The sequence below is a fragment of the Urtica dioica genome, chromosome 9 (assembly GCF_054948205.1).
Source record: "Urtica dioica subsp. dioica isolate 48M chromosome 9, U.dioica_male_clone48M_v1_H2, whole genome shotgun sequence".
NCBI classification, from domain to species: Eukaryota; Viridiplantae; Streptophyta; class Magnoliopsida; order Rosales; family Urticaceae; genus Urtica; species Urtica dioica.
In genome coordinates, this window is record NC_142764.1 from 11,720,386 (window position 1) to 11,789,572 (window position 69,187).

Genomic DNA, 69,187 nt, shown 5'->3' on the forward strand with positions numbered 1-69,187 from the left:
ATGGCCTGAGCTCGTCCTTATTTGTTTCAGATCTGGTCCATGAAGACGAAACTCGCCTTCCTCTTATACTGACTTCAAGCGCTCACCGCGTGCCAGTCGGAGCTGAAGCATCAGGGGGTTCTTCCCCGTCGCTCGTGCCGGGTCTTCACAAGGGAGCAGATCCGGGCTCGCTGGGGGATTATTTCCTGGGACCCATGGCAGTCGCAGGTCTTCAACGGTCACTGCTTCGATCCCAGGAAACTTCATCATTGGAGTTCATGGGATTCTAGCCCATGGGAGCTCTTTCGTTGGCTACCATGGCAGACCCTAGCCTGTTCATTAAATGAAGTTGCTATATAACGCACTCATATTCTTAATTGGCCTTTGATTAGTTTTGTTTGTCTGCTCATTACTCAGTTGTTTTGAATTTGATTATATTCCTTTTCTGGGTTTGTGGATTTACCGAAACATTCATTAAATGAAGTATGGATACATTCATTAAATGAATTGGAGTTCTGTGTTTTTGTTATGGTTGAGCTACTGCAACCTGTTTCGATTAATAATAAAAAAATCATCTCCATTTATTATCATAAACAGATAGGGAACGAAGATCCGAATCAAACTGTAGACACAGAACTTATACTTTTGCGAACATGGAAATCAGCAAGAAATACATGAGAGTATCCATACAATTTTGATGTCTGTACCGAGTTGGACTGAAGAGTTTTACCTTGTTTCATTACTATATTGCCCCTTGTTTCATTGTCCCGTGATTAAAATATGCCTATTTGACTGACAGAGTTATGCAAATATTGACGGAAGGACTAAATGGGTCCAAAAACAAAGTTCAAATATGAATAAGATCGTTTTCAGAATTCGGGGACTAATTTGAAATATCTGCCATAATATAGGGGGCAAATATGTCATTTATTCTAAAAAAAACATCCAAAAAAGTCATTTGATCTTTATTTACTCCTAGTTTTGGAAAACTCCCTTTATACAATTTGAGTTACATATAAGCCATAAGTTCCATTAAGTCTCTAGCAAAAATTCTTTTACTAGTCTTATTACAAAATTTTTGACAATCAATCCATTAAATTATGAGGTGAGAGAACATCTACTATTTTTAATGAGAGATGGATTTCATATCTATAATTTTCTTTCTTCAACGGATTTTATATCTATAATTTTCTTTTTTCACCGATCATATTTGTGATTCCCAATACATAAGTATAACATTGAAGTTGTGAACGAAAAACTCGAAGAACCAGAATATATAACCTTGAAGTCCATGACGACTTCGGGATTTAGATCAGTTTCCATGGTAATAATTGTTGATGTCGTTTTCAAGCCTCAACAATCATGAGAAAAAAAAGAAGAAAAATGTTTATGTCGTTTTATATTTAGAGTGTGGATCTCAAAAAGTCGTCATATAGAAACAATAATATACTCAAAGAAAATAGATATAACCAAATTAAACAATGAATGAAGCTATTTTAGTAATGACGTGATCTCAATTACAAATAAAATAATTAGAAATTAAGTGTATGGTTTGATTTTCAGATGTTGTGCTTTTTTTTCAAATAATTGGTTGCGTAGCCATCCTAAACACTAGCAATGTGGTTTTAGCCAACCTTTCGTTAATTTCTCGTAAATAGTCATCTTGCTTACGTGGCAGCTTATTAATTGAATTAGTTTTACATCTTTGCCCTTATTTAATTCGACCGCTATTTTTAATTAGGCAGTTTTTTTAATTTGAATCAAATATTGAAACCGAATGGGGAAGTATTCAAATTTGAAATTTGAATTTTCCAGCAGATTTTGAAAGTTTCCAGCACATTTTTATTGTTGATTTGTTTTCTAATTTCGGTAAATAACATTAAATTACAATTTGATAATATTTTCCATTTATTGGAAATCTGTTATTTATTTGACTAGATTCTTTTTTATCAAATTTTACATTCAAAATTTATTCTTTCTTAACGTGTTTTTTAATTCTAGAATTTTAGAAGGTCCATAATTTGTTATTTGTTTTCATAATTTTAGGACGTCCAAAATATTTTCAGAATTTTTTTCAGTTTATTTACACGAATATACTGTAAATCATCTTTGTATTTACAATGCATTTTACGATGAAACAATTGGTATTAACTGTAAATCAACATGGTATTTACAATACTGGATAAGAATTCACCAAAACCAAAATCTCAGGAAATTCACAATCACTGAAACAAATCTCATACACTCAAAACCAGCAGCAATTCCGATGAAGAAGAAGAAGAAGAAGAAGAAGAAGAAGAAGAAAAAGAAGAAGAGAGAAAAAAAAAATCATCTTTGTATTTACAATGCATTTTTCGATGAAACAATTGGTATTAACTGTAAATCAACGTCGTATTTACAATACTGGATTTGAATTCACCAGAACCAAAATTTCAACAAATTCACAATCAATGAAACAAATCTCATACACTCAAAATCACCAGCAATTCCGATGAAAAAGAAGAAGAGAGAAAAAAAATGAAGGATCATATAATACAAGAAATCTTGTAATCCCTCCACCAAATTAATCCGATAGGCACAGCCCATTTTCCGTCACCATCGACGAGCGTCGAGCGATGTTGCAAAGGGTGGGCGAGTGTTGGAGCCGATGTTGCAGAGGGTGGAGCGTCGACCGATGTTGCAGAACGTTGATTTTTGTTTTTATCGGTTTTGTAGAGATAAAGAGAGAGTATAGATATCTGCATTAATGAAGTTTAAAAGCTCCCTCAATTTGTGGGAGTAGTTATGACCGATTTTTTTTTTTCAATTTGAATTAATGGGAGTAGTTATAGCCGAATATTTTGATTTAAATTTTTTAATATTTAATGTGTAAATGGGAGGGAATTATGTGGGGACATTTTAGTATTTTATTAGGCCGTAAATAGGTTGCTGTGGCTATTAACAGAAAATTATCAAAACGTTGGCCAAATCCAAAATCTCTATATAGCCGTGTGGCTATATAGCTATATACCTTTTTTTTTTCTTTTTTCTTTTTTTTTTTAATGGCGTACGAGCGTGCGTGGTGCTACGTGGAAAATCAAGTTTCCGAGCAGTAAATGTAAAGATTAGCATGAACTTTAGGGGAATGGAAACATAAGCCTTACTTAACAACACTCACTCACACACACACGCACAAACTGTCTCTCTCGACTAACTCACCGCGCCGCCGTTACTCGCCGTCGTCGTTTTGAGGAGATCTGCTGAGGAAAATGGCTCGGATGATGACGTCCTGTTTCGTGAGATTACCACTGACTTTCCTCTATTTTATTGTGCTGTTTGAGTTAGTGGGTGAGAAGAACTGAAATGGGCATGAACTTTTATTCAGAAGCCTTGGAGTGTCCGATGCGAGAGCGAGATCGCCGTCCTCGTCCCCGCGGCTCCCATCCTTGTCCCCAGAGGCCCCTGGACTCAGACCTCCGGCGGAGTCACCGCCGCGCTGGGTTTCAAGGCCGCCGGAATATACGGAGAGCTGCGCGCCAAAGGACCGAAGCCCGACCTCGCCCTTGTCACCTGCGACGTCGACGCCGTCTCCGCCGCCGCTTTCACCACCAATGTCGTCGCCGCAGCCCCTGTCCTCTACTGCAAGAACGCCTTGGCCTCCTCTGAAACCGTGCGTGTGACACAGTGTGTATATTCATATATCTGTATATATATGCTTACACGAATTCATCTGTGACTTGCTGTGCAGGCCCGGGCGGTTATCATCAATGCCGGCCAAGCCAACGCCGCCACTGTAATGCAAATGCAATGGATGATTTGTATTCGTCTCATCTGTTATGTAGCGATTGACATCGTGTCTTGTTGGTTCTTCCATTCCAGGGGGACGAGGGCTATCGAGATGTCTTAGAATGCGTCGAGGCTGTTGCCAAGGTATCGTTTTGCTTTTCTAGGGCTTGGTCTGACCTCAAAATGTAAACTTTTCTTTTTCTTCGGGTTGCAGCTTCTGAAGATTGGGAGCGAGGAAGTGCTGGTCGAATCCACGGGAGTCATAGGGCAAAGGATCAAGAAGGAGGCTCTCCTGCGGTCTCTCCCGAGGCTGGTGGGCTCGCTCTCGCCGTCGGTCGAGGGAGCGGATTCCGCGGCGGTGGCGATCACCACGACCGACCTCGTCAGCAAGAGCGTCGCGATTCGATTCGAGGTCGGTATCGTCTTTGTTGCTTGTTGTCTGAAGTGAAGGTTGTGGTGTGGATTTTTTTGGGTTACAGGTCGGAGGGACGAGCGTGACGATCGGAGGGATGGCAAAGGGCTCGGGGATGATCCACCCCAACATGGCTACCATGCTCGGCGTGAGTCTCGGCTTCTCTCTCTCTCTCTTTGCTTTCAAGAAACTCGTGGTTGATAAATGGTGTACCTCGTCCAGGTCATCACAACCGACGCCACGGTCACCTGTGATGTTTGGAGAAAAATGGTTCAGATTGCGGTCAGCCGAAGCTTCAATCAGATTAGCGTATGTCCTTTTTTTCCGCTTTTTGGCAGTGTCACTCTTGTCGTTGTGTGTTGAGCCAGTCCGGGTGTGGGTTTTTTCCTGTGCTCAGGTAGACGGGGATACGAGTACCAACGACACTGTAATTGCCTTGGCTAGTGGACTATCTGGAGCACCTAGGATTTCTTCCTTGGACACTCATGAGGCTAAAGAACTTCAATCATCTCTCGATGCGGTAACTTTTTCTTTTCTGTTCTTTTCCATATATTGTATAGGCAACAGAAATGGTTTTATAGTAAGATGGCTGCCCAATCCCTCGCAAGATAAAGAAATTTTAAGCCGAGGAAAGACTTTATCAGCGATAAATAGCCATAGAGCAATTTAGCCTCGCTCTCTTTGAATATTCTCGCCTTCACGTTCTGAGATACTGGCTCTCAACTTGCATCTTTATGTTCAAGCTTTATATTGCCTCAATTTCCATCTACAGAATGGTATCTGTGTATCCGGTATTCTAATCTGTGTATCATAGGTGATGCAAGGTCTAGCGAAATCCATTGCTTGGGACGGGGAAGGAGCAACGTGCCTAATTGAGGTTGGAGTTTTCTAAGAACCAGTGTTTCATCAGTATCTATAAGCTACACAGTCAGGTGTCTGGCTGAGTCGTTCTGGTTCAAGAACATAATATCACCGACTATAGTACGTTGTAGAACTCATAAGTAGACAGCGCAGGTCACGGTTGTTGGTGCTGATAGTGAAGCCGAAGCAGCGAAAATAGCACGCTCTGTGGCTGCGTCTTCTCTCTTGAAGGTACAAATCAAGAAAATTCCCATTGCAGAGTTTAGTAGAATGTTGAGGGTATAAATCGTTTTTTTAGGCGGCAATATACGGGAGAGATCCGAATTGGGGACGCATTGCCTGCGCAGCTGGCTACGCTGGAATTCCTTTTGACCAAAAGAAGCTTCAGGTGGTTCTAGGCGATATGTTGCTCATGGACAGTGGAGAGCCACAATCATTTGACAGGTTACAAGTTGCAACCAACCAACTAGGAGCGTACTCATCTGAAAAAAGGGTAATCATTCTCTTCGCATCCTGTTTTCTAAATTGAGCCGTCTTTTTTTTTTCTTTCTTTCGCAAGAGCTGCGGCGAGTGCCTACCTGAAGAAGGCTGGGGAAACGCACGGCACTGTTGAAATTAAACTGTCTGTTGGTATGTTTTCTGTGCCTGAATCATTGCCTCTATATGGTCAAGTTTTCGTATAATTTGTATTTGCATGCGTGGCATGGTAATGAATATCGTTTGTGAACAGGTGACGGTCCAGGGCGTGGGCAAGCATGGGGCTGTGATTTAAGCTACGATTATGTCAAGATAAATGCTGAGTACACGACGTAGACAGTGCTCCAATCACCATAGTTGTGCTGCTTTTTTAGGCCAGTTTTATGATGTTGGACAATTGTTCTATTAAATCTGACAATGAATGGGAATGCTTTAGGTTCAGCGGATATGTATCGTTGGCTTGCTTTCCATTGAAGAAATCTTGTAAACCCACAAGTTTAGCGTGTTCAGAATTTACGGCATTGTTTTTGTTTTATTCAACTTTTTTTTCTAAGGCATTGTTTAATTTATCTTTGATGGATCATATGACTATACAGAAAGCACAAAGTATAATGCTATGGCTACTAGAAGTGGCTTTCTTGAATCAAGTCAGAAAATATGGGAACTTTAAAATTCCTGTTGATCTGGCCTAAATACAAAAAATAAAAATAAAAATAAAAATAATAATATAGAATACATCTCATTTGGTACGTTAGCAATAAAGGTTCAACGATATTTTCTGGCCATCCACGGTGATTAGTTTCAAACTTTATATAATAAACCACTGCATCTGAAATTTTCAACTCCCTTGCTTTGATGGGCAGAGTCTGGGAGATTAACAAGAGTAAAGGTATATTATTCATAAAGCCAGGCAACATCAAATACGAACTTGCAAAAATAAAAAGAAGAACACTCACACCAGCCACATGATAAGAGGAAAAAAATAACAGCAAAATGACCATTCCCAGTAAAAAAAACAAAAAAAACAACGAAAAAACAAATGATCTATCTCCCTGGAATTGTAGTTATAGACCTCATTGATATAAGACTGTACCCAAATTATAAGGCTTCCGCGACTGGGTAGCACATTTCAGCGAGCGACTTCCTCAAGAGGGAAGTCCCAAACCAGGGTGGCGAATCCGAGCCACACAAGGTAAAACTATCAAACTCATCGCTCAGCTTCGTCAACGGTTCAAGATCATACATCGGCCTGGAAGTACCAGAAACCCTGCGGGAACGTTTCTTGTCTTTGCCAGCGCTTGCCCTTGAAGAGCTTCCCTTATGGGACTTCTTTTCGTTCTTCCAATTCTTCTTGTTGCTCTTTTGCTTTTGATTCTTCTTGGATCCTCTGTTGACAGTATGAGACGAGATCGTTGGAATAGGATCATAAACGTCGGAAGCCCAAGAGACAGTTAGCTTCCTCGGCGACACTCCGTTCTTCTCGCGGCCTCCTTTTATGGCAGATACAAGATTCAGAGGGCTCTGGAATAACACCAATTTCAACAGTTAATTTCAATTACACTACAATATTCAGAAAATACCCAATTGCCATAACAAAGTACGACACTCGCTATTCTCACAGCCACCTTTTATGGATACAAGATTCAGAGGGGTCTAGAGTAAGACCAATTTCAAGAGTTATTTCCAATTACGCTTTACAACATATAGAAAATACCCAATTGTCATGACAAAGTATGAAACTACCCTCTTCTCGCAGCCACCTTCTATGGCAGATACAAGATTCAGAGGGCCTTGTAAAAGACTGGCTTCAAGACCTGTTTCCAATTACGCTCTACAAAAGTTAGCAAATACTGCGTTGCAAGAACAAAGTATGACACTCCACTCTTCTCGCAACCACCTTTATGGCAGATAGAAGATTCAAAGGGCTCTGGAACAAGACCGATTTCAGGAGTTATTTTCAGTTACACTTTACAATATATAAAAATACCCAATTGCCATGCCAAAGTATGAAACCTGGATTCCTCAACAAGTCGCTGTATCCTTTTCGAATCAGTGTTTACTATAGTTGGAGGAACATAAAAACTTACAGGCAAATAGAAGAGTTCCCTATGTTTGGTTTTGGCATGATCATAAACATTAAGTTGGTCTTGAATACACTTTACAATATTGAGAAAATATTCAACTTCCATAACAAAGCATGCTGGATTCCTTATAAGTAGTTGCTTAATATCTAGGTGTTTCAATACGCGCATGTTTATATTTCTTTTGAAATCCTCTCTGTAAATTTTGACTATGTATCGTAGTTGAGGTCGCATAAAAACTTACAGGCAAAGAGAAGAGCTTCCTTTGATCGATTTTGGCATGATCATCAACATCGGGTTGGTCTTGAATAGGAAAATGGCAGGCAAAAGAATTACCAACTTCATCCACCGGATCAAGGCAAGAGCTAACGTCCATCTACAGACTCAAATTCTGTTCTACAACCAAACAACACAAAATATTCCAAATTAACCCCAACGCCTCAAGCAAACAATTTTAAAATTATTCGGAAGAAAAAAAAAAAGCACCTTTATATGAGAAACAGTCGAGAGAAGTTCGGACCGTGGCGTTGAAAGAGGATCTGAGAGCTTCGTCGAAGAGGACGAAAATAAAGAAGAAGAAGAAGAAGAGAGACTAGGAGAAAATAGAAATTAATTAAAGATAACTATTACTATAAGTATTTTCAAGTGGTTTCAAACGCTGATTAAAATATGATCCGCCATGGAAGGAAGAGATCGAAGGAGGCAAAGCTCTGACCGCGAATTCGAATCCGACGGCCAACGAAGGCATTGTAATTGATGGTGTTAAAGGTGGAGAATCGAGGGTTTGGGCGTTAGCTTGCGAAGCATCAACCACAACGCTGAGTTATGGTTGGCGCAACAAATTCTTTTTCCCCTTTAATTTGGCCGATCTCTGGAGATATGGAATTTTGGGTTGCGGAGATGGATGGTTGAGTTCTGATCGAACACGACTGCTCTTTTTCTAATCCAATATCCTTTCCTTTCTACCAGCGCCACCAGCTTAATAGTCTACTTATTTATATAATATTATATTTTAATATAACAAAAATAATACTAGGACGTGTAATTATGCATATTTTTTTAGAAGGAAATAAACAAAATAGAAAATTAGATCTTCTGACTTTTTTTTCTTCTAAATATATAAGATTTGTTTTATTTTATTTTTTTTGAAAATTTTAAATATAGAATAATCAACATTAGATAGTTAAAGAATTTTAAGTAAAAAAAAACTAATGTTTTATATTTTAATAAAATAATAAAATTTGGAAATATATAATAAAATATTATCAATACAACTAATTATAATAATTTCTTTAATGTTTATAACTTTTATTTAATTTTCTTTGATTAATACATTTCAAATATATAATTTATGTCCTTTAACTTTTTTAATCATAATTGTGTGTATATTTATGCTTTTTTTTCGTCGTGTTTTAAAGTTTTTAGATTTTTAGAGTTTACATAAAATATTTTTATTGTATAGATTTACGTATGTATCCGTTAATGCGATTTTTTGTACAACATATGTGACATGTATATCATGGAGAAGTCTGGCTACATACGGCATGAGGTGAAGATCTATTTTCTATGTCCCAAAGGAATTAGAGCTATTGAGGGGTAAAAATCGCAAGATATCAATATCTAAGATTATTCGGGAAGGACGATCGTGGGGCTAGAAACAATTTCCCTCGGCCACAAAGAGATCGAGGCTGATGGGGACGAACCCGAAAGGTCAAGATCTCCTAGAATGTTTAGGTGTGTAGTCCTAGATGGCGACGAATCCCGAAATGCATCATAGGAGTTGCCCAACCCTGGAGTGTATCTTGACGGGGTTACGTGATGGAAGATTTTCCTTTAAGAGTTGAAAGTGCAAAAGAATAGGTGTTTTGATGTTTTTGTGTAATTGAAAGCTAAAATGCAAAATTTAATAAAAGCAATTAAACAAAGACTTGGCAAATGCTTGGAGAGTGAAGGGGTGTGACTTCGTTGGGTTCTTCGATTTGGTCTATTCTACGATTCTAGTAACGTTTAGTGTTTGGATAAACCTAATCTAATTCCCTCTTGAACATCCATTAATCTCTCTCAAATATATACGGGCCAAATTGGTTGACGAACTTACACATCTCGCCTTGGATCCTATTAAAACAAATAATTGTATATGTTATGGGAACTCAAACAACTACACAAACCCCCTTGTCTTTCTATAGATCTAGGTAAGCGGATGAGAGAACGAGTTGAACACACTCGATTACCACCCCTCGACATCTAACCAGGTCTAGAGATTCACTTGTTTATGCTTATTTTATCAAAATCCAAGAATACTTTTAGATTTTTTAGTCATTATCTCTATTCATTGAATAAATGATGATCCATAGGTTCTTACTCGTGGAATATGAACCTAAGGTTGTAATTCACTCATAGGTCTTAACAAGAGAATTTCTATCAATAATAAAGAAAATCATCCTAAAGGCTCATTATAAAAAAAAAAGGAAAATAGAATATTCAAGAGGCCTCAACATATAAATGAAGAAGCCGACTCGATACGTTGGCATTATAACTACCATAAATAACTTTCGGGTTTTTTTCACTCGTATATCGTCAGAAAATAGTGAATTGTACAATTAGGCAATTTCAAACACGTATCCGAATTTTATATTTTGGTCTTTATGTTCGAGACGTACAAGATGATATTCTCATATACAGTTCTCAGAGGGGAGTAACTTGGTTTACATGTCTCAATAAAATCTATGATTGGTTCGAAGAACGTCTTGAGATTCAGGCAATTGCTAATGATATTACTAGTAAATATGTTCCTCCTCATGTCAACATCTTTTATTGTATGGGAGGAATTACGCTTACTTGTTTTTAGTACAATTAGCTACAAGATTTGCTATGACTTTTTATTGTTTCCCGACAGTTACAAATGCTTTTGTTTTTGTTCTATATATAATGGCCGAAGCTAATTTGGTTAGTTAATTCGATCAGTTCATTGTCGAGCCAAGCTATGATATTAACCACCCCAAATTCTCTTGAACACCACACACAAACAAATTCAAACACAAACATATACTAATTGACTAACTAGATCAGTTCACCCAATTACATCACACCCTCCTACTATTACAAAAATGACTTTTAGAAGTGACACCCAAAATTAGAAGCGATTTGTCGCTTCAAGCGTAGTCAACGAAAATTCAATTAGTCTATCTTGAAAAAGTCCATTTTTTTGGATTAGAAGCGATCTTTTTCGCTTCTAAATTTTTCCCGTCATTTAGAAGCAACATTAAAAGCGACATGTCGCTTCCACTTTACCAAAATATTTGGCTCTTTGTTTTCTCCACCAAAATTTTCATTTTTTTTAACAAAACGGATTGTTTTGAATGACCTAAAATTTAGAAGCGACGAGTCGCATCTAAAAGTCTAGATCTGACTATAAGTACGCGACTTCGTCGAGCCAAAGCATTTTCATGTGGTTCCAATGGTTTTCGTTCGTTGAAGCCTCTTTTTGTCAACTTTCCTTGGATTTCGGTGCAAGTTTCGGAGGTTTCTCAGATTTTTGGGTTTTTTTCTTCATTTTTTTGATAATTTTTTTTACTTTAATCCATGATATCAAGGGTTTGAGCAATTACTATGAGTTTATTGGTTGTTTTGTATGGTTTTTTTTTTATGTATTTTTAGGTTTAATCTGAATTAAAATATTGATTTTTAATTCGAATATGAGTTTTTTGTTGTTGTAGATGATGATTTAATGAATATGATAATTATGATGTTCTTGAGTGGATGTTTTTGAGAAGAATATGATGTTTTTTAATTGATGATGCATGATATTTTGGAGATGAATATGAATGATTTGACAATGAATATAATGATGAATTGATATCATGTATGTATGAAAAATGTATGAACTATGAAAGATATTCGTATTTTTGTCTGAATATCGGTATCAGTTTTTTTATTTTTTTGTCTGAATACTTTTCGTTTTCTAAAAGAGAAATTTCATTTTCTAGACTCAAAAGTTATGGAGATATCTCAATTAGACCCGCTAGTTAAAAAATATCCAAAATTGGACTTTTGTACCAATTTTGGACGAAAATACCCTTAATTCAAAAATAAACCCTCTCTCCATCTCTTTCCATCTCTTTCATTCTCACTCTCATTTTCTCTCCACACCAAAGAACACCAAATCCGACGTGAACCCCATTCCGACGCCCAACCACACCAAATCCGACGAGTTCCAACGCCCACCACACCAAATTCGACCGAATTGGAGGTTAATTTTTTTTTTTTTTTTTTAAGGTTGATTTGAATGAGATTTAGAGGTGAATTTTTTTTTTTTTTTTTTTTTAAAAAAACTGGGAATTTCCGATGAAGATCATCGGAATCCATCGGATTCGGTCGGATCCGACCGAATCCGATGGATTCCGATGGTCTTCATCGGAAATTTTCGATGGATTCCGACGAAGACCATCGGAATCCATCGGATTTGGTCGGAATCCGATGGATTCCGATGATCTTCATCGGAAATTCCCAGTTTTTAAAAAAAAAAAAATTCACCTCCAAAGATGGATTCCGACACGTTCCGATGGATTCCGACACGTTCTGACGAGTTTCCGAAACCCTCAAAAACTATGGAATTGTGATGAAGATGATTTGAAAATGAGAGAAGAATATGAGTTATTTTGAATTAAGGGTATTTTCGTCCAAAATTGGTACAAAAGTCCAATTTTAGATATTTTTTAACTAGCGGGTCTAATTGAGATATTTTCATAACTTTTGGGTCTAGAAAATGAAATTTCTCTTTCTAAAACCCCCTAAAATTAGAGTCCGAAATTATATAATGACGCTTTCCGTAGAAAACCGATTCGATTTTTTAAGTGAATATGTTTTTTTTATTTTAAAAGTAAGAAGAAAAAGAAAAAAGAAAAAAAAAAAACGCTCGTTCGCGTCGTTCTTCTTCATCCTGTCCTGACCTATTTTGTTTTTAATTCTTATCGCAGCCTTCATTCTCTCTTAAAGTCTAAGCTCAGAAACTAAAAAATAAAATAAAAAACGAGTCGTTCTTCTCTCTGTCTTATATAGCATTAACAGGTCTCTCAGTCCAGTCCGAGTTGGTTTTCTCTTCTGTGCCGTCTAATCCGCGTCGTCCTCTCTCGCCGCTCTCCGCCTCCGGCTCTGATTCTCATTCAAGTATAGGAACAATGTAAGTGTAGGGCAATTCTTTGTCCATCGATGTGCCGTTTGTGTTTTGACTTTTCGGTATTTGTTTGTTGGGGCTTTCTTATTAGGTCAAGAATATGTGTGAAGAATTTACCAAAGTACATATCCGATGATCGTCTCCGCGAATATTTTTCTCAGAAAGGCGAAGTTACGGATGCGAAACTTGCGCGCACAAGGTTTATGTTGATGCAAATTGTTCTGCTTTATATGTGTATTGTGACAATGATTAGTAACTGAGTGTGTGTGTAAATTTTTTGGGGTTTGTCTGCAGTGATGGAAAGAGCAGGCAGTTTGGTTTCGTTGGGTATCGGACCGAACAAGAAGCCGAAGAAGCGATTCGATACTTCAACAAGTCTTATCTTGATACTTTCCGGATAGAGTGTGAGGTTTATATACTTTCTTCCATCTATTCTTCCCATGGTTAGACTTTTGATTTGCCATTTTTTACTTTTTCGAAATAGACTTGCTTGTATGAATTTCAATTTTCATGCCATCCTAGATGGTGAGAAAACAAACGAATTAAGAGTTTTTACAGTTCAGGGTTTGAACTTCTTGTTGAATATATAGAGTCGTTGCTACATTGTCAGTAATATAAGACTGTTAAAATATTGATTTGGAACAATTGGATGTGATATGCATAACTATTAAACTACTACGATGCTGTATACAGAAGTTAAGGTTCTAAATTAGGCTTCGGTATTTAGGGATTCTATAGTGTAGGCCTAATAATTTATTTGCATCTTCCTTTTTCTTTCAATATGAGATGCTGATATCCTGGAGCGTTAAATACTTCCATATTCTAAATCATTTTGGTGTCCCAAGAGTCTATCTGTATGTACTAGAACCTGCTTGAAGGTTGTTTTCAAATTTGATCTGCAGTGACTGCTATGTGTAATGTTAATCATTATGCATTGTACGATACACAAACTGTATCAATGAAATGTTTGGTTCAGACACTGTTTTGGGTTTTATAAGACCACTGTTCCTGTTTAATTGTAATTCAAAGCTTCTTTAATTCAGTGGGTTTTTTTTTTTTTTTTTTTTTTTTTTATCAATATTCTGTTGCATTTAAAATAGAGAGGGATCATAAAAACTATGAATCAGTTTATATATTTAAATTACATGTTGAAACACAAGTTCGATTTTCTTTTGGATATGCTTATAGTGATTTGCGTCCCTAGATGTCCTTTGCTAGCATTCATATTGTATACAGGGAATTATATATTTAATTAATTGTCTTAATAACTTCACACTTGACTTAATTGGCCGTCACAGTGTACTCCACAACATCATATACTTCAGTTACCCTTTAGGTAAACAAGAAGGTGATCACTTTTGCTTGATTAAGTAAAATTGCATCATAATATTTCAATCGAAACTACGAGTGAAGATATCCATGTTGCTCGAAATCTTACTAAATTATATGACCTTCTCGCAGGTTGCTTACAAAGTTGGTGATCCAAATATTCCACGCCCATGGAGTCGATATTCTGTAAAGGAAGAATCAAAAACAGCTAAAAAGGGCATAGTTTCAGAAACTAAGAGTTCCACAGGATTAGGAAAAGAGAAAAAAATTATTCGAGAGGACGGTGATGATAAACATTCTCAACTCCAAGAATTCCTTGAAGTTATGCAGCCACGAGCTAAATCAAAATCATGGGCAAATGACACAGTAATAACTCCTGCATCTGAAAAAAATGTTAAAATTGAAGACAAACAAACTCCAACAAGAAAGAAAAATACAGAGTCACTCCCAGTGAATGCTCTGTCAGCTGAAGAGGATAAAACTGGACAGTTTGAGTCATCCGACATACAGGCAACCGACGATTCAGAAATCATCACCCATGATAATGTCTCCGACATGGAATACTTCAAGAGCAGAGTGAGGAAGAACTGGTCCGATTCAGATAGCAGTGCTGATGATGATGATGATGACGACAATGTAGATGATGATGATGATGATAATGAAAGCCCTAAAAAGATAGATGCTCAAGGAATTATCAATGGACAATCTAATGCCACTGAGACAGATGGATCTGGAAAACTGGAGGGTGAAGAAGGTTATCAGGAAGATTCTGCTGGTGAAGTGCTTGATGACGATGAGAAAGAAGCACTTAAGACCAGTCGCCTATTTGTCCGCAATTTGCCATACACTGCAACGTAATCCTTCTTATATCAGGCAGACAGAATCTGACTAAAAAAATCAGTTTAAAATAATAGTGTTATATATGGAATTTTCATTTGGTCTGATCTATTTATCTGTGGATACTATTTTTGTTCATCAGGGAAGATGAGCTAGAGGAGCTATTTGGAACATGCGGCGCTGTTTCCCAGGTCCATCTTGTTGTTGATAAAGACACAAAACGTTCCAAGGGATATGCTTATATTCTTTATACACTTCCAGAGTTTGCAGCACGGTATGTCCAAGTTTTTCATCGTAACATAAATTAGCGCGCCCTTGATAATTTTCAACTTTTTTGCTCTGAAAAATTTCCTTTCTGACTTAGTCCCATGGTTGAACTTCAGTTTTGATATGTTGAGGATACCTCATGTCATTGTACCTAGTATATTTGTTATCCATAAAATCGTCACTTTTTTGGGAAAAAGAAAAAGTGTATTCTCGGCTATCCTATTCCTTGGAACTCATGATGTTTCTTATAATATTATTCTCTCGGGTTTACTGGCCTGCAACATATGTGTGATCCAATAAAAGAAAGAAAAAAAAAATCACTGCTCCTGTTTTCACTGAACTACATTTATTGTTCTCTCAGGGCATTGGAAGAATTAGACAATTCAGTTTTTCAAGGACGACTGCTGCATGTTATGCCTGCTAAGCAGAAAACGGCACCAGATAAGCTAGAGTATGCTTGCGATACTCTTTTTCCTGTATCACTTGAGTCATAAGAGCATTATTTTCCAGTAAAATTTATTTGAATAGTTTCCAGTTCCTGTGTTCTTTGCATAGCGTTGGTGTTGACATATCTTATTTTGTTAGAACTGATGCTGCGACCAGTCATGGTCCAAAAACATTCAAGCAAAAGAGAGAGGATGAAAGGAAGGCAACAGAAGCAAGTGGAGACACAAGAGCATGGAATGCTTTGTTCATGCGCCCAGACACTGTATGTAAACTGTATTACACTTGAATGCGTTCTGGTTTTTCCATCTTCCAATTTTCAACTTAAGAGTTCTTTATACCACCTTATAATTTCTCATGACTTTCTTTCACTTCAGTCACTTGTACCGTCTTAGTGGTACAATATTTCAGGCACTAATATCTATTTTAAGTTGTCCCTTGACAGGTTGCTGAGAATGTTTCCAGGAAATATGGTGTCAGTAAGGCTGATTTTCTTAACACCGAAGTTGATGATCTTGCCGTTCGGATGGCTCTAGGAGAAACACAAGTGATTGCAGAGACAAAAAAGGCTTTTAAAAATGCCGGAGTAAATGTAGAATCTCTAGAGAACTTTGCAGCTGGGAAAACTGATGGTTCAAAAAGAAGCAACCATATTTTGCTTGTGAAGAACTTGCCATTTGGTTCTTCTGATGGTGAACTGGCTAAAATGTTTGGTAAATTTGGCAGTTTGGACAAGATCATTCTCCCTCCAACAAAGACATTGGCCTTGGTACGCATTGATGTGTTCCTCTTACAACTCGCATTTTTTTTTATTATATTTTATTGTATTATACTAACTGTCCTTTCTTCTGGGTATGCTAATGCTTATATGTTTTAATCCTTATTAATTTTCGATATTGTAAGGATGCTAAAATGTTATAATTTAATTGGCTTACGTAAGAGTTCAACACTTGTTACTAGAGAAACAGTTCGGCATTGTTTGGAAAAATGTTCCAGTGCCATCCATTTCTTCTTGATAGAGACTTTTTTTGTGATTCGAATCCACTACATCTTTGGTGTGGATGGACGTGAATACCACGAAGTCAACCTCTCTTGTCATTAAAAGTCTATTAAATAGAAAAAAATAATTGTATTTCTGTTCCTCAACTAAGCCCAGATACTCTTTAATTCCTTTATTTTATATGAATTATAATGTAGCAGCAATTTTTAAATAATAATAGATAAAAATAACATGATAACATGTATGTTATGACTCATGAATGCCATATTTACAGGGATTTGTATAGTTTTTTTTTTTTAAGGGATTTGTTTCTTTCACGTTTTAATTTTTTTTTTTAAATTTTCATGAATGATATCTTAGGTTGTCTTTCTTGAGCCTGGTGAAGCTCGTGCGGCTCTCAAAGGATTAGCATACAAACGTTACAAGTAAGTTTATTTTCTTTCTATGTGGGTTACTTGTTCTGTTTATGGGTGTATTTTCATATTAACTCAGTCTATGCTTCCACTGGTGTTCATTTGATGACTCAGCTTACGGATTTTTACCATGGCATGCTATATTTGTTTAATTCAATTCAATTCTGATAGTGCACTTGATGTAAAATAAAATGAGATTAAACTTATTTGACACGGTAGTTCAATTTATGAACCTAATTTAATAGAGCTAATAGATCTTAATAAATTTTAAGTACTTTTTCGCATTTAGCACAAGATTGTCGACGATTAACGGTGTATCTGTAGAGGAATTATTCGTTGTCGTAACTCACACATTCTTTGTTCCTTTCCCATTTCCTGATAAACACTTGTACAAAACACTTGCGACCGCAACTTTATAGACATTCTAATTGTCCATTTTGGATGATTTGATTTTAATTGTCAACTGATTTGCAATATCTTTTTTTTATATGAGGGATTGACTTTGCTTTTTATATAACCTGCTCTAATGTTTTTCCTTTCCATATTTAAACCTAGGGATGCTCCACTATATGTTGAATGGGCTCCTGCTAATGTTCTTAGCCAAGCTCCAACAACTGAAGGTAATGAAAAAAGTGGGGTTGTTGTGGGTGAAGATGCAAAGAGAGTCATATTAGAGCAACATCTAGGAGAAACATCAGAGGCCGATGCTGACCCTGATAGAGTTCAGGTTGGTCATCCAAGTGTACCTCTTAATCAATTATTATTCCTACTTTCATCCGTACCATATCCATGCTTTGTGCGTGTTGTATCTCCTATTGTGTTAAAACTGTCTGTGTCAAAGCCAAACATAGAGAAGTCCTTTCTGTAGCATTTTATTTTTTTGTAAATGATTTGTATTTGATTATGGTATGCCTTTTTTTATCATAAAATTGTGCAATGAACTTGTCATGTATGCTCCAATGAATACAGGTGTGGGAATCATGCTGGTATCTAAGATTGGATTGAATAATCGTGCAAATACATGAAAATATTTTCGTACAATAAACTAATTATCACCTGTGGTTTAGTTTATATCCATCTTGATATTCTTTTAATTCATGCAACGTTTTTCCAGTCACGATCTATCTTCGTCAAGAACCTCAACTTCAAGACCTCCAGTGAGAGTTTGCAAAAATACTTTGTGGAACAAGTGAAGAAGGGAACTGTTTCAAGTGTCAAGGTAACTTTCTGTTTTCACGGCTCTAACCGCTAGTTAAATTTGTTATTTTCTGGTTTAGTTTCTGATTGTGTTGTCACCTTGCAGGTTGCTATGCACAAGAAACACGGGAAGGATGTTTCAAGGGGTTACGGGTTTGTTGAGTTTGATTCCATGGAGACGGCCACAAATGTGTGCAAAGACTTGCAGGTGATCACATTCAGTCCAAAATTTATGTGTAGTGTATTAGATGTGCATTTTTAATTGGTTTTTAAGCTCTAATATCTCAAATGTTACATTTTTGTTAGGGAACTGTTTTGGATGGCCATGCTCTCTGCTTGCAACTTTGTCAGACTAAAAAAAGTGAACAGCCGGTGAAAAAGTCTGAGAGTGACAAAAGTTCCACAAAGTTGCTTGTAAGAAACCTAGCTTTTCAGGCAGTAGAGAAGGATCTCAGGCAGCTGTTTAGTCCATTTGGCCAGGTGATTATAATTTGTTACTTATTGATACACGAGCAATGTATACACTAATAAAATATAACTCTGAACTGCCTTGAATACTTTTATATTCCATTAAGAACTGCCTCGCAGTTTCTGGACGAATTCTAGCCTTTTGTCAGTGCGTCTGTTTTTATTTTTGTTTCTTAGTAACTGTTTATAGCATTTTTTTATATATATTAATTAGCTTTTTTTTTTATGGCAAATAAATAAATTAGCTGCTTTAAAGCAGACAAACTTGCAGTACGTGTGTGAAATTTGGAGCCAGTATACCCGAGATTTAATCGGGTACTGTTTTCCCCTAGTGTTACCCTAAAAGTGATGCTATCTTGATGACAGATCAAAAGCCTAAGGTTACCAGTGAAGGTTTATGGTGGCCATAAAGGTTTTGCGTTTGTTGAGTATGTTACGAAGCAAGAAGCTCAAAATGCTCTTCAAGCACTTTCAAGCACCCATCTCTACGGTAGACGTTTGGTATGTTCTCTAAACTTGCATAAACTACTACGTAAGAAAAAAAATTCATTTTGTCCCCTTATTCAGCAATGGTCTCAATTCGCATTTAATATCCAGGTATTAGAGAGAGCTAAAGAGGGTGAAACCTTGGAAGAGCTACGTGCCAGAACAGCTAAGCAGTTTGTTGTGGAAGAGAACGGGTCTCTAAATCCAACAAAGTTGACAAAGAAGAGGAAAAACAATGATGTCCTTGACGAGCGCAGTATGAAGTTTGAAAAAGTAGCACATTAGTGAATACAAGAGTTTTGATTTAACGCCGTTAGTCAAGAGATATGACAGCCAGCTCCATTTTTCCTTGTTGCGGAGCTTGTAAGAGTTTTGCTTTCACATAAATGTAAATCGAAGTAGAATCTCGGAAGAAAAAAAGACAGAATCTTTTTAACTTAAAATATTTTATGTTAGTTTACATTTTTATTCTCTAGAAAAATGAAATTATAATTCTTTGAATGTTGAGATTGTACATGTTATCAGCTGACATGGGTTTATCTCCTCACAATTTTCTTTCTAGTGTCAAGTGATACGAATGCAGTTCAGAATCAAGAATGTTTTTTATTATTGAATTGCTAAATGACTATTAGTTGATAAAAATAAGAGTCGCTAGATATATAGTCATATATACATGTATAGTTTGCTATTTAGCCAATGTTTAGTAAATAATTGGTGAATAGTCAATTTTTGTGTAATTAGTTATAAATAAATATAAATAACAGTTGTAAATAATAGTTTAAAATAATTGTAAATAGTTGTAACAGTAATAAAAGTTGATAATTTACTTAATATTTATCGAACGTTAGTTAAATAGCAATCTAAAAGCGTAAATATGACTAGTTTGTTAATTATTTGTAAAAAAAAAAAAAAAAAAGTTTGGTAAAGTGTGTCAAAAGCGGAAGAGGAGAAGGTAAAGAAATTCCCATCAGCCTTATAGGCGTGTGGGTGTACTGTGTGGTGGTAGGTGAGGAGAGATGAGACACGGGGCAAGTGGGTCAGGTGATCTGGGAACCAGCAAGTTACACAGATTAGACTCGGGACGTGATTCTTGTGCTTTTTTATTCCATATTGAATTTGGCCATGGGAATGGGAACATTTGGCAGGAGGACTACCACCTTGGTACGCATTGTGAAATAGAGCCTATTCGGTTCTTGGACGATTCAAATATCAGAGACTTGACCTATTTCTGTTACACAATCAGGATGAGTTCAAGAAGAAAGATAAAGTGATGGTTGTCTTTCCAAGAATATGGAGTCGGATATAGTAGGAATCCGAGCAATCATTTCCGATGGGGCAGAGGAAGTTGTCCTTTCGTTGATATTAGGTCCTGTTGGACTTGTTATTGTCATAACTCTGGTATGGACACATATAAAACACGTTCAAGTGTGTTTATTATTTACTTATCTCATGACTAATCATGAATGAAAGAATAATCAAGTAAATGATTTCCATGACATATTCTTTTGAGACAGTTACCGTAACCGTAATCATGTATTGATTTTAGGTGAAAAAAAATCATATGATCCCAAGTCTGTAAAATCAAAATTGTCTCTAGTATTTACCAAGACACATCACAAACCATTTTTGGATAAGACCACTAATTTTGATGAAGCGTGTTTTAGAGATCTCTTAGTCATGCTTAGAATGGAATTTGTCCCCCTTGATTTTTGGAGCTTACAGAAGCCAAGACCTCCCTTATCTTTGGGATCGCATAGGTAATTGCCATTGAAAGCTTTTTTTTCGAGTCCAAATCTTTTCCCACCGAAAGTCGGCGTACATACCTGTTATATAAATAGTTGACCAATTTCGCCTCGACAACACGGATGTATTTTAAGAGTCAGAATACCATTTCTTAATGTTATAATATACTTATGCAAGTGATCTACATATTTTATTTCCTTGAGAGAGAAGACTAATATTAGATCACTTTGAACACATCGCAAACCATAAATTTCGTTAGATAAGAAATACTCCCCACAAGCTGCTTCTTCACAAACATGGATGTACAGTTCTAGACAAATGTACACATATCAAGGAAATGGATAGAAGCTATAATAAAATTGTCTTTTGCTGTGAGCACCACAAGGGATATTGTGAAGAGGTGGAAATGAGCCGCTTAAGAGCAACAAGACGCACTGGCAACCCTTTCCGCGGGTCGGTCCATGAGAACCATTCCTGACGGGTTCTGTGCTGGCTGAACTCGGGGCAATCTCTTCGCTGCATTGCCAATAAAAATTGAAATCCCCACTATTAACGGTTGACCACAATTAGCTCACCATTTAATTGATGGACATTTTTTTGGCTTACCTATTTCATAGAATATGTCATTCACATTGGCCGCAGTTTTGGCAGAGGTTTCCATGAAGAAAAGGCCGTTTTCTTGAGCATATTTTTGAGCTTCCTGGATAAAAGAAAGAGGCACTTTTAATGAGAAACTCCAATTTTTTTATGCACATATAACAAGAATCTTTGGGTTCTATAAGATATAGACAGTTTTGGAACTCTAACATTGCAATGATATGAGCTCAATGAAATGCAAATGATGAATTTGCGGGACTTCCAAGAGGTCCTTTCTCGCCTGAAGGAGATTTTCCTTCCTTGTTTTCTATTTTTTAAACGACTGACGTACCTTTTGCTCGTCAACATTTCTCCTATTTATTGACTATCATAGTGATAACAACTTCTAACTATATCCAACCCTTTATCTAGCTTTAGAAATCCACTTTTTCACAAAGCATTTCCAAAAACGTGGTTTACCCTTAAATACAGGCAAGAAAGTGAGAAGCCAATAGACAATGTATCTTGGAGATAAAGACAGGAACTCAGTACTGTTTTCAATACCCATGACCAATCTCAATTATTCCAATATTATATTTACAACCCATTACTCTACCACGACACCCAATATAAAACGTGGTTCATTCTTAATTGCACACAAGGAAGACAGTAAAAACCCAGTACTACACAATCTCTCTTGGAGATAAAGACAGGAACCAAGTACCATTTCCGATACCCAATGCGAATGACCAATCTGAACAGTTATGAAGCTAGCATTTAAACGTAATTAAGGCCCTCTCCAACCCAAAATTTGAAGAATACAGTGAGTTTTTTACTGAAAAATAGAGAATGAATAAAATCCAGCGGAATTTTATTGACACCCATCATAACACCCGATATAAATACCTATTTTATTGGCCGATAGTGCCCTACTCAAAAAAAAAAAAAAAAAAATACCTATTGATTCGTTGAATTTTTTTTTTTAATTTTTTTTTACATATTTTTCTTGTAATTCATAAATAATTTATGAAAATCATCAAATACGAAACAGAACAATAATACTAAGGAAACATAATCCGTATGGTGTATTAACACAGGTACTCTATATGCTAAGTATTCTGTACCGTGGAGATAGATATAAGTTGACCTGAACATGCTAGAGAAAAGCATACCATAAAAGAAAATACAGACTCCATTCTGGCTCTGAAGATTATACTTTTGAAATAGGTTATATTAGTTTTCAAATCAGGGAACCAACCTAGTAATTGGCAGGGATAAAAAATTTAAAGAAAATCTTCTACAAAGTTGGAGATCCATATGGCAAGGATGAGGCAGGCAATTCAAGCATTTGAGCTTAATCTTACAGTTTTTGTTTGTCAACTAGGTATATCCCTCTTGGCATATTTTAGGGTCTTATTATTAATAGGAGAGAGAGCTCCACAGCTAAAGATACCTTAACCTCATTTTGTAAGTTTATTTTTCTGTCAAATTATCTAAGCAAGATGGCAAACCAATACATTTTAACGAGACATAAATTTAAATAACAGGGATATGTTGAGTAGAAATTTATAAACTTGCCTCTGCTTCCACCTTCCTTGACTCAAGCAGATCTGCCTTGTTACCAGCTAATGCCATAACCATATTTGGGTTGCCTTGCAGAAGCAAAAGACAAGTCAAATTTAACAAATCGGGAACTAAATCACATCCTTAATTTAAAAAAGCAAAAAAAGGGTATTGTCAGACTTCAAGCATACTGTAATGTTCTTTTTTCGGCTAAGCCGATTTTCTCAATAAAAGACCTGAGTTTCTTTAAAAAAAAAATACCTTGAGATTGAAGTTCTATGATCCATTTCTTGGCCCGGTCAAATGAAGCCTACATTCAACAACAAATTAAACTTAAAAACACTCATTGCATGCATGCAATTTAGAATCTGGATCAGATGTTCATTTCATCGTGTTGAGCTCGACAAAAAAAAAAAAAAAAAAAATCACGAGGGTTTGATATATCACAGACAACGCGCAAGAAGAACCAAACACAGATATAAGTTTCGAAAGTACTCACTTGGTTTGTTATATCATACACAATTATTGCCGCAGCGGCGCCCCGATAGTACATGGGAGCCAAACTGTGGTATCTCTCTTGACCCGCTGTATCCCAAATTTCAAACTTCACTGTGGCATCGTTCACAGCCAAAGTTTGCGAGAAAAACGCGGCCCCAATTGTTGATTCCTAAAAAAGTCGCATGAACAGAAATATCAAGCTATGAAACTCAAGAGAGAAAATCAACAGATAAGAATACTTTATGTAAACTCCAACCTGAAATTCAATGAACTGTCCTTTTACAAACCGCAGAACTAGACTGGATTTTCCGGCTCCAACATCCCCCAAAAGCACCTGAATCAACAGCCCAACGCTAATCTGATTATTGAATCATTAAAGAAGGTAGGAACCAAATTGAGAGCAAGTGATCATCCGTTTGAAATCAGAATCAGATCATATGCACTAGTAAGAAAATCTACGCCAATCAACATATGTTATAGAAGATAAGCAAAACCAACACAACTGTTCACATGAAAGAACAAAGTACCGAAACTAATTTACTGATTTTGCTGAAATCAACGCAAACCAACATAAAAATTCAGATAAGTCAACAATAATTAAGACATGCGAATCCGAAACAATAACAAAAAAAAAAAAAAAAAGTATACACGAACTATCATAATTTCTAACACCAGAGAATTAAAAACTCGGATATTAAGAAGGGGGTTTTGAGATGGATCAATTTTCTGACCAATTTCGCATTGATGTTCTTGTTTCCGCTGGTGGCCATGACTAGTACAAATCGAAGATCAGAGATTATCTGAATAATTATACTGAATTATTACAAGAATTGAATATCAAAAGCGATTGATTTATCGAAACAGAGGCAGAATCGTAAAGGATCTAAGAAACTAAATCAACCCTCAATCTCTCTCTAGCTCTCTGTTTCTCTCTCTCTAGAAGAATGACCCAAGCAAGCATACACGAAACCGATTACTTTTCTAATAAATTTCCTCTTATTTTATATTTATATTTTATTTTTGGCTTACATTTTATATTTGTTTTTTTTTTAATATTTTTTGCTTGAACCTTTTGTATTTACATGAAACCCCTAATTGAATATGTTGGTATATGCTTATTTTACAATATCAATCTCTCTCTGTTTCTCTCTCTTATTTTTTGCTTGAACATTTTATATTATATATATGCTATGTAAGGATTACATATTTCTCAAAAAAAAAAAATGTAAGAATTACATAACGTGTTCCAGGTGGCAATTATTTGTTTTCTTTTTAATTTTACGCTGCCTACCTTTCTAGATAGATTGAAAGAGACTACCAAGCGGTCGGGAACGACTGTGTAAGTTCGGTCGTCTCTCGTAGAGTTAGCAAAGAGAAAATTGACTTTTCATTCATTTTCCAATGTTTCGAAAAAATTATAATGCAAATGAAAGTCAACTTTACATTCAGTCGATAAGTTTGGATTGATTTAGGCCAATCTCCTGCCTAAGTAGTAAGATGTTCGAGGTGCACCGTTTCGTCTGAAAAAAATGTGAGGTCGAATCGGATTGTTTAAGCAAATAAACTATTTCAATCATGAAATAATCAATTTTTTCTTAACTTTTTAATAATATACTATTTTCACTTTATTAGGCAGTTTTTTTAGCTAATTGGGCACATAATCGCTTTAAACTTATTAACGATATTATTTAATCAACGTTTAAAACCGTTCGTGGTTCGATTTAGGATCAAGACCCTATGATCGCCGCATGTAGATTGAGATATGGTGATCGTCATCTTTATCTCACCGGAAAGAGGATCTGGTTCCTATTTGCCTCGTCAATGGTTGGCCTACTTGTTCTTCGAGTTCGTCATGTTCTTTACCTAAGAAACAAGAAACATGAAATTAGTACATGTATTATTACAAAATTGGTATATTACGTGTATTAGACAGTTAAGACATTCAATTATAATTTTTTAGACAGTTTAGTTTTAGATTTAAATTATTCGATCAATGTAGAGTATAATTCTCTATTAATTAGCATTTAGTTATGAGATTGCGTGGATTAGTTTCTAATGATATAGAATATCTAATCTAATATTGATATATTACGTGTATTAGGCAGTAAAGCTATTCAAGTCTTTTTCGGAAGTAACAATTTGAATTCTCACAGAATTCATACATTTTTCCAAAAACTTTGTAATTTTAAAGTAAATAGCTTTAAATGAGTGTTAATTATATACAATTTTCAGTAAATAATTTGTACATAACACAAAATTTACATAATTTTGAAGTAAATAACAATAAATTAGAGTTAGGGCCCCCTGACCAAAGGCGAGCAAGGGTTGTGCCTTGGGCTCCCAATTGGGTTGGGCCCAAAAAAAAAATTATTTTATATTTTTTGCCTATTTTTAAGAAAATTTACATTTTTTATCCTAAAAATTTACACTTTTGGCCGATTTTCTAAAAAATTTACATTTTTTATCCTGAAAATTTAAATTTTTATTAGTATTATAGGGCCCCAAAATATTGAATGGCCTAGAACCCCCGGTGAGTTTGGACCGGCCCTGATTAGAGTTAACTATATGCTAATTTGTAATAAAAACGGTGTAAATACAACGTCACATTAAATACAACGTCACATTAAATACAACGTCACAAGTTTACAAAATTACGAAACGTAGGGGCATTGATTAATATGTCTATATATCTACTTAGGTGTTTTTGTAATTTTGATCAGTAATTTCTTCTGGGCGACGTTTCTCTCCATATAAACAATATGTGTACACAAGAAAATGAAGATTGTGTAAATAACTATAAACAACTCATTTCCCTAACGTTGTTATAATTAAGTAAATAGCTGTAAATAACACAATTAGTATCATGTAATGTGTAATAGTTGTTCACACTAATACTGGTTTCTTGTGAAACACATATACAAAACCCCAAAATGGAGAATCTTTAAATACCGATTGATCAAATGAGATAATACATCACGCTAAAATGGTGGCTTTACTTAATAAAATCAAAATCTCTTTAAAAATTTCATTTGTCTGTCAGAACTACACATGCATTTCAAAAAAATTAGAAAACTCTAATTTCTAAATTTACAAAATACAGAGTAAATCAAATAAGTCAACTCGAAATTAGTCAAAATAACCTAAAATGGAGCTTTATGAATCATACCTCTTTGCCGTATGTAAATATTCTTTTATTTTGCAAATCTTTTTCGTAGTCGTTGTCTCCTTTTTTTCTTTTTTGTTTTATTTTTCTTCTTTCTTGATTTGAAATGGAAAATGATACTTGCGTGAATATTTTTTATTGAGTCAGATTGATTTTCTTATTTTGTGCGATCATCATAACTGCTCTAATTAATATTCTCTTTTAACTCAAAAATATAATGACGACGGGCGGGAAATCTTATTCGGCATATCAGTAATTTTACGCGTGTAAATACGTGAACGTGACTATTTGTCCAATATTTACCAAACGTTGGTTAAATAATAATATTAAAATGTAAATATGACTATATATTTAATGGACCTTATATTTATAGGTTAAAGATTACATAAACATTATAATTTCATAGGTAAATATTACATTATATTTTAAAAATGTTATGGTACTTTATTTAGCATGTGTTGTGTTTAAATAATGTTATGGAAGTTATTAGTGGTATCTTATTTATTTACTTTTTAATTAATGATATGTAACTTATTTTTATAAAATAATTAAGGTAGAGTCAAAATTATAAATTAATTTTTTTGGATGAATTTACAAATAAAAATTATGTTGCACCATCTCTCGATGGAGGTGAAATAGTCCGTATCAAATTTGGTATTCATCACACCATTTTTTTCTCTCACTATTTTAGTGCTAAAATGGGGTGGGTTGGAAAATTTAATGCATTGAAAATTTAAAACCAAACGCACAATAACGAGTGGTGAGAAAATTGGAAGCGTTTCTCGAGGGAAAAAAAAAAACCGAGACATCTTCACCCATAAACAGAAAAGAAAAGAAAAAAAAAGTTAAGAAAAAAAACCCAAACAGAGATGGCTATGATTATTCGTTCTCCTTCACGCCTCTCTTTCACTTCGGTTTGCTTCATTTTCCCTTGTTCCTCTCACTTTCTTCTTGATATGTTTTTCAGACTGAAATAAGAGCTTAATTTACGCAGAGCGGAGTATCGTAATGTGTTCTGCGGTTTGGATTAGGATTCATGATTTCTTTGTTCCCTTTCAACAATGCTCTCTGTAACGTTGTCTCTGATCACATTTATTTAGGGAATATTGGCTCTAACAAAACATTTCCGTTTACAAAATGTCACTTGGTAGTTTGATGGTGAAAGGATTGAATTTTCTGGGAAACTCTTTACAACAAAAATCATACAGGAAAAAAAAAAATTCAAATTTCTTTTTGATGTTCACGGTCATAACACAAACGTTTTGTTACAGACGGGAAGAAGAACAGGACAAGCGAGTGGACGTATCTTGACAGGCAAGTAATTAAATTTGGATTCGGTGTACTGATTTTTTTCGGTGTATCTTATAAGACTCTTTGCTTGATTTCATTTAATCGGAGAGAAGTGATGTTAAATATGTGTGATCAGTTCTTGTAGGTGCGGTTTGGTTTGGTGGTGGATATTGGCAGTCTTTGAAGTCTGTGCAGACCTCTTGTCGAATCTCTTTCCCGGGGAACTCCTTAAAAAGAGACGAGAAAGCGCCTTCGAGCTTTTCGAGGCGGAAGGAGACGGTTCCGGATGCAGAACCGCCTAGCTTGCAAGATGTCAATCGCCTGTATCAATTTTTTGATCAAAGGTTGAAAACTCTCCTATCTTTGATTGATTTATTTGTTTGTTTTGTTTGCTTACAAGCAAAGTTCGCAATTAAGAATGTCTGGTAGGCTAATCGATTTTTTTTTTTTTTCGTTTCTCTTGAATTCCAGTAAAAGGCTTGTGGTGTTGACTGGGGCTGGAATAAGCACGGAATGTGGAATTCCTGATTATAGAAGGTTTTATCTTCATACTTGAGTTTGTTTTAGAAGATCTTCTCGTATCTTAGGGTTCTAGTTCAAGTTATAGGATTGTGGCTAGGTTGAATGAAAAACTCAATTATTTTGACTATCATAATTCATAGCATGGTCTTTTTACTTTCTCCATGCTCGCAGATCGCAATACCACTTCTGAATTCCTATTGAAACAATATACTTAATAATTTTATCGAAGTAGTTCTAAGGCTCTCGTATAGTGTTATCTGGCAAGCTCACGATGGATGGGATTCTATTAAGTTTATGATCGAACTTTTAATATTTTAGTCTTTCTCATTATCTCTTACTCCGCTTTATAGTAACTTTATCCACAATTCTATGCAGCCCTAATGGAGCTTACAGTTCAGGTTTCAAACCAATTACTCATCAGGTGAACTGAAGGCATGTACTATGATACCTAGCTCCAACCAAGTCTTTTGTAAAAAGCTATGCTTTTCAACAAAGGAATAAACAAACATCTTTAGAATCTAGCTGATAGCATACCACGAATTGAAAAGAGTTCTAGCTCTTGTTTATGCGAATTGTCTTCACCAGTGTGCAACTTAAAGTTTGTTTTAATACTGACAATTTGTTAGCTTGACAGTCTGCCAATCTCTTCTTCCTTTCGATAGTGAATATAAAAACTAGCTTGTGTAAATTTTAGTTGTACTTGTACATTCATGATAAATGAATCATACCAAAAGTTTGGAAGTTTGTGTCCCACTGTTTAGCTAACTTAAAAGCTACACATTCCAAAAATTCCCCATCACATTCTATTGTCTCTTTTTCTATAAACAGGAGTTCCTACGTTCAAATCGTGCTCGCAGACGATACTGGGCGAGAAGTTTTGCTGGCTGGAGACGATTTACCGCGGCACAGCCCAGTGCTGCCCATCTCGCGTTATCATCTCTTGAGAAAGCCGGGCGAATAAATTTTATGATCACGCAAAATGTTGACAGGTTTGAATCCCTAACCACTTGTCGGATTACTGTGACGCATAAAGTACGTGAGTGTGGGACTCAAGTCTGGTTTTTGTTGTTACAGGCTGCACCACCGTGCAGGTAGCGACCCGCTCGAGTTACATGGAACCGTATATTCTGTTGTCTGTTTAGATTGTGGCTCTTCTATATGCCGGGAACTCTTTCAAGAACAAGTGAAGACCCTTAATCCAAAGGTTGGTCTGTGTTGTTATTTTGCCAAGCATATATAACTGTTCTTATATAGCCGCTCTAGAACCCTTTCCATATGTTTGTAGTTGCAAAAACGTCGTTTTCCTAGGATACGGGAAACACAAGCAAATTATTGATTTTAAAGAAACATATTTGTTCATGGAAATATATGGGGAATACCAAGTTGAATTAGGCAATAAAAGGGAACAGAAAGTTCAAAACAAGTTCATGTTTGTTATGAACGGCAGTGGAAGGAGTCGTCACGGGCAATGCCCTTATTTGTTCCCCTGTTGCTAGATTGGGATGCATTGCTTCGAGAGATCTCGGGTGACACTGAGTTGACAAATATTCTTTATGGCCCTACAATATCGGGATACTTCATACCTAGGGAATTCATTCGATGGCCAACGCCTGCTTTAACATAACATCATGTGCTACTTGGGAGTTCCGTCGGTGGGCACTATAGGATCCCCAAAATATATAATGTCTATTGGCCGCGAAACTGTACTGGACGGAAATGAAGAAAGTAGAGCAGATGGTTGCAAACTGCGATGTCTGTCAATGCCACAAGTATACGATGGCCTTTGCGGGGGGCTAGCGCACCTACTGGTATGACCACATAAATTTGGTGTGTGGAAACATATGTGTGATTTGTTTTCTCCGACACTCTCAGACGTTGGGTAGTTGGCTAGCACAACACCTCATAACATATTACGTTTAAGACCACTCCATTTAAGGTATGCAATCTCCCCGCTAATGGTGTAATATGGAATCGTTTGACTTTGTATACCAAGTGGAGCAATATATGAAGCGAGATCGTCTTGTTGGACAAACTCAAGCGTCAGGTAACCCAAGCTCAACAGATTAGGAAGTCAGACCATACCGGTAGAAAGACTGTTGGTAGGCGTCGGAGTGAGAAATTGTCTCCTTGGAATTTTGATCCATTTGAAATCCTTGAGCGAATTGGAGAGTTTTCCACCCACATCCACAATTTTCCTAGGTGTTTCACGTCGAGCGATCAACGACAACGATCATCATCCATCCTCGAATTTGCAATCCTCACTAATATTGCAGCCTGCAATAGCCGAAGGAGTGCGTTTGACTGCGTCGGAAGGGAAAACGGTGTTGATCACCTGGAAGGATTTTCTTCGGAATCATTCAACATATCGATTTCGAGTTCCACCAATCACCGAGAAGGAAAAGCAGGGGTGGTTTGGTATTTTCGATGTGATTACTAGTATTCTCTAGTTAAGAGCTGTTTAGTCGTTTATAAATAGGTCATTAGGAAGGGGGATTAGGTTTGATTGTTTTGATTATTAATAATCCTTTATTATTGTATTTTAAAGAGTTCGTTTCACCTCTCGAACAAGTGATTCATTATCAATGATATTATCTCTTATGTTCTTGATTTGATTTCAATTAGAAGATTATTGCATCAAATAAAAATAAGTTTATCACATAAAGCTAGTGGATCGTGCAAGTTTAACGTAAAATAAAACTTAGTTCAAGAACCCTGAAGCATGTTCAGTCCACCACACTAATTAATTTGGCATGAATAATTTATGTCTAATTGAGCTCTTCACTCACTCCTTTGGTAGTTATAGAGATTAGAAGTTATCTCATGAGCATAACTTCGCTAAATCTAAGGAAATTTCGAAAAAAAGAACTTTTGTGTGTAACCTATATGCATATATTCCTGGGAAAAGAGTTTATTTTTTTTACGCTCGTTAGAACTGCTTGATGACAGTAAAGTTTGTTTTTATTTGTTTTTGCAGTGGGCAACAGCTATAGAGAGTTTGGACTCTGGGGAACCTGGTTCGGACGAGAGTTTCGGCATGAAGCAAAGGCCCGATGGGGACATCGAGATCGATGAAAAGTTTTGGGAGGAAGATTTTCACATTCCCACCTGTCAAAAATGCAACGGAGTGCTTAAACCCGACGTATGACTCGGTTAATATTGAGGATGAGATTTGTGTTCCCATTCCTGGATCTTAACTTTCCTTTTAGAATTACTCGTCATTGTAAATAAATTGAGTAAGATTTTCCATGAAGATGTCTTGTTGATGTAGTCTTTCTGTTTCATGATTTTTGAAGGTTATCTTCTTCGGTGATAATGTCCCAAAGGATAGAGCTGACAAGTCAATCAAATCCGCAAAGGAATGTGATGCATTTCTTGTGTTGGGCTCTTCTGTAATGACCATGTCTGCCTATCGGCTAGTCAAGTATGTAACTCTCTCTCCATCTCAAGTACAAGTGTCGAACACTTTTTTTTTTTCCCTTCTCAGGGATGGTTAGGAAACGCATGCGTTCATTTCAAATCTCTGGCCACTCGACGATTCTTTTTTCTTTTTTCTTCGTTTGCATTTATGCAGAGCTGCTCATGAGGCAGGTGCTGCCACCGCAATCGTAAATGTGGGTGCAACACGAGCTGACGATTTTGTGCCCTTGAAAATCAATGCTCGACTTGGCGAGGTATGAGTTCTCACGCTATAGAGTATTCAATTTCAAATTTGTAGATATATTTCATGTTTTTTTTTTATTCAATAAAGATCAGTTCACATGTACAAGTCTTGGTTACATCAAGATATATATGAAATGACCCAAAAAGAAAAGAAAAGAAAGAGGACACAAACTGATTATCCTAAGACGGTCAAGTTTATTACAGATCTTACCGAGAGTGCTTCACTCCGGATCCCTCAGCGTTCCTCCTCTCCAATGACGTTTATGAAAGATACAGTCATTCAGACATGTAAGTCGTTTATCCTCGTGTGTCTGTTGTTCAACGCCATATACAATAAAAATATCTTCCCAAATGGCATTTAAATTAGTTTACGAGAAATAGATGGATATAATATAAGGGCACAGCAGACAGTTCTTGAGGCGTTGCTTGTGCAGCTGATGTATTGTATTGTACTGGTTAGTATTGACCAATAAGTTGATCTATTAGAGCTGTTTTATTTTAAAACAATTTATTGTGAGTAGAGTATATGAAGCCATTACAAATACGAGATTTTTTTTTTTTTGAAGTGTACGAATAAAAATATAATTTTAAGCTAAAAATTAAAATACAATTAAGTACCTATAATTTTATAACGTTGAGGAGGGGCGCATTTTGATTTCCATTTTTATGTTCTTGTTTAGGAACTGTATAAATGATAAATTTCATCTTTGCCTCCTGAACTATAGCACTTATAACAACCTCTATCCTACCATTTTTTTTAACAACCATTCTCTTCGAACTTTTTTGTTTGTGTCAAAACAAGTCTTCCGTCAAATATTTAACAGAATTTAAAGATAATATTGTATTTTCATTTTTTTTCATTATTAATATTAAAAATAAATATTTAAATCATATTTTTTTATTATTATTTTTAACATAATTTACTCTTTTTTTTAAACGCAAACAGATGAACATTATAATTTTTCAAAGATAATTAAACAAAAAGGAAGATAAAAATAGAGTCATTAATTCGAAGTGTTAGGGCGTTTGATTTTTTTTTTATATACATTTTTTTTTCTTTGTATGTTCAAAAGAGAGAGGATGTTTCAAATTTTTATTAATCAAATAATATATATATATATATATATATATATATATATATATATATAATAGTATTTTAATAAATTAAAAAAAGGTATTAATAACATGTATTAAAGGTATGTTGGTAAATTCTATTTCAAGCTCATTTATATGGTGACACGTGTCTAACTCTATTAAAAAAAAATAGACAAAAAGAGCAAAGTTAAAACATTTGTAAAGCTCGAGGGGAACGGTTGTAAGAAAAAAAAAAGTAGAATAGAGATTGTTGCAGTTACTATAGTTTAGGGGACAAAAATAAATTTTATGGTGTTGCTCAGATTTAGAAAAAAAGCTATATTAATATGATAATTATTGTTCTCTGCGTCAAAAATTTCAAAATAAAATAGCATACCATGATCAATATGTCTTCAAATTATATGTCGATCCATGATGAATAAAACCTACTTGTAATTATTATTATTATTAGGCCCTGATGCAAATGGTATATGTACTGCTGGTTCTTTATTAATATAAAGCTCAATGAACACCGATCCAAAAATAATGAAATATGGTTTAAGATAATTGAACTAAAAAAAGCCACCATTTTGAGAGAATAATGTTAAAGATGTTAGATTTATTATTCAATAATTTCCAACAAAAGATCCCCACATGAATAAGATGAAGGGGCTCAGCGACACTTATACGGCCATGGGTTATTGACCTTATTATCAATAAGTTTTCAGGTACTCAACATGTTTGTATATATAGTGATGAGAGTACTTGGGAAATGCATGTTCCAACTTACCTCTTCGAAATGTTCTTTACAATGAAAATTCATCAATTCCTTTGAGCGGTTGTCATCTCCTCCGTTTTCACTCTAGATTTTGAGCCTAGCTTAGGCATAGGTCGGAGATCTGAACAGCTAGCTTCTTCGCCATTCGTTTTGTTTAAGAAAAGGAGCTATCATCCAAAACTCATTTTGCTTTGCATTTTGTTAATGCTCGATTTCGGATCAACACAAAAAGCGCCACATGGATAGACCTAGACCCAAACCATGTGGCATCACGTGAGTTAAAAGTGGTAGCCTTCCCACCCTCGTCACTTGAAACAAGAAAAAGAAAAGAGAACTAAGGGGGCGTAGAGGGTTAACGCCCAACGCGCATTCCGACGCTCAACATTAATATGTTTGTTGAGGTGGTGAGTCTCATCTCATTTTAAGTGGAGAGAGAGAGAGAGAGAGAGAGAGAGAGAGAGAGAGAGGTGCATGCCGCGTAGTAGAGAGAGAGAGAGAGAGGTAGTAGAGAGAGAGAGAGAGAGAGAGAGAGAGAGAGAGAGAGAGAGAGAGAGAGAGAGAGAGGTGCATGCCGCGTAGTTAGATGCATATTGGGAGGTGACTTACGTGGGCCCAATAATGTTTTGACATTCGTGGGCTTCATATCGTCGAGCCAAATTGTTCATGTGGTTCATGTTTTCTCTCGGTGGAAAATGACGTATAGCACGTTTTAACTAAGGCAATTTATTGAAACGTCAAAGATTTGCAGTCATTATCGTGGGTATGTTGAAAGACTAGGAGATCAAATAAGGTTTTGGGTAGTCGCAATTGAGCCGTGCAACTCTCTAGTTTCTTACAGTTTCTACTTTCTTACAACCATAAGTGTAATTGAGAATGGAAGATTTCGTCATTTAGTAAATATCTAGTTCTAGGTTTTAGAACCCGGGATTCAAATGTCCATTTCCTTAGATGTACCGCTATATTTGTGCATAATAATGATTTAATAAACAAAAAGACATAGTTTTTAGTAGTTAACTCTTATTCTCTCAATTTCTCCATTCGAATATAGTAAATTAGGATGTTCGAATGGAGAAACTTGCTTGAAATCATTTAGATTATCAAAATTTACATAGTAAATTATAGTCATGAAATAACTATCCCTATTTTTTTTTAATCATTCTACTTATAGACATTCAAATATGGCGGGAACATGCTCACATTCTATTGCATTACAAATGTGTCTTTTTCTCAGTTTGGGCTTGTTTTTCCTAATCTAGATTTCTTTAAGCTTTTATCCTTGGTTTGAGCATCTTTATCTTTTCATGTTTTCTTCAGCATGCATCTTCTTCTCTTGATTAGGAACCCTCTAATTTATCTGTTTTTGTATGATTTTTCTTTTCAAGCCTGCCACGGATCTCGAGTCCACGACCATAACTTGTATTCTTTTTAAAGGCCATAAATTCGTTGAGCGATGATGGCTGCAGGGAAAATTCGCTAAGATTTTGGCGATGGTCGTTCAAAGCTAAGGTCATGATTTCATTGAGCAGTGAGTGTCGCAGTTATCAAGGAGAAAAACATCGTGTTTTTAAGTTCTTGACAAGGGAAGAATCGCCATTCATCAAGGAAGCACTCGTAAAGAGAGCTTTAAGGTATATTTATATTTTTTCGGGGAAGATATGGGTTTTTCAGCAGACATTATGGCTGTTTTCGAGATCCTCTCCTTATAGCTCCACAATGTTAATGTCAAAAAATATATTAACACTTGGAGCTGCACGTGGTTCGATCTCAGGCCAGATCCTATGATCACACGTAGGCTTAACGGCGGCGAAATCCTTTGACTCGTTGTCTTTGCCTTACCGAAAAGTGGTTTTTGGTTCCTCTTCACATGCGAAAAGAGAGAAATATGAACTAAAAGGGCGCAATGTGATTTCTCCTAATGCCTATCTCGACACTCAACTTTAGTTTAGGGATCTTAGGGGGCTCTAAGTTTAGAGAACTTACACTAAGCCTCGTGAGGAATTATGTATTTATAGTAGAGCGTGAGAACTTGTGAGAGGTTTTATGGACGCGGAGACACTTTGACCAAAATGCCAAAAACGCAATGCAAGTAGGAATGTGTGGAATATTTGGCGTGCCACGAGTCCGTGTCGGGTTTGGTACAGAATTTCGCGGTGTTGGAGAGGTCCACAACAGGAGGGGATTTGTGTGGCACAAGCTTGACTTGGTGCTTGAAGACCTTGTGCCGCATTAAGTGTTCCCGACGCTTGAGGTTTGTAACAAGGCGAAGTGCGTGACATGGTGTGAGGTGTGTATCGCCAGGTGAGTGGTGTTGGTGATGATTGCACCTTGATAACCATATTAAGTGTGGAAATAATTAATTACACTAACAAGAGCTAATTAATATTATGGTTATCTAACAAGATCTAGATTTACTTATTAATTATTCACGAAAGCAATGTCAAGCAACCAATAAGAGCAAGGTTCAGAGATTCAGTAATACTTACATGATTCAGATCAGCTATTGAATCTTCAAGCTTTGACTCATCCGTCTTCAGTCTTAAAAGACTATCTTCAAGCTTTAGCTCCTCGACGTTCTGAACTCGTCAGTGATGACATCGTAATCTTCCGAGACATAATCTCCGAGACGAATAAGAAAGATGAGTGTGCACAATCTTTATCTCACTACGATCTACAACGAGGTGTTTGGATCGCATCGTGTTTATGAGATTGGAATCACGGAGTTCCAAGAGGGGGAGATGAGGAGTCGGCCGAGAGAGAGAGAGGGAGAGACTTTCTTGGTCGAATTTTCTGATGCACAAAAGTCTGTTTGTTGCCTTCTCATGAACCCCTATTTATAATAGTGGAAATTATATATTCTTGGTAGTTTCCAAAATATATTATTTCCTTATATTATGTTCACACTAGTGAATAATAGCTTAGCCATTGGATCTCATCTCATGAGTCCTACTTTCTCTCTTAGCCATCAGATCAATATCTATGCGATTTTATTTTCTTTTGAATAGAGAATATTTAATTATGAGAGAATAAAGGAAATATCTTATTTCCTTTTAAATATTATTCTCTCATAATATTCATGAAAGAGAATAAAAAACAATATCTTATTTGTTTTTATATATTATTTTTTCCTAATATTCATGAGAGAGAATAAATGACAATATCTTATTTTCTTTTAAATATTATTCTCGCTAAATATTCATGAGAGAGAATAAATGACAATATCTTATTTTCTTTTAAATATTTTTCTCTCTCATTTATTTAAACAACTAAAGAGAAAATATTGGTAAGTACCAATATAGCATAGACGAATTTTGACAAACACAGCCAAGGGGGGTGACACAAATCCTTGTGCCTGAATCCCCAAAAATTCGTCCACCTCATTTTTATGCAAGACCCAATTGCTTAAAACCCAATTAATTATTTATTTACTTGATCCAACAATAAAAAAATAAGTAATTGATTAATTATTTACTTGATCAACCAATAAATCATTAATACTACCATAAATCATTATTTAATTATGCAAATACCCATATTTCATAATTGATGCTGTCAGTCACAATTACAGCTAGTGAGATTATAGTAATGAAACATTATTATTCAAAAGTTCTTATCCGCCTTTATCAGAGCCGAATCGGGGACTATGGACCTAGTATTAGAAGCTTAACAAATCCGATGAAAAGATGAAAAATTCCTTTCTCTTTTCTAAATCGATTTGTCTAATTTTGGTCAGACTCCACCTTCCAAGCCAAGACTAAATCCTCCTTGGTACTAGAATTATATTTACTCATCGTGACGATTGTTCACTGATATAGTCAGTTCGTGATCAAGATCCTCCAGGTTCAACCTGTGTCGAGAAAAGTCAATTATTCCGTTATACTTTTCTCAACACCTATAAGCCCTAGGCATTGTTGCTTCCCCAGCGAAAAATTCTTCCGAACGTACAAACTTTGGAAGTGCGCGCAATCTATTGGTTCTGAAATCAACCCTTAGGTGAGAGAACATTTACCATCTTTCAGGAAGGCTGGATTCCATATCTGTAAATCACTTCCCACTCAAAACTATGTTCCGAAACTCCCAAGACATAAGCTGTGATTAGCATGATAGTGACCATTTAATGAATGAGTCAAAGAGTGAGATAACACGATCCAGTGTCCATGATCACTTTAGGATTTAGATCAAGTCTCACTGTGACCATCATTAGCGACCTACGGTTAGTGTGTCGTAACGGTCCTTAAACGACACATCTACAATCAAGACCTGTCTGGGTCGTACACTTACCACAAGCGTAGAAATGCTCCCACTAAGTGATCAACCTTCACTTGTGTTCCATATATATGATTTCAGATTCAGCTACCCAGGCTTGAATCAATCATCGACCAGATCACCACCCAAGCTCAGATGTCGTGCATGTGACTCAGTTCGATACAGAGACTATGAGTTGATGAATGTTTGATTAATCTTAATGTATAAGAAATAACGCTTTCGATTTGAGTAAATTATAAATGACAAAACTTTATTTTATTAATAATTCAGCGAGAATTTACAAATGCATCTTCTCGTGGGCAAGAATTTCTAACAAGTAGGGTAGCACAAAGTGCACGGTTTCAGGCAAGAGCATAGAGCACCGTGATAGGATTCCCCGACATGCCAAGTTGTGCGGCATGAGGAGTCTACAACATGGCATCTTGGCGCGATTGATAGTCTCGAGTGAGGCCTTAGGGTCTTGACCCGTGGTCTTGAGATGGAATGTCATTTTCTCATAATAGAAATTGACGCTATAACAAACGAGAAAATAAAATGTGAGCGAAACATTGTTTTAAGTTTTGAGGACACACCAAAATTAAGGGTAAAGATTATAAATAAGATTTTTTTTATGTCATTCTCTTGGTAAAGATTCTTCAATTGTCCAAAAATGAAATTTGATATATTAAAGATAGAAGAACAAAGATTTTGGACTAATTTCAAACAGCTTACTAAATGTAATATATTAAAGGTGGAACGAAGATTTTGGACTAATTTCAAGAAGTTTATTACCATTGAAATTCCGCTTTGAACGAAGTTTTCGGCGTGTAAATCCCATTTAAACAAGTTATCAATTTGAATAAAATCCAAATTTAATCCAAATTATTCCAACATGAATTCTTCTAAATAACAGGGCTTACATAACTTTTCTGCCACTAATAATACGAGGGTTTCACAAAACTTTTCTGTTGAGAAATCAATGCCCAACTACACCAAACAATTTGGCATGTGATGATGGAAACAATATTATTTTTAGTTATACGAGGACCAATCAATGTCCATGCCTCAAGACGGTAGCACGTAAAAAAAAAGTAGAGAAAATAAAGAAGAAAAAAAACACGGTAGTACTTGAATATATAAAACAAAGTAGCAAATATATTTATATAATTCGCAGAGAGTTTTAATTAATGGAACTGTTTCGGATATAAGATATATGAATACACATTTATATGTATCAGGGTCTGATCTGAATATTCATTCATGGTGTGAATTTCACATCTCACCCCCTCTAGTCTTCGGTCCTCTTCATTACAAGTTTACCCTTTCAATCTTAGCAGTGCAAATATTAATCACTGACACAGATTTGGACCCACATTGGCATTTTGTTGACCAATAGGAGCAAAAGAAGTGAAATGACGGGACTACCCATGGTATACGTACCCCACTAAAAGTGCAGGCTAGAGTCCAAAAACTAAGAACGAAAAGGGACGAGGCAGTGGTTTCATGTCCACCACTTTGGGCCTCTGGTCATATTAGGTCAAACACTGGTCAAAGTGACCTCTGCAAGGGAAATACCCCACATGATGTCCTAGCTGGGGGTTAATTGAAGGGAAAAAAAGAAAAACTATAATTAAAATTAATTATTGCTGACGTGGCGTCAGCTTTAAATGTGCTGACCCTTTTTGAAAGGACGAAATTGACATCTGCTATGGTTGTCCTCTTCTATGTGTAATTAGTTGTGGTATTATATTTTATTTTGAAAGGGTTATGTTATTATTATATACACTGTGTTCTGTATAAAAACCTAAAGCTATGCTAAATATATTAATTACTTCTATGCATGGATGATGGTAGTAAGGTAACGTTGGATTTCAAATCTAAACAAATGATAAGCGCTGATTCTTTCTTAGTAATCATTATTTAGCATTTTAATGTTGATTGTTTTTTTCTCTATCCCTCTCTCTCCTCTCTCAAGTCTCAAATATTTGCTTTTGTATTTTTCATTTGTGAAACCAAGACTTTTTGTGGGCCAACCTTGGTAAAATCCTTCAGCTGATAGATATTGCGTATTCGCTGCAGCTTTTAGGGCATCTAAATTTCACAATTTTTTTTTCATAATAAAAAAATGTCAGTTTTCACACACACATATATATATATATATATATATTTATATATGTAGTTCATCATCCTATTAGGAAATAACTAGTCTAATTTATATTTTTAATTAATATAAAATTTCCGTGAATGATCCTTTTAATTCTAAATGTAGTTATTACTTGTTAGGGACTCAGAATGATGAAAGAATGGACTGAAGACAAAGTTTTGCAGAGGTAGTTGGATCACGGGTAAGAGCATGTATATATATACATGTAATATATGTTATATAATGTAGGGATTCATGAATGAGTTCTGTTTTTCAGTTCTATATCAACAAGTTGTAGAAAGTTTCAGATATAAATAAAAATCAGAGAAGAGTGAATGAAAATCATAGCATTTAATTAATATACTTATAGTTTTACACCTTTAGAATGTGTTTATGATATTAGAGGGTTAAATCTGAAGTTCAGTTGAATATTCATGATTTCTCTTAATATGCATATTCTTGAATCAGACGGACAACATTAGTTGGTGAACTAGAGGACTTGATGTATTTATTACATTAGGACGTTGACGTAACAATGTATATAAGCACCACTTGGTGAAAACCACAGGCCATAATACCAGTAACAAAAAAGCCACAATTTTTTTTTTTTTTTTTCAGAATTTTAAGGGACTTTATTGTTGCTGATTTTTTTGGTAACACCTGCTGACCTGCATATATACTTTATATCAAGTGTCTTTATATTATCATCGGTTCTTGACCCAACTCATTTTTGTTTCAAATTAACATACCAGATATATAAGATTTGACAATGATATCTTCCAGTTGTCATTCACTGATAATAATAACAATATATATTTTGCTCCTTTTTCTTTTTCTTTGATCTAGCTTTCCATAGATGAACGTGTGATTTTTAGTGATCATTAATATACGTGCATGGAATATAAACAAGAGAAACGCGCATGGTGAAAAGCATCAACGAGTATATAAATGAAGTAGGGATTTATATTTTCTTTTTTTTTTTAATCTTATGAGAAACAGGTGAACGTTGATGCATAATTTATGGGTTAAAGGAATGTTTTTCTTTCTTTGAGAGATCATTATTGGTATTAGAAATAAATTAGTACTCTGGTTGGTATCAGATTAAAATAAGCTGGATGAGTCTATATATATATGAGCGGCGTGTGACAAAGACACATCAGTGTAGCTTTATGTATAAAGCAGATCATATGAAAATCTTGCTTTTGGGTTGCAAGATTTAATATATACTAATACGGCTTTTATAATACTATTATGCATGCAAAGCCTCAATTACAACTATATTTAGGGTCATGTGCTATCCATCATTACCTCTCTTTTCTCATTAGATATATATATATATATATATATATATATATATTTAGATATAGGAAACAACTTTCACTGTGCTTCTAGAACTTTATATATCCAGATGATCTTGTGTAACTAAATGTATGATCTGTTGACTTCATATATAGTTTGAGACAGTTTGAGATCGATATATAACTTTTAGTTTTAGTGTTTTGCAATATTAAAATGCAGCGAAACTGATTGACGGTTTGTGTTATTCGGTAATCTATAATAGCTAATTAATGAGTTTATATATAATTTTCTGGAATGACATATAAACTTTTCTTTTTCTCTTTTTCTTTCTTATATTAATTATCCTCAAATTTCATTCGTTGTATAAGATATAGGCTTCATGGAAGTGTATGTAATGTATAATGTTCTTTCAAAGCTTCGTTATAATAAGATTTAAAAAATGTATATTTTCTTCAAATTAGTAGTTAGAAGCTAATATTTTTGCTTCCAACAATTTCAGAAACCTGAGAAAAGTACAAAGGTATATAACCGTCCACGAAAATTTAACTTTGATTCTTTGAATAACAATTTTTTTTTTTTTTTTGAAAATATTCTTTGAATAACAATAATGCTATGCTATTGGTGAAAACGGTATACATACACAAAGATGCTCTAAGTAACTTTTTATTTTTTTTCCGTGGAAGGAAATTGAAGAAAAGGGGTCTTTTACAAACAGGCAATAAATGGATGAGATTGGAATGGGTGGTGATGATTGAAGCGAACCACGTGTATGGTAGTGGTAGTCATACTCTCGCTCGACTTTCCAATGTAATCAAACACACCATATTTTTCCTCTCTCTCTGCCCTAAAATTTTTGGGGTTTGTTGATGTGTCAGTTTGACTGGATTCGCTTGGCTTTTTCTTATAATGGCTCTGTCTCTCTCTCTCTCTCACTCACACACTCGTCCATCTTTACTCTCCTTTCTCTCTCATGGTTTCCCTTACTTTGTGCGATTTACTAGTGCTTAGCATAAGTAGATTTGGATTTGAAATTTAAGCTTTTGGAGATTTTCTTTCCAGGATACATTATTATAAAAGAATATACCAGAACATAGCAAGTTAGTTCCTCTAAGTCTGAGTCTGGCTACTCATATATACATATATATAGCTCGGCAAAAGTTTCAAGGTTTGAAGCAGCCAAAGTGTTTGAGAAAAGGAAAGAGAGAGGATCAAATTGCTGTTTTGTTGATTTTGTTTTCTTCTTCTTTCAATTAGACTCCATTCTGCTCTCGTTTCATGCGACTAAGTGGGTGATTACAAACATTAACTAGGCTTACTTAAAGAAACCCACCACATGTGTTTATCTTTTGCCTGAGCTAGCGAACCCTAGTTAAAAGGTTTGACTGATATTGGTCTGTCTTTTGTTTGAAGCGAGAAATAATTAGCCGGGATCGTAGTACTTGACATCAAATCAAAGCTCAAAAATCCCTCCCCACCAACCAAACAAAAAAAAAAAAAACAAACTAACTTCACACAGCACCACGCGAGCTGTATCTTCTTCTTCTTTTGGCATGCACTTTTGGCGAAAATGGGTGATAACATCCAAGGACAAGGGTCACAAGGTGCGACGAGAGAGTACCGGAAAGGGAATTGGACGGTGAGCGAGACGATGGTGCTGATCGAGGCCAAGAAGATGGACGACGAGCGGAGGCTCAAGAGATCGAGCGACGAGCCGAGCCGAGCCGCGAGCAACAAGCCGACCGAGCTGCGCTGGAAGTGGGTGGAGGACTACTGCTGGAGAAAAGGGTGTCTCCGGAGCCAGAACCAGTGCAACGACAAGTGGGACAACCTCATGCGGGACTACAAGAAGGTGCGCGACTACGACAAGCGAGCCGCGGAGGATCGCACCTCCTACTGGAAGATGGAGAAGAGCCAAAGAAAAGACAACAGCTTGCCCACCAACATGCTGCCTCATATCTACCACGCTTTGCTCGACGTAGTCGAGAAGAAGCCCCTCGCACTCCCTCCGCCGCCGCTGCTCTTGCCGCCGATTGCTACGCCGGCGCCGATTCCGATCCGACAGTTTCAGCCGGTAACGCTTCCGTACCCACCACAGCAACATCAACAGCCCTTATTGCCCGCAGTAGGTATTTTCACTCTCTCTTTATTCTCTCTCTCTCTCTCTTCCGCACACTCTCACCCCAACACGTATGTATCATTTATATCATTTGGAGGTGTGTGATAGCCCAGACTCTGATACGAGCGAGCATTCGGGCTCGCCGGCGAAGAGGCGAAGAACAAAGTCGACGGAGCCGAGCCCTCAACGGGAACAGGGAACGCCTAGTGCTCCCAGTCCGGTGATGAACGACGTGGCTTCGGCGATCTCGAAGAGCGCTTCGGTGATCGCGGAGGCGCTTGTGGCGAGCGAGGAGAGGGAAGAGAGAAGGCACAGAGACCTTGTGGGCCTGCACGAGAGGAGGCTCAGGATAGAAGAGTCAAAGGCCGAGGTCAACAGGCAAGGAATCACTGGCCTCGTCGACGCCATTAGCAAGCTCGCAGATTCTATCCAAGCTTTGGCTTCTTCTAAGCCTTCCTAATTTGTTAAGCTTGTCTATTATTATAGTAATTACCGAATATATATTCATGTATTGATCATCTAATTGAGTTATTTTCGTTTTCAAGTATGATGGTGGTGTTTGATAATCCCCATTTCGGTTGCTTTGCTGCTTATAGCTCTGTAAATAATTCTTGAATTGAACTCGATATTGTTTGTGTGATGGGCTGAGAACATTTTAATTTTTAATTTACCATGTGTCGGCTATTCGTGGAAAAGCTTACTTTATGTCGGCCTTTTGGCGCTCTCTCTCTCTCTCTCTCTCTCTCTCTCTCTCTCTCTCTCTCTCTCTCTCTCTGACGTAAATAAAATTTTCAATGACAAATCATTATATAATTTTTGCATTTTTTAATAGTGACATCTTTAGGAGTACATACATGAGAAATTGACGTTTATTTTTTAGTTGCTTATTATTATCATAGCATCTCTAAGAAAAAGCTCTACAACTTCATAATGATTTGTCAAAATTTTATTATCATAAAAAATTTATAAATTTTGTAGTTTACATAATTATAAACTAATCAATTTATATTATGATAATTAAAGTGTATATATTTTAGATTAGACATAAACTAATTAATACAAAAACAACCCGATGCTTCTTTTAGATGCTACAATTCTTTTTAGAAGTGACATGTCGCTTCTAGTCCAATCACCTAATATTAATAATATGATCTGTAAAATTTGAAAATTTTGAGATTAGAAACATCAATTATCACTTCTAAAAGTTGTTGCAGTTTTAGAAGCGACATCTCAATTCTATAATTTACAAAAAATTAGCAGTGACTTTTGCACTCTTCAATTTGATCTAACTTTTAGAAGCGACATGTTATTTCTAAAAGTTAAATCAGACTCAGTTTTAATTTTTTTTTTCTTTCATTTTTTTGTCAAATTAAAAACACCTATCTATATTTCTTTGATTATGCTCTCCTCTACGTCCTCTATGAAGATTTTGACCTCCAGCGACCATATTATGGAGAGTCTCTCTCTCTCTCTCTCTCACATATATATACACGTACACACATACACATGCTCTCTCTTTCTCGTTAGCTGCGAGAACCATCCATCCATCACATTCCGACGCAGCGAGATAGATTATACCGCAATTGTAACGCCGCGAGTCCAACCTCACCTCGAGGTAACTCCGACCCCCTCTCTCACTACTACTACTACAAAAAAAAAACACCTTTAAAAGCAACGTTTAAATTCGAAGCGACATTTTCTTTAGAAGCGACATTTTTTATATGACTTTCATATTTTATTCTAATAATATTTTATATTTATAAATAATTTAACACTAAAAAGACGACTGATTTGGAAACATACTTAGAGTGAGCAATATAAGTCTGTCGTTACAAAAATAAGAGAAACATTTTTTTTAATAATTAGCTGTCGAATCTTTCGCTCTTCGAGTTCCACTACAGGAACATAAATGAAAGGAAAAATTATATAAAATAGCCATTTGGCAAAATAGCCAAAGTTTTAAATTTTCAACAAAGTAGTCAAATTTATGTTTTCAAAATTTTTATGACAGCCAGGATTAAAATTTTTGACGATTATTATAAACAATTTATCACTTTCAAAAAAATTAATCTTGGGGTCAAATTTTTTTTGAAACCAGATTGCTGCACATTTTGGCTATTTCACTCAATTAAGATAAACCTTGGTTATTTTGCAAATTCATAACTTTAAATTGGCTATTTAGCTACATCATCCAAAATGAAATGGGAATATATAATATATATATACCCTGGGTTTCAAAAATGGTACGAACATTTGGTTTTTCAAAAGGTTATGCTTGGACAGTTAGTTTACAATTTATTAATGATGCTTACCTTAAAATTCATTTACATGACGAATATATATATTTTTTTTATAAACTTTTCCCCAATTTTTCCTTTCTAATTATCGCGGGTCATGTAATATAAAAAAAAAACTAAATTTCTTAATAAAATTTCCAAAAGCAATTACTCAAACAAGAACAACACTAAGTCTGCCTAGAGGCCACAGATGAGGGACTTGATACCGATGAGAAGTTTAAGGAAGCCTTGAGATAGAGAAGGAGAATAACAAAGCTTTGTTCATATTTGACTTCAAGAAATCATGGAGCAACGAGTCTAATTCAAATTCTGGCGAGGACTCGTGGTCTAGGTCAAGCAAATGAAGGAAGAATCGCAAACCGAGCGAAGAATCGAAGAGCGCGAGCAAATAATTGGAGGAGGATGAAAAGGATTGGAGACATAAAAGGAAATCAAAGAGTGGGAGAACGCCACTACTATCATAATTGGCATATATGCGTTTTGAATTCCCAACATAATTCCACTTGTGTTACTCATATAATTAGCACAGTCAGAGCATCATCTCGGACTGTCCTAGTCAAACTAAGAAAACGTGGCCACATCATAGTTTAAATGATAAACGCCTGAGAAAATGTGCTCAACGGTTACCTTAGTAAAAATAACTACAAAGCGATTATACAAAATAACCACTCACTCACAAGAAAAAAAAGGGGAAGTTACAAAGTAACTACCACATTATGGGCTTGATCACCCCATAATCTTCAAACTCAACCATATAAAAAGGGAAGCAAAGTAACAAAGAAAGGGGACTACTGAGAAGTACACGCCATAAGCCTCACCTATAAAAAAACATTGTCATTTACATTATCTCTTTTATTAGATTCGTATGTATTTAGAAAAAATCCTACCTGGAACCTTTTCTTGGGACTTAGTGCTCGGATGTGGTCTTCGCAGGATAAATATTCTAACATTTTTGCATGTCAACAATTTGAGAGCTATCCTTGAGTTTGATGTTGTTCTTCTCTATATTCGAATTCGGAATGCATGAACATAAGGGTGGACCAATGTGTGGTCAGTGGTGGTGTTGACCGCCGGCTTCAGAGTGTGCGGCCACAACAACATTTTCATGCTAAGGTAGAGCGATTGGAGGCCATATGACGAGTGCTAAAAAGGTTTTCCCTATTTAATCCAGCTGGCAATCAAGGTGGAGATTGAAAATCAGACTTTTTGACTGGAAAGACGACACGAAATACAATGATGATGAACTGTATAAAGTTGACGTTCTGATCAACACCAACTTTGATTGCACGAAGCACAATCCTTTCACCATTAAAATGTACAAAGATGCATGTCTCAACTCTCAAAGACTGTTTCCAGCGAAACTGTCGGAGCACGGCGGAGTCGAGCGAGTCGTGCAAGGAAGTGGTATCCAACTCCATGATTAGTCCATTGGAGGAGTTTTATGCGTTTTGGAATCAAGAAGAGAGAGAGAGAGAGAGAGAGAGAGAGAGAGAGAGAGAGAGAGAGAGAGAGAGAGAGAGAGAGAGAGATTTTAAGTAAAAAAATCAGAATATAATAAAGACATTTTGGAAATTCCAAACATTTTTAAAGTAAAAAATCAACAAAAAGTCCAAATAGGGTTACATTTGCCTCACAAATAAATTTTAAGATGTATATCAGCCACAAATCATAAACATGCCTTGATTGGTAGGGTAGATTTATGAAGGATGAATTAAGATAGATTGATTTGAATAAATAGATTTTTAGTTTTTCTTGTCAGATAGGTAAGAAAATAAGGATGGAAAAGGTTGTAAGAGGGATTTGAATCCGTGGGATCCATAAAAATACAATCCCCTCAAATTTGGAAGGATTGTGGGAAGAGAGTCTTTTTTATTTATTTTACAATAATAATCTTATAAATTAATGGCAATTTCTCAATATATTCTTTTTTTTTATCTCTCTCCTTAATAAGCTTTATATTTCTCATGGTGAATGAAAACTGTTGTAATATTTTAGTTTAGTTTTTAATTATTGGCCTTTTTAATATAAAATTACAAAGAAATTATAATATTTTTAATTTGTGTAAAATTATAACTTTTGTTTGGATACTCTATAAGTACATGTTATTGTGCATTTGATATGTTTTTGGTAGATAATATATTTACTTTGCATGTTTTATACCATATATCTATATATACGTATGTGGATGTGAGGGTGGGGGTGATCTGTATGCATCTACACATGTATTAGCTCCAAATAATTTTTTTGGGTGAAAATAGACGATAGACAATTGTTTGGTATTATATAGGGGTACAAAAGAAAATGTAATATATAAACATTATCCATTCTTTTCTTTTATTTATTTATACCTAACAGTAAATGGATGGATAATAATTTTCCCCCTCCAAACTAAATAAGGCCTCGTTTGGTATAGTTTTTTTTTTTTTTTTTTTTTTAAAGTGCTTTTATTTTTTTCAAAAACTGACAGGTGTTTGGTAAACTGTTTATAAAACAGTTGTTGCGGATAACAAAAGTTGATTTAGCATTTGATGAAATGAATATATTATAGTAAAAAGACTAAAATAGACATGTTCTTAAAAATTAAATAATAATTATTAATATGCTTATTTATATGCATATATATGAATAATATTTTTTTTCTTAAAAAAATCAAAGAGACAAAAAGATAACGTAACAAGACAAACTACTATTCGACTCCAACGACCAACGATATTCCAATAAAATGCACAAATCATTTTTGAACTAGTTTCACTTTTAGATAGAAAAAAGATGAGGCAGAGAAAAAATTTATGTATTATTATACAAAAATCCTCACACTTTACGATGAGAGATAGAATTTAGAATATCATACTAGGCAAAGTACAGCTGACTTAGAAACACTTTGTACGAGGATATCACAGTAATTTGTATAACAAACTTAAAAACACTTTTTCCAAAAGCTAGGGATCCTAGCTTTTCCATATCGTGTACAAAATCTAAAATCATTTTTGAAGATTTTTTTTTTTTAAAACAGTTTTGCCAAACACCGGATAAGCAGTTGAGTTTTTTCTAAAAACAAAAACAGGGCTTTTTAATCTCAACCAAACGCAGCCTATGTCATTCCAAACTTAACTCACTTCTTATTTAATCTGTTCTCTCTCTTAAACTCTTTAATTCTCTCTCTCTCTCTCTCTCTCTCTCTCTCTCTCTCTCTGCGCTCACAAAACTTGACTTTATCACATTTTTGGACGAAAATATAATAACCTTGAAAAAATATAAATTCACTTTGAACTCTATTATTGAAGAACATATTGAATTTCATTGGGTTAAATTGAAATTAATCAAATATAATCTAAATACATAGAATTTCCTCCGATTGTATTTAAGCACACCAACAACTTCTTTTGGAGTCGTTCCTACTCCTTAAATTTTAAATTTTAATCGCTTGAATTTGATTATTTTGAGAAGTTATTCGCTAGCTATCAGAGTTCATCGAAAGTCATCAGATTCAACCTTTAAAAAATTAAAATTTATGGAGAAAAAAACCATACGAAAAAGTACAAAAAAAAAAAAAAATTATCGTTGAATGACGAAAAAAGTCAAGCTTATACAAAATTGCATTTACGTTAATTCGAAATTATCGTTGAATGACGGAAAAAGTCAAGCTTATACAATATTCTCTTAAGATATTACGGAATCTTCACTGCCGGTCTTTACAGCCGATCTGTCTCGAACCGTAAATTCTCCGATCGAGGACACAAAATCCCCAATTCTCCTACAAATAAATCGAAATTACTACAAATAAACAGAAATAAACCAAATTAACATGAATTAATTCCGAATTAACATGAATTAATTACGTAATAAACAGAAATAAACCAAACTAACACGAATTAACATGTATTAACACGAATTAACACAGATTAATACTGGTGAGAGCCGAGCCAACCTCACAAATTCCAGATCGAGGCGGAGGTCTAGTCGCATCGTCGTGCAGATCTACGTTTGACGTCTCCATGGGTCGACACTCGCCTGAAGGGATCGCCGGTGCCGACGCCATTCTTCCTCACGACGCTTCCTTCAGATTCGGTGGCAGACTGTCATCTCCGTGTTCCATCGTCACTTGAATCAGATCCACGCCGAGGAGTCGTCCATCGTCTTCCCCACGTGAGGACGTCAAGATTCAGCGAGCTTTCTCACACCACCGGCCCATGTCAGACCGGTTGCCTCCTTCACGCTCGTTGCCCAGATCCGAGCCAGATGCGTCGTCTTCGCGGGTCAGAGCTCGTCCATCGGGATCCATGATGGCCCGACGACTCTCTGCGGCGGAGAATCAGAACCTCATCGCACGTCTTCGGCGACTCTCTGGGTTGGAGAACCAAAACCCGAGGCTCTACTTCGGCCGTGGGTCTAGGGATTGCTTCATCTATACCCATTTGAAAAGAGAAATTTCATTTTGTAGACCCAAAAGTTATGAAAATATCTCAATTAGACTCACTAGTTCAGAAATATCTAAAATTAGACTTTTGTACCAATTTCGGACAAAAATACCCTCAACCCATTAAAACCTCTCTCTTTCTTATTCTCACTCTAAAAAAAAAACCGCCCCCCCTCTCCTCTCAAAGTCCGACGATCTCCTCTCAAAATCCGACGAGACCCAACCACCACATCCACAAATCCGACCATCTCCGACCATCATCTTCAACCACCATCATCTTCAAGAACTCAAGAACTCAACCACCACCATAAATGTCAAAAAAGGTTAGTTTTATTTTTTATGTTTTTTTCAAGGTTTTAGTTGTGTAGGATGATATAATACAAGATAAGTAGTTATTTAAGTTGATTTATATGTGATTTAGAGGTAAAACTAAGTTTTAGGGTTGTCAAATTTTCTGAAAATTTTTTGTTGAACATGAATACATTAAATAAAAAAATACCGGATTTTTTCATTTTTCTGGCAACCTGTCGGATCCGGTCGGATCCCGCCAGATCCCGCCAGATCTGGTCGGATCCTGCCAGATCTTGCCAGATCCTGTCGGATTCTGGATCTTGCCAGATCCTGCCAGATCTTGCCAGATCCTGCCAGACCCTGTCGGAATTTCAGCTTGAATTTCATCGGAAATAGTACTTAAATTTCATCCTAGACTATCGGATTTCATCGAAAATAACGTTAAATTCCGAGTTCTTTGACCTGAATCAACCAACTTTTTTTTTCCTACACAAACTATATCAACATAACTATAAAAGATGAATGAATGAGCATACTAACCCATTTCGACGGGATTGAACGAATTGGATACTCGAAAAAGATGAAAACAAGAGGAAATGAGAGAGAACGAGAGGAAATGAGAGAGAATGAGAGATGAAAAATGGATATACTACCTTGAAAGGGTATTTTTGTCCGAAATTGGTACAAAAGTCTAATTTTAGATATTTCTTAACTAGTGAGTCTAATTGAGATATTTTCATAACTTTTGAGTCTACGAAATGAAATTTCTCTTTGAAAAACCGTATAGGGAGAGAGAACACACAAAGGAAAAAAAAATAAATTTAATTAATTTTAATGGATAATCAAATCCTTCAAACTAAGAATTTGATTTTTCATTAACTATTTGTTTATTTCGAAAATAATTCATAAAAAGGGCAAAATCAAAAATAAATATTTGATTTAATTGTCACATCATTCGAATTCAAATGACCTATTTTGCTTAAAATTTTGAAATGTTGTCTTTGCAATTCCTAGTCCTACTTGTTTTTTTTTTGGTTACTTCATATAAATTTTCTTTTTGTTCTCTCATTTTCTACACTCTTCTCTCTCTCTCTCTCTCTCTCTCTCTCTCTCTCTCATAGAATCCAATTCTTTCTCTCTAGCTCGAGCAACCTTCAAGCCCAAGGAAACCCCTTGCACATATCTCTCGCTTTTTCAGATTCTAAATTGGCACATCCGCAAAGACACGTATATGCACACCCAAATACTAACGACCCGACGAGATAGTGAAAAGAGGAAGAAAAAAGCTCGAGAGCTATGGCGATGGAGGGCGAAGATTGTTGCGCGACTCAACTTATAAACGGAAATGGCGAATTCAACGTCTCGGGACTCGAGAATTTCACGAAGAAAGTGAAGCTCGCCCAGTGCGGTCTCTCCTACGCCGTCGTAGCCATTATGGGCCCTCAGAGCAGTGGTATTTTCTTTTACCTTCTGAACTCTTTCGCTTTGTTATCAAGCTCTCCGTTTTTTCGTTTCGATAAATATTATTAGTTTTTTTTTTTTTTTAGTTTCAAATGTATGGCTTGGACACTCGGTTCAGTAATTGATTTTGCATGGAAATGAGGTTGCCTAAAGTTTTATTTTTTTTATTTTTTATTTTTATTTTTTTGAGTACAGGGAAGAGTACGCTGTTGAATCATCTTTTTGAAACAAATTTCAGGGAAATGGATGCGTATAGAGGAAGGTAATATGGTTTCAGTAGTGTTGATCTTTTCCCCTTAGATTCGAGGTGGTGAATGTTTTTTTCTTTCTCAAATTCTGTTTCAGGAATCAAACAACGAGGGGGATTTGGATAGCGCGTTGTGCGGGCATCGAGCCTTGCACGATTGCGATGGACTTAGAGGGCACCGACAGCAGGGAAAGAGGGGAGGTAAATTCCAGTGTGAATGATATATGTTGAGACGATCACATTCATATTACTATGCCTTAACTCTCTCTATGTGTTATTATTGTATTCAGTTTCTCTATGTGTTACTATTCGCCTGTACCTTATTTACATGTTCCTATCTCTTGTGTCAAGCATTTGAAGGCCAGCTTCTCTGTTCTTCTGTTGCTCCTTTTTACTTGCCGCTTTGCCATTTTTGGCCAACATTGTTTCTTAAGTTTTTGTTTTGTTTTTTTGTTTTTGTTTTTTTTAATGATATTTACTTGCAGGATGATACCACATTTGAGAAGCAAAGTGCTCTCTTTGCTCTGGCAATTTCAGATATCGTACTCGTCAACATGTATGGCTGACATATTTTGATCTGCATGTATTTGTGATTCTTCATTCCAATAATAATGGACCTATGCATTTAGTTTTCGAAACTGTTTTGGGTTCCACTTTCTTGTTTCTATCCACAAAGGGGTTTAATTGTTGAGACAAAACGTGAAGTATTATATTATTAATAGCTGAAATGACTAATTTTTCCGTAGAAGTTAGCTCATATTTCAATGTATCAACTACTGCTTGAATCTTTCTAGAATTTCATGTTCTCGCGCTGAGCGAGAAGTGAAAGCTATTTCTTATGTTTCTTTCATACAAACCATCATAGACAAAAAGTTAAGAGATGCTTTTTGCTTTGCTAAAATGGAAGATTGAAAACTGCATGGTTTTCCTTTTCCAATCCTTTCGAGCGTGCCTGCTAAATAAAAAATTCTGTTGGTGGTCTGGGGCATTATGTGGGGTCCTATCTTACTATGAGTTGCTTATAAAAGACAGAACTCAGATAGGTTGCTCCCGTGTGATGATTCTTACGGCATTTTAATGCTTCTAAAATTCCCATGTGGGACATTGGCTTCTAATAGAAAATCATGTGGAAAGTGTTGCAGTTCGTGTTTTTTCGTTGTATCCTCGTTGCTTGTAATCCTGTGTCCACGGATCCTATGGTGTCATCGTTATAGACGAAGATAGCATCCATCAAGAGTAACATGAATATCGTTTGAATAATTGTTTATTGGATTTTAATTACAGGTGGTGCCATGACATTGGACGCGAGCAAGCAGCGAACAAACCTCTACTTAAAACAGTTTTTCAGGTATTATTGGCAGTGCTTTTTTTTTTTTTTTTCTCTCAGGTATACCATAACTTCAGAGACAATAATCTTGTTTCACTCTGATATTATAGGTCATGATGCGTTTATTTAGTCCCCGCAAGTCGACACTGCTGTTTGTCATACGGGACAAAACAAAGGTATTTCATGTTTTGTTCACATGTACACTGTTTGCATATATTATCTGCTCTTAGAAAGAGCACACTCTTATTCTCTATATGACATGTTCCGGTTGTTACGTTCTCTAGACCCCACTTGAACTTTTGGAACCGGTTTTAAGGGAGGACATCCAGAAGGTTATTATTTTCTACTGTTTTTATTTGTATGTTTTATTAATATTAAAGTTCTTTGTCATGTCATGCTCTGTTTATTTTCCATTTCTTCTGAATCTCTCATATTAAATGATTTCATAGATATGGGAGGCAGTTCCAAAACCTGATGAGCATAAGAACACCCCTTTAAGCGAATTTTTTAACGTAAGATATACTTTATCCAACTGATTCAACCTGTTCCCGCGATTTGGTTTGAGTACCTATTTTGATTAAACACTTCTTTCTTTTTGTGACTTGAAGGTAAATGTTGTTGCTTTGTCAAGCTATGAACAGAAGGAAGAAAAGTTTGCGGAGGAGGTAATAGGCTTTATGATAGTCTCTTTTATAGATGAAAAAAAAAAGATTACAATTGTTTACATTGATCAGAAAATGTTACAGCCAGTGTCGTTAGTTAAAATTATCAAGCAGTTGTATGAATTACTCAGTAGATTTTCTATTAATATGGAATTGGGTTTTAATGTAGGCGGTACTTCCTAGCTATTTTAAAGACTTGTTCTTATGTACAGGTTGCTCAACTGAGGCAGCGATTTTTCAATTCTATTTCTCCTGGAGGGCTGGCTGGGGACAGAAAAGGTGTTGTCCCTGCCTCTGCTTTTTCTTTTAGCGCACAGCAGATTTGGAAAGCAATTAAAGAAAACAAGGACCTTGATCTTCCTGTTCACAAGGTTATCTACTTTCCTCTTTATGTCAATAAGATAAACTATGTGTTTGCACCTATATGACAATCGTCTTTCATTTCCAGGTTATGGTTGCCACCGTTCGTTGTGATGAGATTGCAAATGAAAAATATACACAGTTGACCACTGATGAGGTGAAGTTTTTGTCTAACAGCTACTAGTATTAATTTTCTTAGGTACCTCAAATGAGAGTGTGTAGATGGTTGATTATGACTTGGATAAACATGACATAGGGTTGGCTGGCGCTTGAAGAAGCTGTACAGTCTGGTTCTGTACCAGGTTTCGGAAGGAAGCTAAGCTCGATCCTAAATACCTATCTTTCAGGGTATGTGCAGATCTATTCCTGCTTAAGAATGTTAATGCTTCCGCTTGATATATATATATATAGTATCCTGATATTCATATTCTCAATAGAGTAATCTTTTTATTTTTTTTTATGTTATTTTATAAAACAGTGTTTATCTTATTGAAGTTCTGTAACGAGCATATTTTCTTTGTTAGCAAAAAATATGAGTGCTGACTTTGTTGCATATATATTTCTACAACAGATATGACATAGAGTCAACCTACTTTGATGAAGGTGTGAGGACCGCTAAACGACAAGAGTTGAAGTCAAAAGCATTACTTGTAAGAGGGCATAGTTTCTTCAATCTGCAATTACCACGATATTTATCCTTTGGTTTCAATGAAAAAACGTAGTGAATTTTTTATACTTCGCATTCTTTATCATTCACATATTAAAAAATAAATAAATCTTAAAGAGACTACTAATATGTTAACATTTACATGTTCTTCATTGCATAAGATATCTTGATGTTTTTGAGCGTCTAACAAAATGCTAAAAATGTAGGTAGAAACAATGAGTAGGCATTTTAATACATTGAAGCCAATTTTTATTGATACGCGGTCGACAGGTATGATTGAATTTATTTTTAATCTCGTAATTTTAAAATGTTTAGAGGCTAATTCTGATATGGAGTGTCTATTGGTGTTCGAGAACAATCAACTTAAAAACTCGTCAGCACTTGGATGTATTCTAACTTTGCATTTATTCAACCTTACTGTGGACTTGGATACATCAGCCACCATGGATCTGATAAGCTTAACATTTTAATAGGAATATTGATACTTGATATACTCACCTTAAAGCCACTAATTCCCTCGGTTTTCACTTTCCACATGCTCTGTGATGTTTAAAAGATTTGGTTGTTTCTTGCATATATATATCTTAAAGCCACCAACCACGGAAATTAAGAAACTGAGATAGATTTAAGTAAGAATTTGAGCTATACTCGAGTATTAAGGATCGTCAGTCTTGATGGAATATTTGTGATAACACAACCAGGTTTTGTTTATGCGATTTCTTGTGGTCTTGTAGCTTGTGCACCCTGCATATATAAGGATGGTAGCGAACTTGAGGTCTGGAGCACTTGAAACTTTCAAAACAAGTCTGGAGAAATTACTGGATCAAGGAGAAGGATTCGCAACATCTGTACGTTTCTGTTCCCAGAGCTGCACGACTGAGTTTGACCGAAGATGTGCAGGTAGTATTGAATTTTATTCTGTTATCCAACCTGCTATATTTTAGAATTAGTTGGCTTCTATTATCTACTTCATATGTACCCCCATTTAGTTTTGAAATATTATTTGTATTTGTCCTGTTTCTTTTTCTTACCCTGTATGAATCCCCCCTTTTAGTCCTCCGGCTGTTGTATTCTTTTGCATAAGGTCCCGGGTTTTTAATGTGGTCCTCAGTTCACTTATCTTTTTCATTTGGGTTTCTCGCTCCGGCCATGCTATTTTCATTAATAAAATCAGCAGTTTCTTTTTTTTTTTAAAAAGTTTCTGTTTCGTTTTGTTTTGTTTTATTCTTCTACATGCTAAAGTTGGCTCCTCTATACTTGTATAGGTGTAGTTTGTACATACTTTAGTTTTCGATGTAGTTTATTATGTCATAAATTAAAATATATCTCGAAAAAGAAATCAAATGAGTGTCATTTGTATCCTCACTGAGAAACCTGTATCCTGTCCTTGTTAGATGCTGCCATAGAGCAAGAAACTTGGGATGTGTCAAAAATCAGGGAAAAACTTAAACGTGATATTGATGCTCACGCCTCATCAGTTCGCAGCGCGAAGTTGTCAGAATTGATTATTAACCATGAGGTAATATTATGCACATGCTATCCAAGTCACAAACCACACTAAGATATGATAAAAGTGAAGCCATTAACATACTGCATCTAATTGCCTTGATGTTGAAATACTGCAATCTGCAGAAGAAGCTTTGCGGAGCACTAATGAAACCTATAGAGTCACTTTTTGAATATGGTGGAAAGGATACGTGGGCTTCGATAAGAAAACTTCTTGCTCGTGAGGTGGAGTTGGCAACATCTGAATTATCTTCTGCCGTTTTTGGCTACGAATTGGACCAAGACACAGTTGACACAATGATGCAAAATCTTAGCAGTTATGCAAGACATATCGTGGAAAACAAAGCTAGGGAAGAAGCTGGGAAAGTTTTGATTCGCATGAAAGATAGGTAATAAAACACCTTTTGACCTCTTGAACTTGTTTATTGTCCATCTATTCTGAGGTTAGGTCGGTGGTTAGCACTTCCACTTGAACATTAAAAAGAATAACTACGCAAGTATATTTCAGATTTTCGACAGTCTTCAATCATGATAGCGATTCAATGCCAAGGGCCTGGACTGATAAAGTAGACATTAGAGCTATTACCAAAGAGGCATGCTGCGCGGTAAAACTCTAATACTTTTTTGCGTCACACTATTTGTTACCTTAAACTTTTGTTCCTTACAAATTCAGTCTATCGTCTGTTTACAATTCCGTGCAGTCTCTGAAGATTTTATCTGTAATGGCTGCAATCCGGTTGGACGAGAAACCAGATAAGATTGAGAAAATTCTATTTTCTTCTCTCATGGATGGAACTGGAACACATATAGACCCTCTTGCTTCAAGCACTTGGGAGGAGGTAAGAGTTTAAAAATGGATATTCATTTTCGGCTAAATAAGGCTGTTATTGTCAAAGCTCTCTCTAATAAGTATCAACAAAATTAGGTTTGTCCTGAAGAAACCCTGATTACGCCTGTGCAATGTAAATCATTATGGAGACAGTTCAAAGCAGAGACTGAATACATAGTTACCCAAGCTATTTTAGCACAGGTAGAACCTCGATACCTCCACATCTGTATGTTATGAATATGTAATGTACAGAAATTTCATTAATTTTGATATTCTGCAAATAGTTATGAGAAAAATAAGCTACAATATATAGTGCCACATATTTTTTCTATTATCAATTCTCTTATTATGTGAATGTGGGGTCAAGGTATTGTGGTGGTATATAAAGACTGACAGACCATTTGAAATAGTCGAGATTCTTCAGCGTTGCTGCAGTTCTAATTCAATGGGATGCTTTAATGCATGCCAACTAACTTATTGCTCAAGTTTTAAATCTTATTTCAATATGCAAAAAAAAAAAAAAAAAAATGGTTTGGAAGTAACATGAGGCTATTTTTATAATCATTATTATAAAAGGGAGCATACTTATTGTATAAGATAAATGATTAAAGTACAAGGAGTACGAGACGTCCTCAATTATATTGACAACTTGGGCCACTTGTAACCTAAAAAAAACTAAAATGTCATTATTTGGTTTGCAACAGGCTCTTATTTGAGTTACTGATATTTATAGAAATTTTAGTAACTGGAGAAGCATAGAACAAGTTAAAATATAACTGTATTGACTATAAATATGATACTTTATTGCCTTTGATTAAGCTGTCTGTTTTTGTGATCTATGTTATAACTGGGTTATGTTGCATATTGATCTGGGGGTGAAACAGGTTTTGTGTTCATATTATAAAAATACTAAAAATTTAACTAAAGTGGCAGATTCAAACACTTGGATTGACCATGTGATGTTTCTTCTGTATTTGTTTTTTACTTTTTTTATTTTATTTTTTATTTTAACTTTGCAGGAGGCACACAGGAGGATTAACAACTCATGGCCGCCTCTTTGGGCAATTATGTTAATGATCGTTCTCGGTTTTGATGAGTTTATGCTCCTCTTAAGGTAATCATAAATAGTAGGAGCTTGGCTAGGCAGAATTAGTTTTCTGGACTATTATCATGAGTTTCCCCTCTACATATACCACACTTTTGATGAACTTTATCGTCGAATTGTCACAGGAATCCACTATACGTCTTAGTTCTCTTTGTTTCATATTTACTCTCGAAAGCTTTGTGGATACAGATGGACATTGCTGCGGCATTTCGTAATGGCAATGTGAGTAACAATACTTGTGATGGTCCCTAGAAAATATCCATTGCATGCGCAGTTTCATTAAATAAGAAAAGAAAAGAAGAACATACTCCAGAAAACCAGAAGTTCTCGGTTATTATTTTGAGTTGCTCATCATTTACTAATTGATTCAATGGTAACAATTAGAAGCTTCGTGATATATATTAATGGTCTAATATCACGGTTCTGTCAATGGTTATTCTGCTTTTCTGACTTAACAACATGATTTTATGAACTCCTTACATGTTATTATCATATCTAATACATACTGAAGCCGATCTTACCCTTTTTTTTTTGTAGGCGGCGGAACTGGTTTTACTTTTGTCAAGGTTTTTTCTAAAAGTGATGAACTTTCTAAGACGAGTTGTCGAAGTATTTCGAGCACCAACACAGCCAGTTCACCTTCGCTCCCAGGGATTCAGACAGCAAGCTCATCCATCAACTCCGTTATCGAGCTCGATAGCTGAATCATCGGTAGCTTCTAATATTACATCGACTGATGACAGCAGCGAGTTGACGAGCCCTGACTTGAGACACAGGAGAGCTACAAGCACTCAACTTTCTTGATCCAAATACTTGGCTCGTCTGTATCCTATACGAGCAATGCAGTTTTTTTTTTGTCTGTAAAGTAGTTTTACGACCTACTTGCGAAATAATGATGAAACTTTTGACTCAATGGTGATCAACGAAGAACCCTAAACTGCAAACATGATGTTCATTGAAGAGAAATTTGAGCAAAATCCAAATATCGGGTAGAAGAAGGAATATCTAAAATCGCAGATACAGTCCTGATCAACATGAAAGAAGGAAGGGTAAAATAGGAATAGTACAAGACTTCGGCTATAATTTTGACAAGGCATCAAACATGCGCCTTGCTAGGGAAATTAGCATTTTTTTCTATGAAAAAATAAATTAAAAATCGTGGAAAAGAAATGAGATTAAAAAAACTCCAGTTTTCCGATGTCACCTTTTTTTTTTTTTTTTTTCAGAAATTACTTCCTGTTTCTATTATTGAGGTTAGGGCATTCCCAACCCAAAATTCTACTATAGGTTTTCTAACTCTATATTACAGTTTTATGTCATGAATCAGTATTTTATTTTCAACCTAGAACTTCATTTCACACCAAAAAAAATCTTAGTTTAACATCCAATCTAAGTTTTTTTTCTTATTCATTTTACACAAATAATTTAAAATAATTTTGTAGACTTAAATAAATATGAACTCTCGTATTAAACGTTTTTTTAGATTATGTGTAGAAATATATATATATATATATATATATATATATATATATATATATATTTTAATTTGGTGTAATGTGACATTTCGATTTTTAGCCATATATTGTGTTTCAAATATTGAATATTAAGGAGCATTTTTCAGGTACATCACACTCAAAATCCATTTTTGACTTTTTTTTATTTAATTTTTTGTTCTAATTTGAGAAAGTTACCGTTCGAGTCTAACTTTATATTTTAAGAAAGTTGATTCGATATAAAAAAAATCAACATTTTATTTTTGACAGGAAATTATGTCATGAGACATTTAATGTAATGTTTCATAAATCAATTTAATGAAATCACTTCTAGAGAATTTAATCATGATACATTTTTACATTTATAACACACTTACAATTTCTAGCATGGTGCACATTTCAAATATTCAGGTGACATCACAAGTCAAAATTTTGACTCATTTCTCATAGGCTTGCCGATTTTCCTCCTGCCATATAAGTCAAATTGTTGTCTTAAAAGTTGTTTTAACTAGTTGGTTATAAGGAAAACTTAGTGGTGCGTAATAAAAATGTTGTATGTTGAACTGAGAATATAAAATGTTTTTCTCAATAGCTTGATACGAGAAATCTTAATCTTATCTTATGAATAACCATAGAGCCTAGAATAGAATACCCTTAAGTGTATGTAAGGTTTTTGGTGCGTTCTTATAAGGAAATAAGATTAAAAAAAAGAAAGAATAAATCTCATTTTTACCCCCTGGACTCGAACCTCCGTTACATTTCGTCCCCTGGACTCGAAAATGTTGCAAAACTCAACTCACAGCTCGGACACGTGTTACAAGGCCTCACTTCCGTCAGTTTTCGGACGTTAAATTATAATGTTTTGATGATGTTTTACCCCTTTTCTAATATCTTTACTTCATCTTCTTCCTCAAGATCTGAATCAATTAAAGCCATAACTCACAGAAAAACTCTCGGACCAATTCAGAATAACAAAAGGAAAACAATCCGAGAATCACAATCGACCTCGTCAAGTCTGAATCATCATCGGCCACTAATCAACTTCAAATTTCAAGCTCTGATCCTAGAAATCCGAAAAGCCCTAATATGAGATTTCAAACGTCAAACCAGCAACGTAAAACTCCTTTTCTTTTTCTTTTTCGTCCGTTGCTTCCTTCTGGTTCAGTGGTTTTGGAGCCCTGTCTTGAAAGCCTGTGCTGGTCCTAAGCCTGCCGCCGCCGGAGTGGTCTGCGAAATCGTTACATGTCTGTCTAGTTCCGAATCGGAGCCATCGCTCACCTCGCCACCAGAAGATTCCTCTTCGGCGAGAAGCAGGAAACACAACCCACACTGAAACAAAACACAACCCACGCGAACCAGGAACGAAAAAAATGCAGAGAAGAAAAGAAGAAGAAGAGAGAGAGAGAGAGAGAGAGAGAGAGAGAGAGAGAGAGAGAGAGAGAGAGAGAGAGAGAGAGCGAGAGAGAGAGAGAGAGAGAGAGAGAGAGAGAGAATAATAGAAATATTATAACAATTAATATATCTGATAACAATATTTAAAAAATAAAAGTATTTAGAATAATAGAAAATACTCTTGTACCCTTTAAAATCTTGCCACGTCATAAAAACGTGAAACTTAACGTCCAAATACTGACGGAAGTGGGGGCCTTGTAACATGTGTTTGAGTTCTGAGTTGAGTTTTGTAACATTTTCGAGTCCAGTGGGCGAAATGTAACGAAGATACGAGTTCAGGGGGTCAAAATGAGACTTATTCAAAAAGAATAAATAAAAAAGTGGGAGAGAGTGATGCAAAGTTTCTTTGGGTCCATTAGCAACCAAATATTTTCATTAAATAGACCCCAAGACACTGTCCATTTCAAATCCAAAATATTCCATAAAGCCTAGAGAGAAAATAAAAAAGTGAGTAGACTGTGGAGGACTAAGATGTTTAAGAAAATAGAGTCCTTTGAGTTTTTAGAGATCAAAATTTGAAAAATAATTCCTAAGGTTTCTCGAAGAGGTAAGAACTTTCTCATCTCAATTATTTAAAATTTAGGATAAATTACATTATTGCCCCTTCAACTATGACACCGATAACGATTCATCCCCTGAAATATGAAATCGTACATGAAAGACCCTGAAATCCAACATTGTAACAAATACATACTTCTGTCAAGTTTTCTTAACGAATGTCAAGTGTTTCAAGGGTAAATCCGTAATTGTAATTAAAAAAAAAGAAATAAATCATTACTTTTATTTATTTTGTTAATAGTATTTGATTTGTACCATGCACATACCTACACATTATATTATATATATACACACATTCCATTATATTATATTATATTATATATATATATATATATATATATATCTATTTAATAATACTTAGAAGTCACAATGAGAGTTTACTGTTCATTTACTGTTCATAAGAGAAGCCAATTATAATCTTCCATGTCATTATTTTGTCCAATCAAATTGATTCATCTGGGCCCAGCTCCCTGGCCCACACGCAGAAAATCCCTGAAGCCTTAGCTCTAACACGCGCGTAATTCCTCTTCTGCGCGTGTGCGAGACGAGCTGATGAATTGAGACCAGCTAACGAACTTAGACCAGCTGACGAACTGGGACTGAGACGAGCTGACGAACTGAGACGGGCTGACGAACTGAGATGAGCTGACGAACTGAGGGTGAGACGAGCTGACGAACTGAGGGTGAGACGAGCTAACGAACTGGAGGTCGAGCTCGCCCCGGGGGGCGAGATTGGGGGTCGAGATGGACCCGGGGGTCGAGATCGCTCGGAAGTCGAGATCGCCTGGAGGGTCGAGCTCGCCTGGAGGGTCGAGCCTGGCTGGGGGTCGAGATCGCCTGGGGGGTCGAGCTCGCTTGGGGGGGTCGAGCTCCCTGGAGGTTGAGCTCGCCTGGAGGTTAACCCTGCCTGGGAGGTCGAGCTCGCCTGGGGGTCGATTTCGGGTCGAGCCTGGCCTGGAAGGCGAGCCTGGCTGGAGATCGCGCCTTCCTGGAGGTCGAGCTCGCCTGGGGGGGTCGAGCTCGCCTGGGGGGTCGAGTTCGCCTGGGGGGTCGAGCTTGCCTGGGGGGGTCGAGCTCCCTGGAGGTCGAGCTCGCCTGGAGGTTAACCCTGCCTGGGAAGTCGAGCTCGCCTGGGGTTCGATCTCGGGTCGAGCCTGGCCTGGAAGGCGAGCCTGGCTGGAGATCGAGCCTTCCTGGAGGTCGAGCTCGCCTGGAGGTCGAGATCGCCTGAAGGTCGAGCTCGCCTGGAGGTCGAGTTCGCTTCGGGGGGTCGAGCTCGCCTGGGGGTCGAGTTCGCCTAGGGGGTCGAGCTCCTTGGAGGTTGAACTCGCCTGGAGGTCGGGCCTTCATGGAGGTCGAGCTCGCCTGGAGGTCGAGCTTGCGACGTGTCTCACCTGGTTTTTATGATTTGGCGGAGTATATTGGTCTCGAGCCTGCCTGGAGGTCGAGCTCGCCCGGAGGTTGAGCTCGCCTGGGTGTCATTTACTGTTCATAAGAGAAGCCAATTATAATCTTCCATGTCATTATTTTGTCCAATCAAATTGATTCACCTGGGCCCAGCTCCCTGGCCCACACGCAGAAAATCCCTGAAGCCTTAGCTCTAACACGCGCGTAATTCCTCTTCTGCGCGCGTGCGAGACGAGCTGACGAACTGAGACGAGCTGACGAACTGGGACTGAGACGAGCTAACGAACTGAGACGGGCTGACGAACTGAGACGAGCTGACGAACTAAGGGTGAGGCGAGCTGACGAACTGAGGGTGAGACGAGCTAACGAACTGGAGGTCGAGCTCGCCTGTAGGTCGAGCTCGCCCGGGGGGTTGAGCTCGCCTGGAGGTCGAGCTCGCCTGGAGGTTGAGCTCGCCTCGGGGGTCGAGATCGACCCGGGGGTCGAGATGGACCCGGGGGTCGAGATCGCCCGGGGGTCGAGATCGCTCGGAAGTCGAGATCGCCTGGAGGGTCGAGCTCGCCTAGAGGGTCGAGCCTGGCTGGGGGTCGAGCTTGCCTGGGGGTCGAGCTCGCCTGGGGGGTCGAGTTCGCCTGGGGGGTCGAGCTTGCCTGGGGGGGTCGAGCTCGCCTGGAGGTTAACCCTGCCTGGGAGGTCGAGCTCGCCTGGGGGTCGATTTCGGGTCGAGCCTGGCCTGGAAGGCGAGCCTGGTTGGAGATCGCGCCTTCCTGGAGGTCGAGGTCGCCTGGAGGTCGAGGTCGCCTGGAGGTCGAGTTCGCCTGGGGGGGTCGAGCTCGCCTGGGGGGTTGAGTTCGCCTGGGGGGTCCAGCTCGCCTAGAGGTCGAGCTCGCATGAGGGTCGAGCCTGGCCTGGAGGTCGAGCTCGCGTGGAGGTCGAGCTCGCCTGGAGGTCGAGCTCGCCCCGGGGGTCGAGATCGCCCGGAAGTCGAGATCGCCCAGGGTCGAGCTCACCTGGGGGGTCGAGCCTGGTTGGGGTTCGAGATCGCCGGGGGTCGAGATCGCTTGGAGGTCGAGCTTGCTTGGGGGGGTCGAGCTCTCTGGAGGTCGAGCTCGCCTGGAGGTTAACCCTACCTGGGAAGTCGAGCTCGCCTGGGGTTCGATCTCGGGTCGAGCCTGGCCTGGAAGACGAGCCTGGCTGGAGATCGAGCCTTCCTAGAGGTCGAGCTCGCCTTGAGGTCGAGATCGCCTGAAGGTCGAGCTCGCCTGGAGGTCGAGTTCGCTTGGGGGGGTCGAGCTCGCCTGGGGGTCGAGTTCGCCTGGGGGGTCGAGCTCCCTGGAGGTTGAGCTCGCCTGGAGGTCGGGCCTTCATGGAGGTCGAGCTCGCCTGGAGGCCGAGCTTGCCTGGGGGGTCGAACTCCCTGGAGGTCGAGCCTTCATGGAGGTAGAGCTCGCCTGGAGGTTGAGCTCGCTTGGGGGTAGAGCTCCCTGGAGGTCGAGCTCGCCTGGAGGCCGAGCCTGCCTGGAGGTCGAGCTCGCCTAGGGGGTCGAGCTCCCTGGAGGTTGAGCTTGCCTGGAGGTCGAGCTCGCCTGGAGGTGGAGCTCGCATGGGGGTAGAGCTCCCTGGAGGTCGAGCTCGTCTGGGGGGTCGAGCTTGCCAATCATAAGAGGAACTGGTTGGATTCCTTTGATATTTGATATATCATCAAAATTTCGTTTGTTTTCTTAATTTACGAGTTGACGAACTGATGACGAGACGAGCTGACGAATTGAGGGTGAGACGAGCTGACGAACTGAGGGTGAGACGAGCTGACGAACTGAGGGTGAGGCGAGTCGGCGAACTGAGGGTGAGATGAGCTGACGAACTGAGGGTGAGACGAGCTGACGAACTGAGGGTGAGATGAGCCGGCGAACTGAGGGTGAGACGAGCTAACGAACTAAGGGTGAGATGAGTTGAGGAACTGATGACGAGACGAGCTGACGAACTGAGGGGTAGACGAGCTAGCGAACTAAGGGTGAGATGAGCTGATGAAGTGAGGGTGAGACGAGCTGACGAAGTGAGGGTGAGACGAGCTGACGAACTGAGGGTGAGACGAGCCGGCGAACTGAGGGTGAGACGAGCTGACGAACTGAGGGTGAAACGAGCTGACGAAGTGAGGGGTGAGATGAGTTGATGAACTGATGACGAGACGAGCTGACGAACTGAAGGTGACAGTTTACTGTTCTTAACAGAGCCAGTTATAATTTAACACGTATATAAATTTTATCCTTACCACATTTAACACGTATATAAGTTTTATCCTTATCACGTTCTCATTGCTTCCTCAATTTCTTCTTCTCCATTCTTCCTCACCGCCTATCTCCCTCTTCTTTGACCAGCGACCAGGCGCCGCTATCCCTATCAATCGCCTGTTGTTTCTCTGTCCCCGTGCTCACCCGACACGAGCTTCCGACGTCAGCATAGTGCGAGTGCCGACGAGCTCCGACTCTTCTACGCGATTCTGCCAAGCCACTTCCCCTCCGTCGTCGACCTCTGCTCTTTCCTCGCTGGCAACGACGCTTCCTTCAGAGTTTTAGGTTTGTAAATTAGGGTTTTTAAAATTTTTATTTCTAGGGTTTGAAATTTGCATCTGATTTGGGGATTTCGAAACTGTACTTGTTCCGATTGATTTCCTTGGTGATTCATGGTTTTTGGCTGATTGAGATTTTCGGCTGACTTATTCATTGAATTTCAATCGAAGCTTATAAGTCTGATTTGGTGAGGATTGTTAGTGGTCATTCAATTGCTTTTTGTCTACTGTTGCTTTAACTTAAAATAAATTCCCACAGATTGATTTAACAAATGGTTAATGCTTCTGGTATCCAGTTGTGTTTTAGCAGTTCTAGATTTCTGTAATGATTGTGCCAGGTGTGAGTCTGTGGCTTCTAGCTCTGTGACGTTTCGTTTGTGCTTTTGTTCAGGACCATCAGAGAAGGCGTTTACGCCCTTTCGGACCACAGATTTGTAAGGTACTCTTTCTATGAAATGTCGCGGCATTTAGACAAAAAAATTGCAGGAGTCTATTAGGGATACCTTGAGCTGAGGGTGAAACGAGCTGAACATTTCAAGTTTTTTAGCTATTTTTGAAGTTTGAACTTCAAAACAAAATCCATTTTTTTTGTGTTGTTATCATTTCATCAGGATTGGAACCCAAGATTATGTGTGCGTGTGAATTTTGTTATTAAATTGTGGAACCTGTCATATTTTGTTTGGCTTTAATATGAATCGTAGCCACTTACCGTCTTGCTAATCAATTGTTTTATTCTGGTACATATTGGACTGTTTCAGTTTCTGGTATATTTTTCCTGATTCCGTTAATGATGACCGTAATTGTCTAGGTGGTCAGTGATAATTAAAAGCCAACCAAAAAGAAAGTAGAGTTTAAATCTTTTGTTGTTGTATTCTTTTGTATATAATTGAAAGGAGGCAGAAGTTATATGGTATTAAATAAGCTAATTGCCGTTTTCATTTCAGCCGAGGTGCTCGAGTGTCGATACAACTGCCTTAAAGATACAATGGTTGACAACAGTAAGTTATGTAGTTGCTACTAAAGACATTCGGGCATGATTACAAATTTTCCTCTCTTTATCTTCAGGCCCTAAAGGTTCAATAGTGTCAGACACAATCTTGGGTGCGTATATTGATTCTGTTCGATTGAATCGTCGTCCAGAGGTTCGTAGTGATTATTTTTATTTGAAGGATTATACTTGTTTGCTATTCTAATTAGCTAAAAACCACTTGTGTAATTAAAAAAAAAACGAACTTCGTTTCTACAATTGTGTTCCTTACAATTCCGAGATCACTTTAGAAGAAACGTCCCTGTGTGGAACAACCCTTGACGTCAAGGCGTAAGAGCAAGCGTAGTGTTGGATTAGAGCATCGTATAAACCGCAGTTTCGTAGGTAAGGATAACTCTAACACATTGCACTACTGATTTTTAGCATGTGTGTTCGTGATTCTTTTTTTCCCTTACTAATTCCTGTATTTTACTGTTTACTCTGGTTCTCTACTGGAATAATAACCACTTACAAAAGTTCCCCCATCAGTTTCTTGTCGTGAGGCTTGCGATTCTATTCCATCAGACATGGTGTTAGGTACTTACGTACGCCTGACCAATGAGGTTGCTTCTAATAAGGTATTACAACTACATGAATTTCCAACACATTTTTAAACTAATATAGAAGATGAAATAGTTATGCTTCAATTGATAGTAACATTTGTATTGGCCAATGAACGTGCTTTTAATAAAGTAGTACAACTACAGATTTTTCAACATCTTGTTTTTTTAAAAATTAAAAAAAAACTATTACTGAAGCTAAAGTAGCTATGCTTACTTTTATAATAACATATGTCGTTTTACCAGATAAACTACGACAATAACTTGACATCGAGAATATCAGAGTTCACAAACGTATCTGCCCGCCAAGTATTCTTTGCAAACCTGATTCCAGAAAGTAAGCAAAGCCATATTTGTTAAGTGCTCCTGGGTTCCTTTATTTTGCACTCGCACACCTTTTTTTATATGTGTTATACTAATATATTATATTTAAAATATTCTAACAAATCAAGATTGAAAAAAGCCATTCTATTTATTTATTTTATACTGACACTGTTTTTTATTCACTAGATATCTCTACTGGTGATACATTATTTCGGGGGTACGAACTGCCGAAAGAACCTTTGTTTCTCAAAAATAGAATAACTTGTTCTATGTGCGGAGCAGTTAAGTTTCAGTTTGAAACTCCAAGCTTTTGTTGCTCATCTGGAGAGATATGTTTAGCAGTCCAAGAGCCTCCTTATGCCCTTGTTGATTTGTACTGTGGATCTTCTGTAGAATCTATTAACTTCCGCAAGTATATACGCATCTATAATTCGAGCTTCGCATTCAGCTCAATGGGTGTTCATCTCGACGAGACACTGTTACGACAAAATAGTGGAATCTATACTTTTCGTGTTCAAGGTCAAATTCATCATTGGATTAAACCTTTGAATTCCCAAGATCAAGTTGTATCTGCCTTACAATTATATTTTTATGATACTGCCTCTGAGATCCAAAACCGTCAAGAATTCTCTGATCATTTATTAAATGGGGTGCTTGGAAAATTGAGTTTAATCATGGACACAAATCCGTATAAGAAGTTCTTTAAAAGTTTAATAAATTTTATGAACGTTCACGATTTTTCAATAAGTATAAAAGATAATCATGGACTTGATCA

The 69,187-nt window shown here is 36.8% G+C and overlaps 7 protein-coding genes and 1 long non-coding RNA gene across 11 annotated transcripts in view; 6 read left to right on the plus strand and 2 right to left on the minus strand.

Moving 5' to 3' along the window:
- Positions 1-2,926: 2,926 nt before the first annotated feature.
- On the plus strand, positions 2,927-6,042 carry LOC149384943 (arginine biosynthesis protein ArgJ family). The gene is made up of 13 exons (XM_089626729.1): positions 2,927-3,254; positions 3,344-3,628; positions 3,707-3,751; positions 3,838-3,888; positions 3,959-4,156; positions 4,224-4,304; positions 4,379-4,465; positions 4,554-4,676; positions 4,971-5,033; positions 5,171-5,248; positions 5,316-5,461; positions 5,577-5,647; positions 5,748-6,042. Exons 1-13 carry the CDS (start codon positions 3,228-3,230, stop codon positions 5,828-5,830), a joined length of 1,338 nt encoding a protein of 445 aa, XP_089482855.1. The 5' UTR covers positions 2,927-3,227; the 3' UTR covers positions 5,831-6,042.
- Positions 6,043-6,268: 226 nt separating this feature from the next.
- On the minus strand, positions 6,269-8,558 carry LOC149384944 (uncharacterized). 2 transcript variants are annotated; one of them, XM_089627016.1, is made up of 3 exons: positions 8,062-8,558; positions 7,820-7,966; positions 6,269-7,015 (listed from the first exon to the last, which is right to left on the minus strand). In XM_089627016.1, the coding sequence occupies exons 2-3, from the start codon at positions 7,949-7,951 to the stop codon at positions 6,593-6,595; spliced, it is 555 nt and encodes a 184-aa protein (XP_089483142.1). In that variant the 5' UTR covers positions 7,952-7,966; positions 8,062-8,558; the 3' UTR covers positions 6,269-6,592. The 2 variants fall into 2 exon arrangements, with proteins under 2 accessions (XP_089483142.1, XP_089483141.1); XM_089627015.1 differs by having other exon boundaries at positions 7,820-7,971.
- Positions 8,559-12,579: 4,021 nt separating this feature from the next.
- Positions 12,580-19,797, plus strand: LOC149384945 (nucleotide/nucleic acid binding protein). Its single transcript, XM_089626566.1, has 15 exons — positions 12,580-12,754; positions 12,840-12,947; positions 13,043-13,157; positions 14,210-14,931; positions 15,057-15,188; positions 15,543-15,632; positions 15,767-15,890; positions 16,071-16,394; positions 16,986-17,050; positions 17,594-17,765; positions 18,153-18,257; positions 18,342-18,443; positions 18,542-18,715; positions 19,070-19,204; positions 19,301-19,797. Coding segments are annotated over exons 1-15 (2,544 nt in total). The 5' UTR covers positions 12,580-12,752; the 3' UTR covers positions 19,475-19,797.
- A 1,376-nt stretch (positions 19,798-21,173) lies between these two features.
- Positions 21,174-24,562, minus strand: RHA1 (Ras small GTP-binding family protein). 2 transcript variants are annotated; one of them, XM_089625683.1, is made up of 7 exons: positions 24,301-24,562; positions 23,826-23,903; positions 23,571-23,738; positions 23,333-23,381; positions 23,087-23,160; positions 21,539-21,632; positions 21,174-21,448 (listed from the first exon to the last, which is right to left on the minus strand). In XM_089625683.1, the coding sequence occupies exons 1-7, from the start codon at positions 24,337-24,339 to the stop codon at positions 21,348-21,350; spliced, it is 603 nt and encodes a 200-aa protein (XP_089481809.1). In that variant the 5' UTR covers positions 24,340-24,562; the 3' UTR covers positions 21,174-21,347. The 2 variants fall into 2 exon arrangements, with proteins under 2 accessions (XP_089481809.1, XP_089481810.1); XM_089625684.1 differs by having other exon boundaries at positions 21,539-21,628; positions 23,083-23,160.
- Positions 24,563-27,475: 2,913 nt separating this feature from the next.
- Positions 27,476-32,746, plus strand: SRT2 (sirtuin 2). The gene is made up of 11 exons (XM_089625934.1): positions 27,476-27,646; positions 28,004-28,046; positions 28,159-28,366; positions 28,494-28,559; positions 28,920-28,965; positions 29,373-29,533; positions 29,619-29,748; positions 31,519-31,683; positions 31,838-31,965; positions 32,116-32,215; positions 32,409-32,746. The coding sequence occupies exons 1-11, from the start codon at positions 27,602-27,604 to the stop codon at positions 32,460-32,462; spliced, it is 1,146 nt and encodes a 381-aa protein (XP_089482060.1). The 5' UTR covers positions 27,476-27,601; the 3' UTR covers positions 32,463-32,746.
- A 9,960-nt stretch (positions 32,747-42,706) lies between these two features.
- Positions 42,707-44,580, plus strand: LOC149384948 (uncharacterized). 2 transcript variants are annotated; one of them, XM_089625091.1, is made up of 2 exons: positions 42,707-43,862; positions 43,954-44,580. In XM_089625091.1, the coding sequence occupies exons 1-2, from the start codon at positions 43,308-43,310 to the stop codon at positions 44,314-44,316; spliced, it is 918 nt and encodes a 305-aa protein (XP_089481217.1). In that variant the 5' UTR covers positions 42,707-43,307; the 3' UTR covers positions 44,317-44,580. The 2 variants fall into 2 exon arrangements, with proteins under 2 accessions (XP_089481217.1, XP_089481218.1); XM_089625092.1 differs by having other exon boundaries at positions 42,708-43,866; positions 43,970-44,580.
- A 7,376-nt stretch (positions 44,581-51,956) lies between these two features.
- On the plus strand, positions 51,957-60,168 carry RL2 (Root hair defective 3 GTP-binding protein (RHD3)). The gene is made up of 22 exons (XM_089625800.1): positions 51,957-52,314; positions 52,518-52,584; positions 52,668-52,770; positions 53,055-53,125; positions 53,854-53,917; positions 54,007-54,072; positions 54,181-54,228; positions 54,346-54,408; positions 54,505-54,561; positions 54,771-54,929; positions 55,007-55,075; positions 55,175-55,266; positions 55,490-55,568; positions 56,320-56,485; positions 56,980-57,104; positions 57,218-57,480; positions 57,600-57,696; positions 57,793-57,930; positions 58,017-58,121; positions 58,940-59,034; positions 59,151-59,247; positions 59,563-60,168. Exons 1-22 carry the CDS (start codon positions 52,158-52,160, stop codon positions 59,827-59,829), a joined length of 2,448 nt encoding a protein of 815 aa, XP_089481926.1. The 5' UTR covers positions 51,957-52,157; the 3' UTR covers positions 59,830-60,168.
- An 8,414-nt stretch (positions 60,169-68,582) lies between these two features.
- LOC149384950 (uncharacterized) overlaps positions 68,583-69,187 on the plus strand; it is a 1,648-nt gene continuing 1,043 nt past the window's right edge. Inside the window, exon 1 of the long non-coding RNA XR_016301513.1 lies at positions 68,583-68,931. This is a non-coding gene — a long non-coding RNA (uncharacterized LOC149384950). The remainder of the gene's footprint in view (positions 68,932-69,187) is intronic.

What these genes read in the sequence shown, in the direction of transcription:
- LOC149384945 (XM_089626566.1), top strand. An exon ending in GCGAAACTTGCGCGCACAAG is followed by an intron (nt 12,948 to 13,042) that starts GTTTATGTTGAT and finishes GTTTGTCTGCAG; the next exon opens with TGATGGAAAGAGCAGGCAGT. An exon ending in ATGTGTGCAAAGACTTGCAG is followed by an intron (nt 18,444 to 18,541) that starts GTGATCACATTC and finishes CATTTTTGTTAG; the next exon opens with GGAACTGTTTTGGATGGCCA.
- RL2 (XM_089625800.1), top strand. Translation starts at nt 52,158, where the DNA reads ATGGCGATGGAGGGCGAAGATTGTTGCGCGACTCAACTTATAAACGGA. An exon ending in TGAAGTCAAAAGCATTACTT is followed by an intron (nt 55,569 to 56,319) that starts GTAAGAGGGCAT and finishes GTGGTCTTGTAG; the next exon opens with CTTGTGCACCCTGCATATAT. An exon ending in AATTGATTATTAACCATGAG is followed by an intron (nt 57,105 to 57,217) that starts GTAATATTATGC and finishes TGCAATCTGCAG; the next exon opens with AAGAAGCTTTGCGGAGCACT.
- RHA1 (XM_089625683.1), bottom strand. Translation starts at nt 24,339, where the DNA reads ATGGCCACCAGCGGAAACAAGAACATCAATGCGAAATTG. An exon ending in TGTATGATATAACAAACCAA is followed by an intron (nt 23,382 to 23,570) that starts GTGAGTACTTTC and finishes TGTTGAATGTAG; the next exon opens with GCTTCATTTGACCGGGCCAA. An exon ending in CATAGAACTTCAATCTCAAG is followed by an intron (nt 23,161 to 23,332) that starts GTATTTTTTTTT and finishes TGCTTCTGCAAG; the next exon opens with GCAACCCAAATATGGTTATG.
- LOC149384948 (XM_089625091.1), top strand. Translation starts at nt 43,308, where the DNA reads ATGGGTGATAACATCCAAGGACAAGGGTCACAAGGTGCGACGAGAGAG. An exon ending in AACAGCCCTTATTGCCCGCA is followed by an intron (nt 43,863 to 43,953) that starts GTAGGTATTTTC and finishes TATCATTTGGAG; the next exon opens with GTGTGTGATAGCCCAGACTC.
- LOC149384944 (XM_089627016.1), bottom strand. Translation starts at nt 7,951, where the DNA reads ATGGACGTTAGCTCTTGCCTTGATCCGGTGGATGAAGTTGGTAATTCT. An exon ending in GGAAGCTCTTCTCTTTGCCT is followed by an intron (nt 7,016 to 7,819) that starts GTAAGTTTTTAT and finishes GTGTTATTCCAG; the next exon opens with AGCCCTCTGAATCTTGTATC.
- SRT2 (XM_089625934.1), top strand. Translation starts at nt 27,602, where the DNA reads ATGGCTATGATTATTCGTTCTCCTTCACGCCTCTCTTTCACTTCG. An exon ending in TGAAGACCCTTAATCCAAAG is followed by an intron (nt 29,749 to 31,518) that starts GTTGGTCTGTGT and finishes TTGTTTTTGCAG; the next exon opens with TGGGCAACAGCTATAGAGAG. An exon ending in ACGGAGTGCTTAAACCCGAC is followed by an intron (nt 31,684 to 31,837) that starts GTATGACTCGGT and finishes TGATTTTTGAAG; the next exon opens with GTTATCTTCTTCGGTGATAA.
- LOC149384943 (XM_089626729.1), top strand. Translation starts at nt 3,228, where the DNA reads ATGGCTCGGATGATGACGTCCTGTTTC. An exon ending in GCGTCGAGGCTGTTGCCAAG is followed by an intron (nt 3,889 to 3,958) that starts GTATCGTTTTGC and finishes TTCGGGTTGCAG; the next exon opens with CTTCTGAAGATTGGGAGCGA. An exon ending in ACATGGCTACCATGCTCGGC is followed by an intron (nt 4,305 to 4,378) that starts GTGAGTCTCGGC and finishes TACCTCGTCCAG; the next exon opens with GTCATCACAACCGACGCCAC.